This window comes from Hyperoodon ampullatus, assembly GCF_949752795.1.
Source record: "Hyperoodon ampullatus genome assembly, chromosome: 11".
Taxonomy (NCBI): Eukaryota; Metazoa; Chordata; class Mammalia; order Artiodactyla; family Ziphiidae; genus Hyperoodon; species Hyperoodon ampullatus.
In genome coordinates, this window is record NC_136924.1 from 29,135,100 (window position 1) to 29,198,180 (window position 63,081).

The following is a 63,081-nucleotide window of genomic DNA, read 5'->3' on the forward strand; positions in this document are numbered from 1 at the left end:
TACAGTGCACATCCATCAGTGCTGGGTGAGATGGAACCACAGAGAAAGAGCTCTCAAGAAAATGTGCGTTTGCCTCTGAGCCTGGCAGGGAGCCCTGGCAGGACCAGGGTGGGCCCCAGGCCTGCTTGACATATGAGAGTTTTGAGAGCAAACGAAATTCCCTGGCATCCTTCGGGAGTTCATGCTCTGGGTCACCTGTTCTCTCAGACTGCATTCAACAGATCGGCAGAAAAAAGAGAAACTGTACCCATCTCCAGACTTCGTTCTGCCTGGTGATTCTGCCCACTGGCAAAGATGACCCAATGAGTGCCTGGGCATCTGGTTAATCACTTCCCTCCTCTTCCACCTCCTCTTGGAAAAGAGGCAAAAAAGAGGGCTGTAAGGAAAGAACCTGGAGATAGGAACCCCTTCTCCAAATGCCCTCAGAATTCTCTTGACAAGTAGGAACATTAAAACTAGTCATACCTTCTACAGCAGGGATTTCATTTCTAGAAATCATTTCTAAAGAAACAATACAAAAAAACAGAAAAGGTTTGTGCACAGACTTGTTTATTATTGAGTTATTTTGAATAGGGAAAAAAAACCTGAACCCACACAAATGTCTAACAATAGGAGAATGATTTAGTAAATCACAATACATCAATTCAATTTAATGTATCACAGTCATTAAAAATGTTTTGAAGAGATTATAATAAGATGGAAAAAATTCTTATGTTAACTAAATAAAAATTAGGGTTTAAATTTTATATTTGGAATGACTGGCAATATAAAAAGAAAAGAAAAAAGCTATCTAAACTATGTATTAATTGAAAACTGGAAAGGCATACTCCAAAATGTTAACTGTAGTTTTCTCCTTTGGGTGGTGGAACTATTGATGGTTTTCAGTTCTGCTTTCCTCTGTATTTTCCAAATTGCATTCAATAAACATACATAGGGCTTCCCTGGTGGCACAGTGGTTGAGAGTCCGCCTGCCAATGCAGGGGACACGGGTTCGTGCCCCGGTCTGGGAAGATCCCACATGCCACGGAGCGGCTGGGCCCGTGAGCCATGGCCGCTGAGCCTGCGCGTCCAGAGCCTGTGCTTCGCAACGGGAGAGGCCACAACAGTGAGAGGCCCGCGTACCGCACAAAAAATAAAATAAAATAAAATAAACGTACATAAAAATGGATACCATATATTGAGTATTACTGAGTATTTACCTTGTGCCAGGCCCTATGCTAAGTACTTTTCATAGATTATTTTATTTAAATCTCCCAGCAAGCCTATGAGGTGGGTACTTTTAGTGTCTCCAGTTTACAAACTGAGGCTCAGAGAGCTTAATTAACTTGTCCACAGTCACACAGCTGATAGCCAGGATTTAGAGCCTGGCCTATTTGATTTCAGAACCAAAGCTCACTATGCACCCCACCTGCCCCAGTAAGAGAAGAAAATAGATAAATACTTTGTATATAACCATATATATAAAGTAAGCTTCTTTTAAGCAGTAGATCCACCCTTCAAGGCTAGTCCAAGGCCTACCTCTTTTGTGAGAACTTCTGTTCCTGTCCCTAACTCTGGCACTGACGTTTGCTCCCTTCTTTGACTCTTACATTGCTGGCTATCTTTTCTTCTCACTCTTATTCTTTCCTTCTTTTCTTCCTCTCCTCCCTTTTGCATCCTAGATGTCGCCTGCAGTGTCTCTGCACCATAAGGTAAAATGAGTTAGATGCTCCCAAATTCATGTCCTAAGGGAAGTTTAAAAGCCTTACCCAAATATATGTGTTCTAAAAAAAAAAAAAAGTGGTTCTGACGAACCTAGGGGCAGGACAGAAATAAAGACACAGATGTAGAGAATGGACTTGAGGACATGGGGAGGGGGAAGTATAAGCTGGGATGAAGTGAGAGTGGCATGGACATATATACACTATCAAATGTAAAATAGATAGGTAGTGGGAAGCAGCCCCATAGCACAGGGAGATCAGCTTGGTGCTTTGTGACCACCTAGAGGGGTGGGATAGGGAGGGTGGGAGGGAGATGCCAGAGGGAGGGGATATGGGGATATATGTATACGTATAGCTGATTCACTTTGTTATAAAGCAGAAACTAACACAACAATGTAAAGCAATTATACTCCAATAAAGATGTTAGGGAAAAAAAAGAAAAAAAATCTTTACCCAAGATTTCAGCAAATTCCCCGGGAGCCTCCTTTCTTAAGATTATTTTCTTAAGACTGTTTCTGCCTCTAACTTCTGACTCCATTGAACTAGTTCATTCAGGAAATGGTCTCACCTTTCTGTCCCTGACCCAGATGGAAACTCAGCTCCTTCCTCGGTTTCTATAGAAAACCTACTCTACCAGGTGATCTGAACATGTAGACTTTATCAAAGGCATTGGAGGGCGAGGAGAGGTTTACACAGCTGAAACTCAAACAACTTCAATGGGAATACTTTTCCTGTGAAAACAAAACAAAACAAAACACAACCCTCTGGCTCCCAGGCCCTGGAGAGAATGTATTATTTATTGGCTGCTTTGCTCTCTGACTATCTTATTGGCTCATCCCTCCCTGCCTCCCTCCCTCCCTCCCTCCCATTGCCCTCCTGTCCCGCCCACACCTCACAGCCAACCCTAACTCTCTCTCCAGAATGCACAGAACACGCAAGCCCCAACCCCCAGACTCAGCTCCTGACCCTTCCAGGTGCCCAACTGAACGAAAGGACCTTTCATCGAAGCCGAATCCACTCCTTACAAGGCAGTTGTAGTGGTGACTTCTTCTGTTACTCTTAAATATGTAAATATAATTGAGAACGTGCTTTGTGCCAGATGTTGGAGATATACAAAACTGGAAAAATACACAAGCAACAGTTCTAAGAATTTAATCATTAAGTTCCTTAGAACTCACAGCTTATGGAACAAGTAATCCCCATACCAGGTCATTGGTGCTATAACAAAGATGGGGGCAAAGTGCCGTGGGGCTTGAGGGGATGGAGCAGCCTGTAGATTGGGGCCCCTTAGAGATTCAAGGCTGAGACCCACAGGAGTCTTGACTTCTGAGTTCCTTTCTCAAGCCATGGGTTCAGCTGGTGTTCCTCATGTTTCTCTTCTAAAAGCTTCTCTTTGACTGTCACTGCCAAGGTTCTTTCCATTGCATTACACAATATGCAGCATTTATGACTGACAATCACCCCAATTTGAAACGCGCAGAACATTAGCTCTGCACTAGCGCTGTACCACCCTACAGGGTACCGTGAACGTCTGCAAGTCTATTTGGTGGGTTGAGCAACAGAGGATATTGAGGGTTCTCCAAGGAAGTCAACGTGTGCTAAGATACTCAATAAAGTCCATTTTCAACCTAAGTTTCCTGTTCCCCCCCCCCCCCCCCCGCTTTCAAAACCAAGCGCAAACCAGAGCTCTTTTGTCAGGTTCTTTCCAAATACGTGGGGGCGAGGGAGGGCTGGTGAACTCTGTTATCACAAAGGATGTTGCCTGTCTTGACACTGGTTTCAACAGTTCCTTTACAAAACACTGTGACTGTGCTTTATTTAGTTTTAGCTTGAATTTTGAGCATGGAACCATTGGTTGTCAAGACACTCAAGCTGCTTGTCTTAGAAGTTCTAATATTTGTGAAACACGTTACATGCTAGTTATTGTGCTAAATATAATATCAAATGTAATCCTTAAAATGAGCCTATGGGGTGAAGGATATGTCAGATTTAAAAAAATTAAAATAAAAAAGAAAGAAAACCGAAGCTCTGAGAATTTGCCCCAAATCACACAGCTGATAAGTAGAAGAGCTGGAGTTTGAAGCCAGGTTCATTTGAGTCTAAACTCAGGATATCTCTCAAATGCAATAATCTAGTGAAATAAAAATATTGGTTTTGAGGTCATTTCCTAGTAATTTGAGATTGGAAACCAAATATTTTACCTTTTAAGGATATAATCAGGATTTGCCTTCAGTATCATCATATACTACTATTAAGTTTGAAGTTCAGATTGTAATTATTATTGTACTCTGGATTGAGATGTTTTAAATTCATTTTATTATAAAAGAGATATACGGTTGCTGTAAAATTTTTAAACGTTATGAAATATAAAGCGAAATAGAAATGTCAATAGCCCACAAAAATTTGAATAGACACTTCACCAAAGAAGAGCTACAGATGGCAAATAAGTATAGAAAAACACACATCATTAATCATTAAAGAAATGAAATTTTAAACCACCCATTAGAAGAGCTAAAAGTCTTAAAGGTCTGGTCCTGCCAAATGCTGGCAAAGATATAGAGAAACTAGAACACTCATACAGGGCTGTTGGGATGTAAAATGGTACAACCACTTTGAAAAACCAAATTTGCAGTTTCTTAAAAAGTTAAACATACACCTAACATATGATCTAGCTATTCCATTCCTAGGTATTTACAAAAGAGAAATGAAAGCACATGCAAGTACAAAGAGTGGTCCATGAATGCTCATAGGAGCTTTATTTGTAATATCCCCAAACTATTTTTTTTAACAAATAATTTTTTTAAATTAATTTATTTTTATTTTTGGCTGCCTTGGGTCTTTGTTGCTGCACGCGGGCTTTTCTCTAGTTGTGGCGAGCGGGAGCCACTCTTCTTTGCGGTTCACAGGCTTCTCATTGGGTGGCTTCTCTTGTTGCACAGCACGGGCTCTAGGCACACGGGCTTCAGTAGTTGTGGCACTCGGGCTCAGTAGTTGTGGCGCACAGGCTTAGTTGCTCCTTGGCATGTGGGATCTTCCTGGACCAGGGCTCGAACCTGTGTCCCCTGAACTGGCAGGAGGATTCTTAACCACTGCGCCACCAGGGAAGTCTCTCCCCAAACTATTAACACTCCAAATGTCAATCAGATGAATGGATAAACAAATTGTGGTACAACCATACAAGGTAATGCTATTTAGCAATTAAAAGGAATTAATTACTGATACACTTAACAATATGGATGAATCTTAAATTAATTTCATTAAATGAAAGAAGCAAGACCAAAAAATAAGACATATTGTCTGATTCCATTTATGTAAAATTCTAGAAAATTGAAACCTTTAGTGACAGAAAGCAGGATTAGTGGTTGCCTGGAGATGGGGTCGGGGCAGGGTGGGATGGTAGAGAGGGAATACCAACAGGTGTGAGGAAACTTTTGAGGGTGATGGATATGTTCACTATTGTGATTGTGGTAACAGTTTCATAGGGGTTCATATAGGTCAAATTTTATCAAATTGTACACTTTAAATACATGCAGCTTATTGTATGCCAGTTACACCTCAATAAAACTGTTAGACACACACTGTGAGTAAGCCCAAAACCCTCTCTTGGGGCTTCCCTGGTGGCGCAGTTGTTGAGAGTCCCCCTGCTGATGCAGGGGACGCGGGTTCGTGCCCCGGTCCGGGAGGATCCCGCATGCCGCGGAGCGGCTGGGCCCGTGGGCCATGGCCGCTGGGCCTGCGCGTCCAGAGCCTGTGCTCCGCAACGGGAGAGGCCACAACAGTGAGAGGCCCGCGTACCGCAAAAAAAAAAACAGAAAAAAAAACCTCTCTTGAATTTACCACTGATACCAATTTTATGATCATCTTTCTGGACATTTGCACAACAGGGATCATATTATACACTATGCTAACAACTTGCTTTTTTCACTTGTATATTTTTTATGTGGTACACACAAATCCACCTCATTCCTCTAAATGGCTTACTGGTAATCCAGTGTGTGAATGTTTTGTGATACTTAACATATCCTCCATTTGAGGACATTTAAGTGACTTCCAGTCTTTTCTGGAGAATTTTTTTAATCAGTACCGTTCTTTTCTGAGTTATGGGCACCTGACTTAGAAGCTTCCTGCCGGCGAAAACAACCCCTTGCTGGTGCTTTCTCCTCTTCTTTGCCAGCAACCAAGCTGTTCTGGCTTACTTACTCCACCTGGTGGGCAGTGTGGGAAACCGCCAAAGATTTGTTATTTTTTCTGTGTGAGTGGGTCTTCTTGACACCAATTTGCCCTTGTCAAATCCATCTTGTCCCTGGATACCAGAGTGATGTTTCTAAACATAAATCTGATCCTCTCACTCTCCTGATGAAAACTCATCACCTAAAATAAACACAGAGCCCCTTACCAGAACATATAAAGTATTAATACTCTGGCCCTTGCCCGGCTCTCCAGCCTCAATTTTGGTAACTCCCTTCCCGGCACTTTGTACTCCAGAAATACATAACCAGTTATAATTCTCTAAACACACAGTGCTGCTTCATACAGCCACATCTTTGTATCTGCTATTTGCCCTCCCTGGAGTGTCACTCTGCCCTCTCCTATTCCATGTTTTCCTAGTAAACTCCTATTCAGCCTTCACAACCCTACTGAAGAGTACCCTCCTCTCTGCAATGGGGTTTGGTTTTCAGTTTACAGTCTTGTCCACTTGGAGGCTACAAGGAAACTATCCTAGCAAATGGAGAGTTTCCTGACTTTTTCCCTATTTCCTCAGGAGAGAAATTGTGGAGTCATCATGACTCTCCTTTTGCCTCATTTGGGATCCAAAGGAAGATATTTCACCCTTTTACTCATTCACTCAGCAAATATTTATTTGTTTCACTGTTTCAGGCACCAATATAGGCAGGTAGGATACATAAGTGAACGAAACAATGAACCCTGCAGTAATGGAGGTTAATTCTACTGGAGAAAGAAAAACAACACTAATAAACATAAACAAGCACATTTTTTAGTATGCTAGAAGATGTTAGGGAAAAAAGAAAAAGTCAAGCAGATCAGAGGGTTCTGTCTATAAAGATATGCATATCAAAATGTACACGCAAACAGAATATTGCTGCTATGGGAGATGATTTCCCCTCTGTTTAAGCCAGTTTGAATTGGATTTCTGTTCCTCAAAGCCAAAAGCATCTGAACTAAACCAAGGCACCCGCCTTGGCATGCCTTCCTTAAGAGCAATGGTTGCCATCCACTAGTTCCATCTGTTCCTTTGACAAGGAAAAATTAATTACAAGGAGATGCCATAGTCTCAGATTCCATTTGGGGATTTTCCTGAGGGCCTTTGATGGCACTATGTTCTTACTCATGTACCATTCCATTATTTCCATCCCAGGTAATCTCCTTCTCACTGTCAGACATGGAATTAAGACAGCTTCACCTCAAAGGGAACTCCCAGGTCAGGATTCCAAAGGAGCACAGCCAACTGCTATTCATAGGCATGATCTGTGCAAGGGACAAGGCCACCAGCACAACCCCAGGACAACCAGCATCATCTCCAGCCTGAATCGCAACCGCAGCCTCCCAACAGTTCTCCCTGCTTCCTTCTTGCTCTGCTAGGCTGTTACCTTCACTCAGTCAGGGTGACTCTTTTAAAACATCTATCACATCCTGTCCCTTCTCTCCAACCGCCTTTCATCACTTACAGGCCTTGTGTGATCTGGCCCTGGGTTACTTCCAACCTCCCACCCCCAACCTCTTCCCCACCACATTCCAGCCACCCTTGCTTCCTAGCTGTTTTTTTAAGTATGCCAATGTGCTCCCACCCCCTTTGCACTTTTTCCCTAGCATCTCTTTTTTCTCCATTTTCCATAGGATTAAAAAAAAAAGTAGATTGGTGAGTCTAACAAAGAGAAAACAACCAAATAATGTGGGATGTAGCCATTTGCCCTTGCTTTTAAAGTCTGCACACATTCCTCTTTCTCACCTCTGTGCCTTTGGTCATGCTGTCTTCTTATTCAGAACACTGACTCCCTTTCTTCTTCCAGCTAACGCACTAACTCACCCATCAAGACAGCCTTAGGGCAGCTCGTTCATTCACTCACATTCACAAAATATTTATGAGGAAACAAACAATGCACCAGATACTACACCAGGCACTGGAGAGACAACCATGAAGAATGATGCAGCCCTTACCTGCATGGGGTCCAAATGGAAGGAGGAGATTTAATAGGATATTTAATGAGACAGCGATGGTATCTGTTTCATCTGCAGCCACAAGAAAGTGGCCGACAACTACTCCCCTGTCTCTAAGAGAGATGTCAGACTACTCAGATAGGACTTACAAATGAGGCGGTCAAAAACAAGTTTTGTGACCGGTGGCTCCTCATCCACACAAAGGTAGGGAGGGCTAGACTTAGAGAGTCCAGGAGAGACACAGCACATACATAGGGAAGTCATGGAAGGGGACGAGGGTACCTGTGGAAGAGATGTGGGCAGGTCGAGAGCAAGAGGGACAAGTCATCTAAAGGGCCCATCAGGGGAAGAAGAACCTCCAAAGACTGGGAAGGAATAGACAAGAGAGGTGGGAGAGTCTGATGCACAGAAACAAAGCAAAGAATGTGCTTGAAGATGGGGAGAGTGTTTAAACTGCGACATTTACTATACAGAGGTCAAGTAGCTTGAGGACTGAGAATTCACCATTGGACTTGGCACATGGAGGTTTTCCAGGAACCTCCCTCACAATTCTCAGACTAGCCTAAATGCACTTCTTCTGTGCTCCCTTGGCATCCCGGGTGCTTTTTAAAAACCATACTCCCGGGCTTCCCTGGTGGCGCAGTGGTTGAGAGTCCGCCTGCCGATGCAGGGGACACGGGTTCGTGCCCCGGTCTGGGAAGATCCCACATGCCGCGGAGCGGCTGGGCCCGTGAGCCATGGCCACTGAGCCCGCACATCCGGAGCCTGTGCGCCTCAACGGGAGAGGCCACAGCAGTGAGAGGCCCGCATACCGCAAAAAAAAAAAACGTACTCCCTTGAAATTATCTGTGTTATTCTCTCCCATCAGACTATAACTATTTAAATTTAAATTAGTCAAAAGGAAATAAAATTCAACATTGTGTTCCTCAGTTGCACTAGCCACATTTTAAGTTCTCGATAGCCACCCGTGGCTTGAGCACACTGAGATTATAGAATAGTTCCATCATTGCTGAAAGTTCTATTGGACAGTGTTGCTCCAATCTCGGTCACTGACCACAACAGTAGCATTTCCGAAGTATCACATCAAGTGACATTCTTAGGTCACTACTTCCCATCTTCCTTCTTCCTCCAGTGTCCCCATCCTAAGGGATATTCATTCCCACAGAACCTCAAGCCCCTTGACTTTATCCGCAGAGCTGAGCCTCAGACCTCAGCTGGGGCACCCATGGAGGGGCTTAACATATCCCTTCCAGCCTCATTGTCTCCCTCTAGCACACAACCCCACCCCAATTTTCATAGCCTTAACAGGGAGCCCCTAGCAAAGGAGAAATGTAACCTGTAGGGTCTCGGCCTCAGCCTTTCCATGCATTACAAATCAGAGCACAGAAGGTGGGTTAAGGGTGAGAGTCAATCATTTAATAAGTGGCTGACACCCTAACAAACCTTCCCTGACCCATTCTCCCATCCATCTCCCCCATCATGTTCAGTCCCCTTTCTGGGCATTATTTTTTCCATAGATTATTGATACCTAAAGTCATGGTACATATTTGTGATTTGTTATCCACCTTCCTTCCTAAATTGTAAGCACTTGGAGGCCTGGGCCCTTCCTTGACTATCTTGTATCTCGAATGCCTAGGATAGAGCTTGACATATGGTAATTGCTCTATAAAAGCATGCTCTATATTTATCATATGTTATGTAAATGCTATATGTGATGTATGTTACCATTAAAAATTATATTTAATAAAGGTATATAATACAGCTATATTTTTATATAGTTTATATACATTTATTACATGTTATATAATAAATGAAATGTTATACATTTATTTTATATATTGTATATATAATAAATGAAGGTATATATAATTATAATATATTATTATATATGTATATTATGCATTGATTATATTAATATACTTTTAAATTTTATATATATATATATGTATATACTAAATGAAGTTAAAGCCAACTGTTCCAAATCTAAATAACAGCTTACTTCTCACTCTCATAAAGTCCAAATGGAATTTCCCGACTGGCAGGCATCCAGAGACCCAGGTTCCTTCCATCCTATGACTTCTATCTTCTAGGGGAGAGTGGTATCTAAGGGCCATCCTGGAAAGGGGCACCCATCCCTCTCCTCCCCTTCCATTGGCCAGAACTCGGTCACATGTTAACATCTAACCTCTGGGAGGCAGGCACCAGAAGGAAAAGGAAACACAGGTATGAGTGGCTAGCCAATCTCGGCACATATTCACATATACATACATTTCATTTTATTTTCATGGGATTTCCAAGTAGTTGGGCATTATTCTTCTCATTTTATAGATAAGATTGTTCAGACTCTGTAAGGTTAAAGTGCTTGCCTAAAATTATATAGCTAATAGGTGGTAAGGCTGGAATTCAAAACTAGATTCATTTTAATAAACCCACCTTCTTTTATGCTAATTTAATTTTTGCTAATTTCTCCCACTCCAGCTACTATCCCCCAAAGAAAAGGCTTACATTGTTATGTGTCTTCATAAATAGCTTTAGAATGGTTTGAAACACTGGTTGATCAAACACCAATTTTCACAAAGTTCTGGGTAGTCCTAAGTGATCTTTAATCTTTCTTGGCTTGCCTGGGGCTTATTTCAGCTTATCCTAGGTCCAGAAAATCTACATAGATTTTCCTCAAGAACCTCTCTGGTCAGCTCCCATGTAGTTCTGATCTTATTTAGAGAGATAGCAAGATATGTTTCCAATGTAAACAGAGATAGGGGAACGTATTTCCTTCCTAATTTCACAGCTAGCTCCCTAATCCCTCTGACTACCTTGTATATTTCCTGGTTTTCAATCAAAGCAAAAAGGAAAAGGGGAAAAAAAGTTATATTTAAAGTTGTCGGAGTTATTTCTCTTCCCTTCTCCGCTCTGCTCTGGGTTCTTGGGGACTACATTTCCCAGCCTCCTTTGCCAACTGGCTTCAGGGTTTGGCACTGGAGGGAGACAGGAGGGTAGGAAGAGGGGAGACACACCCACTCCTGGCCCTCCTCCTCCCCTCTTCCACCCTCCACCTTTAGAAAGCCTCTCCAGCAAGGCTTATCTCCTCTATGGTTTCACCTCCTACTCCTCATTCCCTCCTTCTCTGGCCTCACTTCCCCCTGGACAGTCCTGACACCCAGGCTCTGCTTTTGTCCTTTTATTCCTTTAGCACTAGGGATGGAAGTAGCTTTCCACTGATTCTATTATCTGGATTGTTTCACCAGCCCGTAACAGGACTTTTAGCTCTTCCTTCCTGTCTATAACTTCTTCTCCCTATTGAATTCCCTCTATTTAACTATATGGAACAGACTCTTGTTTTCCTGAATGGATCCTGAGTTATTGACCTAATGGGTAGAGAATAGTAATATTCACATTGATATGTCAGTATTGGCTACTCTGTCAGGCTCATTCATTAGCTAAGTAAATGGCTCCTGTACCACCAACTTGATGGATTCAAATTTGTTCCTTGGCAGAATTTTAAATTATCACATGTCACAGATCTTTAAGTCACTTAGGAAACTGTTGCCCAGTTGAAACTATAAACATTAAATCAGTATATAACAAGACTATAATAATAGTAGCTATAGTTTATTGATCCATACAATGTACGTGGCAATCTGCTCAACTTCTTACATACATTATTTCTGAGTTCTCTGACGAACTATGGGGTATTTGTTCTAGTCAACATTCTTAGTGGCGAATTATAGACACCTACTTTGAATAGATATACTAGAATGCTCTTGGGTAGTTCATGGAATTAACAGGAAGGCTGGAGATCCAGGCTTGGGAAAGAACAAAAGGAAGTCAGGCATAGCTATCTTGTCACAGGGGTGATCTGCTTAGGACTCCATGCATTGGGACACCACCACTGCAGGCTCTGTGAATCATCCCTACCTGCCCGTGGTGGGCAGCATCTAATAGGTATGCTTAGGTTCCATGCCCGTGGCCCAGTGAGGGTCTGGGAAGAATGTCTTCTCTCCTTTCAGCCTCGGTAGTAAAGTATTAATGGGATTACCATATTACCCCCTTTTTGGCTTCTATAGTAAATAGTAATAATGGGAATACCATTTGGGAAGCTGGACCACCAAAATGACAAATGGCCCCCACAATATCACTATCCATATTTTATACCTATGAAGATAAAGCATATGTATCGATATAATGAGTGATACATATGAGCCCTCCGGTATGTGTGAATCCAAAACATTCCCTCTTTCCACCAGAATACATTTGTTCTTTATATACAGGTAGTTGGTACCTGAATTGATTTTCTCTTTGAAAATTTTGATCTACATATATTTGTAAAATTTTAAAAATCATTTTTAATTTACAAGTGTAATCACAATAGCCTTCTATTAAATAAAGAAATCAGCTTGAGCATTAAAATTCATTTGACCACAATTATGTTGTACCCAGATTTTCAGGATTTGCTGATTATGTAGTTAGAGGTATACTCTTAACATGAACAATCCCTATCAGGGAATCGGCCAGAAACACCTTGCTGTTTACTTGCTTCTTTACTCGAGATTTTCTTAGCAGGATTTACTTTTTTTTCTTTTTCTGACTGCTTCATATATACATATGAGAGATGCATGGACAGCTTCATATTTTAAGAGGGTTGGCACCGTTTCATTCTCTTCGCCACCTGGAAGGCACAGCCACCCCAGTACCTGGTCCAAGCACCCTTCTAGAGTAATGTAATGTGATTATAAATACTTTGGGCACTTAGTTGATATAGTGCTGGTATGCTTGTTGGCATGTTGTTATGGAAATTAAATAATAATGCCAATAGGTAATACTTCGCATGTGACTGTGTGTGTGTGTGTGTGTGTGTGTGTGTGTGTGTAGAAAAGCCACGAAATGAGCTTTGTTTTCTATTCTTTTTTTTTTTACATCTTTATTGGAGTATAATTTCTTAACAATGGTGTGTTAGTTTCTGCTTTATAACAAATTTAATCAGTTATACATATACATATGTTCCCATATCCCCTCCCTCTTGCGTCTCCCTCCCACCCTCCCTATCCCACCCCTCCAGGCGGTCACAAAGCACCGAGCTGATCTCCCTGTGCTATGCGGCTGCTTCCCACTAGCTATCTACCTTACGTTTGGTAGTGTATATATGTCCATGCCTCTCTTTCGCTTTGTCACAGCTTACCCTTCCCCCTCCCCATATCCTCAAGTCCATTCTCTAGTAGGTCTGTGTCTTTTTTTTTTTTTAGTTTCTGCTTTATAACAAAGTGAATCAGTCATACATATACATCTGTTCCCACATCCCTTCCCTCCTGCGTCTCCCTCCCTCCCACCCCTCCAGGCGGTCACAAAGCATGAGCCTATCTCCCTGTGCTATGCGGCTGCTTCCCACTATCTATCTACCTTATGTTTGGTACTGTATATATGTCCATGCCTCTCTTTCGCTTTGTCACAGCTTACCCTTCCCCCTCCCCATGTCCTCAAGTCCATTCTCAAGTAGGTCTGTGTCTTTATTCCTGTTTTACCCCTAGGTTCTTCATGACTTTTTTTTTCTTAAATTCCATATATATGTGTTAGCATACGGTATTTGTCTTTCTCTTTCTGACTTACTTCACTCTGTATGACAGACTCTAGGTCTATCCACCTCATTACAAATAGCTCAGTTTCGTTTCTTTTTATGGCTGAGTAATATTCCATTGTATATATGTGCCACATCTTCTTTATCCATTCATCCGATGATGGACACTTAGGTTGTTTCCATCTCTGGGCTATTGTAAATAGGGCTGCAATGAACATTTTGGTACATGACTCTTTTTGAATTATGGTTTTCTCAGGGTATATGCCCAGTAGTGGGATTGCTGGGTAGTTCTATTTGTAGTTTTTTAAGGAACCTCCATACTGTTCCATACTTGACCAGCCAATTCAGTGAGTCACTCAATATCCCTTTGCTCAGTCATAAACCCTGTAATACCTTCTAATAGAAGCCCCTGGAACTTAAGTAAAAACGATTGTACAGACACCTGAATGTTCGGGGCTCTCAACTTTTTATCCTCAAAAAGTAATATAATTACTTAAGCCCCATACCACTTTGGTTTATCATCAAAGGAAAGAAATCCTTAGAGGTTGAAGGTGGGGCAAAACATGTTTTTAAAATGAAAGGTAACTCCATGCACCTTGACTGTCTAAGAATTGGGCTTGAAGGGAACAACTTAAAAAGTAAAGATGAGTATTCCACCACCCCAGCATAAATAATTTTGACATACCCTAGTGAAGGGCCTTTTGCAAATCTATTCCTTTCCAGAGTTTACATAAAAAGCTCCTTTCCTTATCATGACTTTAAAAAAATATGAATACAAAGGAGATGGGAAAACTATTGTATAGTGTTCATAGCCCTCCATCACTAAGACATATGAGGAGGACATTCAATGATAAGAGTAGTATCATTGTGAGGTCATGTGAAATTACATTAATAATGTATGAATGAATACATCCTCACTGTAAAAATAACAAGCCATTTGTATGTATATAGAATAAAGGAGGAACATCTCCCAACTTGCCTCCTTTACAGTTGGGAGGCTAACTTTTTAGTCCATTTCTATGCATGGCATGTATACAAAATACATACATGTGCTCTCTAGTGCCAGCTCTCTCTCAAGCATAAATGGTATCACTGCACAGTGACTGCTCTATAATTCATGTTTTTATGTTGAACGTTTTATGTTTTTATGTATCTGAAGAGTCACATTTCTTAATCTTTTCCTTTATGTCTTCTGGGTTTTGCCTTTAATTGTAGAAGCTCTTCCCCCACCCCACTGGGTGTTCCAATTGATTTTTAAATTGAGGGCCCAAATCTTCATCCATGGTTGAATGAAGGACTATGAAGACATTTAGAAAACAACTGCCTGCTGGCCCAGAGGTGGGGTAGAGAGCATGGCTGTCTTGGCTGAGCTCTGAGCCATCATCTCTTTGGCCTCTCGTAGGTGTTCCTTTGAGCCTCATCTCTCCTTGGCCCTTCCTGCTTCCTGCCCAGAGCTGTCCTCATTGCTAGCCCTCGCTCTCTTTTCTGGCTTTCCAAGGGACAACAGTGGTTCCCAGGTAAGTGGAGGGGGCCCATGGAGGGTGAAGGGGGGTACTAATTAAGAATGGTTTTGTTTTTAGTATGGTAGGTGTGAGGCAATTGGAATGAGAACTAATCTCCAAGTGTACACCAATTCAGTTGGGTAGAGTCAGGGGAAAAACTGGTTTTGGTGAGTTGGAAACTTGATCAAGAATCAACATTTTGATTCTCTCTCAGAACTAGTAAATGATCTAAATCTGCGTTATATTCAAGACCAAAAGAAAAAAAAAAAAAGACAAATCTGCCAAGAAGGTGTGGATAAATTTTGAACATTTAGTGACGGATCATCTTGTTCATATATTAGCCAAATTATTTTTCTTCCTTCTACTTTCTATTGCCCTTTTCCCCCCCTTTATTGCTTTTTAGTCCTTCCTAGCACGTTAAGATGGACAGGGGAGAGAAAAAGAGATGGGATTCCATTTAATCAATTTTTCTACTTACAGTGGAGTCATATATTATGTGAGGGGTTAGGTTCTAAAGAGAGATCATAAGGTCAAAATCATGTGCAATCAAAGTTATACTTGAAAATTCCTTAAGTGGACCATAAGACCTTGGAAACACCTTTTTTCTTTTCTTTTCTTTTCTTTTCTCGGCTGTTCAGCTCTCAGGATCTTAGTTTCCCTACCAGGGATTGAACCCCGGCCCTGGCAGTGAAAGCGCCGAGTCCTAACCACTGGACCATCAGGGGATTCCTGGAAACATGTATGTTTCTTCACCTGAGCACTAGATAAAGTAATTGACTTGTATTCGAGGACAGATAAAGGGAAAATAAGCACCTTAAACACTAGACTCATATTCTGTGTGGTGAGATCAGAACCAGCGACATGATTTTTGAGGTCTTATGCAAAATGAAAATGCAGAGCTTCTTGTTTAAAAAATATTGAGAATTTCAAGTTGGAAGCATCAGAGCATTAAACCTAGTATGGGGCTCTTCCAAGGTCAAGGTCTTGAGCCACTGCATGCTCACGAAACCAGCCTTGGATAAGAAGTTTGGAACATAAATGAGAAGCTTGGAAACTGAGATCAACTCAGGAAAGCGAAGCCTCACAACTCCCACAGAGAGAAGAAGGGGTTAAAATCATTGGCAGAGTTCCAGTTATGCTGCTGTGCGCCACACTCCCCATCCCATCTCTGTCTAGTTGAATTTGCATTACGCTAGATCATACGGATCACCAGCTAAGGTTGTTCAGAGTGGTTTGCCAAATAGTTTCAACAACACTGATTGAGTGCTTACTGTGTACAGCTCTAAGCACTGCTTTATCTCATTTCATCCTCACAAAAACCCAATGAGACAGTTATCATGTTTCCCCATTGACCAAGATCTCATAGTAGTATGAGCCCATGTTGTGACGCTGAATGATTCCATCTAGGTTAACTGGCTTTCTGCCCTCCTTTAAAATGTTGCTTGTCTGGTTCTTTTTCTAGAACCAATTTTGCCTTCACAATCCAGACATGATTTCAGCACTAAATGGAAGTACTTGAGCCTATACAAAAGTTACTTACATTCTTGCATGAAACTGTCTCTCAAATAACACCAATGTACACCTGACAGAAGATACAGTGGCTTTCGTGTGTGCGGTTGGGGTAAGGGTGTTTCTGTACACTCTGAAGCACACCCACAGCAGAGCCGAACAGTAGGCCTGACCGCACCGAGCTCCCTGGGACTGCTTATTTACATTAACCACTGTCGAAACACTTCTCCGGGAGATCGATGCTGAAGAACCCTAGGGGAAGTAAGATGCTTTATCTTTTGCGTGCACACGAAGTTTACGTCTTCAGAGAGCCTGGGTGGGTGTGACTCCCAGGAGCTAATCGTCCTGTCCAGCCATATGCAAATCTGGACTCCTGCTTCTGTGGAGGTGCAGACACAAACATAGGTTGCTGACGTGCGTGGGAATGCACTTGCCCGTTTGTGGGTTGGGTTGTCTCAGTTTAGACCGTGTGATAGTGGGCACTTAACTTGGATCGCCCAGTCTAGATGAGGGGTGTTCGGGCTGTAAAAGTTCCACGCGCGGCCGGGGACCTAGCAGCATTGCTTACGGTGGTGCGCCCCGGGAGTCCGGGGTCGGTGGGGTCAATCCAGCGCTCCACAAGCACCTCCGCCGGTGGCTCCGCCCTGTCCCCAGAATCCCCGTTCCGCCCCCAGAATCCCCGCTCCGCCCCGTCCCCAGCGTCCCGACAGGCCCCGCCTCCAACACCGAGAGCTGGGGATGGCACCGCTGCCCTAGTTCCGTAAACACTTCTCTCCCCGCCCCTAGCAGCCCCCGGACCGCACCACTCTCAGCCCACGGGGGGGAAACCGTTCCCTCTCGCACCCAGAACACACCCAATCCGAGCTCTCCTTGGACTCTTTCATCCGAAGATGAGGGAAATGTCCTGTATTAGGTCAGATATGTCAGAGCTCGGACATCGAAGCTGAAGTGCCCTAGATTTCCCCTTCTCCCCGATGCCGTCTTCCCCCCTCTCTCCGGTTACGTGATGGCCACGCCGTGGCTGCCTCTCTAGAGTCCCTCCCGGCCCTTTAAATGCCGCGTGGGGGTGGAGGGGGGGGCCGGGGAGTCTGAGGGTTGCTGGACTCGTGCGCTTCTGAGGAGTTTGTGCCGTGCTGGGCGAGTGGACACCCAGAGACGCCTGAACAGGGCTCACTCAGTCGCCTTTCTTCTCCGCCTGTCGCCGCGCCGGAGCCGGTGCGTACCATCCCGGGGGAGGGGGTCGTGGGCTCTGAGGCGATGGGCCCGGGCCGGCGGAGAGGGACACGTCGCCCCCGGGCAGCCCGAGGGTCTCCCCCACCCCACCTCGGAGCGCCGTCCTGGGACCCGGGGGCAGGGGCGGTAAAGGCCCGCTCCTTGCTCCCCCAACCCGCCACATCACCTTGTTTGACCTCGAACCGCCGTTCCCGCGTGGGAGCGGGCCACGGTGGGTGTTGGAGCGGCCGCGGGCTTCGGGCCCTGGAGGCGCCAGGGTCGGGGCCGCATGGCCTCTGCTTACATCCCCCTGGGTCCGTGCCAGCGACCGCGCCGCGAGCGGCTTCCCACCATCGGGGCTCCAGGAGGGGGCATCCTGTCGCCTGCAACCCCTGGCCCGGGTGGGCGAACTGAGTCGCTGTTGGGGCCGGGCGGGGCCCCAAGTGTGTGTTTGGGGGTTGTTGTCCGGGTTTCCTCGGTGCTCGGCTCGGCCTCCGCCGTCCCCTCCCCCAAGGGTTTGTTTTGACAGGAAACGTGCTGCTGGAGGGGAGGGGCGCCCAGGGGACGTGGGCGAGGGGTGTGCAGATGCGTCCCCACGACGGTACCCTCAGTTGCGGGGAAGAGGCGGGACATGCCCACCAGGCCCGGGCTCGAACCCCTGGGGCGGTCAGGGATGGCTTGTGCTTCCCAAGGCTGCTACTCTGTGTGGCGCCACTTCGGGTCACAGCGATGATTTGAGGTGGCACGTGGACGAACGTGGTTAAGTGTTTTCGTTAGTATTAAGAAAAACTGTTCCCTTAAGCCGAGCGACTTCACAATGATATAAAGTTTCCTTACAAACTAAGTGTATCTAAACGCAAAAATCTAGTTCAGATAAAGAGAAGTGTTTGATAGAGCACAGGTGAGGATGGAAATGTGGAAACAGGCGTGAAGAGTGGCCCTCAAGTGACTAAAGTTTATGCTGTCTTCGATGGTTATCCTGTTACTTTCACCTTGAAGAAACTAGACAAGCTGTCCTTGTCCCCAGTCGGCCCCTCGGCCCCCAAGGTCCCCTTGGTCCCGTGGGTCTCCAGCCCAGTCAGACACCTTGCTCTGTCCCACCTGCCAAACTTCATGAGGTTATGACAGTGGTTCCCACTGCAGGAAGCGCTCTGCCTGCCTTTTCCTCTTGCCTCCAGGGATTTCATCTATCACCCTGGCAGCCCGTGGAGTTTGCCTGACTTGAAGTGGCCCAGAGCTGAAGATACCCAGTCGTGTGTGGAAGCAGCTTCAATGCCATTTTGTGGAGGGTTGAGGGCCCAGAGGGGGAAACAGGTACTAAAACAGGCCAACCAGGGGTGGGAGAAGAAGTGTTTTCAAGTGTGAAAAGTGCCTAGAAATCCTTCTCCCTGACGTTGTAATGTTATGTGTGGCGTGAACATCTGCTTTTTTAGACAATGACTGGCTTTGTTGGCTTTTATCTAGTTCTTTGTTGGCTCTAATTTGATGAAGACCAGTATTCTCTAGCTGAATGGAGCAGGCACCTACCTCTCTGCCCTGTGGTTTTTGCTTTGCTGCGTGTGAATAACTTTTTAAGCGCTGCTGCTGTCTAGGACTGGTTCTAAAGCAGCACTTTGCAGAAGATGAAGATTTTTCCGTATCATCTGCAGTGTTTTTTTCAGAGCCCAGTCCTACTCCTCTGACTCCCTGCCTTTTACTACAAATATATAAATGCTTGTCCTTGCAGCTGACCTTGATCTGGTCTTGAAGAATGATACCCGCTAGATATTTCTTGAAATTTTCTCTTTTCATGACTTAACCTTAATTGAATGGGTTCCATTCCTCAGGGCCCTGCTGGATAATCTGAATAATTCACTTCAAAATGCTTTTGACTCGTGCTAGCTATAAGCAATTAACCCTTTTGATAATACTTGGGTTTTAAGGAGGGATTTTGCAGTGCATAAAGAATGGCTCCCTGATAGAGGATTTTCAGTCACTCTAGTGGGGTGGTTGAGAGTAATTTTGGTCAATGGACTCTTTCAGTGATGCCCTTCACGGTATAGCACTTAAGCAGACACCCCGGGGGTAAGGTCAGCTTGTTACCACATGTGCAAGTGTCCACATGGTAGTGCGTAGATCAATGGCAGAGTGGGAGAGGAAAGAATGAGCAGTTCACCAAATTTTCTGCAGCCATCCTAGAGCGGTAAAGAGCACAGGCTTTAAGGATCCACTGCCTGGATTAGAGTTGTGCCTCTGCCGCTGCTGTGAACCCTCGAGCACATAACTTAACCTCTCTGAGCCTCAGGTTCTTATCTATAAAACAGGGATAATGATGATACCTTAGCTAACAAGGTTATGATGAAGATTCAAGAAGATAAAACATTTTAAGCACTTATGGGGGCCGAGTCATAGTAAGTATTCAATAACTGTTAACTCCAATTGTTATTATTTGCTATCAGTTAGCATTAGGAGGTTGGGAAGGTACAATGTAAAAGTTTCTCTAAGCTCTGGGACTGTGAGTCTTTGCTAATTTGCACTGGGAATTGGAGAAGGGAGATGTAGCTTCTCCCCACAAGGAGCTTAAAATTTAGTGGCGAGGCAGATTTGCAGAAAACAACTATCGTACTTCAGATGACTGCATAATGGGCATATGAGCAGTGTGAGTGAGGCAGAGGAGAAGGGCGGCCCAAGTTGTCTTTTGAATAGAACGTGGCTTAATTTGTTCATCAGTGATGCTCACTGAGCTCCTTCTCTATCCCATGCGGTGTTCTAAGCTCTAAGATGACGAATTTAAATGGAATTAGTGGAGATATTAAGGAAGGTCACTTTGAAGTTGTAACATTTGCTTTCAAATCTGAATGACAACAAGGCTCCGACCACACAGAGATCAGGGAGAAGAACATCCCATTGGAAGAGAAAAGCAGGTACAAGTGCTCCAAAGGAGGAAGTTTGGCATGTCTGAGGAGCCCAAAGAAGGCCATTGTGTCCAGAACATGAAGGATTAGGGAGAGAGTGGTAACAGAATGAAGTGGGCAGAGGCCAGATCACAGAGGGGTTATAAACCACTGCCAAGAGACTTCTTAAGAAAAGGAAACCCACCTGGAGAAGAACGCTTAAAAAGGATGATTCCTTTTGCCTTTTCAGAAGGGCTCTGGACGATTTCCTGTTTTATTCACTAGGCACTGTTTAAGAAGGACATTGGGACGGGGTTGACTGTCTAGAAGAGCTTCTGTAATAGAGTAGATCTAAGCTACTGTAGTGGTGGGAACAATCAAGATCTAAAAACTACAGGAGACTGGGCTGTTCTGAATTAGACTCGAACTTTTGGTTCAGTACTTCTTCTCTCTTAACCTTTTGCTTGGAAATAATTTCAAACTTACAGAAAAAGTTGCAAGAACAGTACAAAGAACTCCCTGTTGTCTACCTTTTACTCATATTCACCTATTAACCTTTTGCTCCATAGGCTTTATTGTTTTGTCTTTTTCTCTCTAGTTGCAGAGAAAGTTGCATATATCCCCGGCCTTTTTTCCTACACTACTGTGGCCTCTCCCATTGTGGAGCACAGGCTCCGGACGCGCAGGCTCAGCGGCCATGGCTCACGGGCCCAGCTGCTCTGCGGAATGTGGGATATTCCCGGACCGGGGCACGAACCTGTGTCCCCTGCATCGGCAGGCGGACTTTCAACCACTGCGCCACCAGGGAAGCCCTAATAGTGTTCTTTATAGCATTATTTTCTTTGGTACAGGATGCAATCTAGGATCATTTATTGCATTCGGTTGTCAAGTCCTCTTTCATCTGGAACATATCCTCAACCTTTCTTTGTTTTTTATGACATTGACATTTTTTTAAATTCATGACTTCCTCTAATAAGAATAAAATAATAATTGATATCTGTCGAGCACTTAGTAGGAGTTTAAGTACTTGACATAGACTATTTCAATTAATCTTCACAACAATTCCACAAGGTAGATAATAGTATTGTCCCCAGTTCATAACTGGTAAGTTCCCTGTCTCCAGTCAGTAAATATCACGAGTCGAGATCAAGGAACCAGTCCATCTGGCTCCAGAGCCAGTGTTCTTACTGCTTCGGTGACATGTGCATTGTCACTGGTGGATCTGTGCAATCCTGAACCAGTGCAGGATCATTTGCAGATAGAGTTTGCTGCAGAAAGGAAATAAGGAAGTGGAGTCGGTAATCTGGGTGCAGCCTGGGGATCACTGGCAAATTAAAAACTGATCTCTGCTCCATATGTGCTGGAACACAGGACTAGCCCCTTCAGGTCTCTGTACCTGTTCCCTCCTCTCTAAAATGTCAGTGGTCATACTGCCATTCATTCAACAATAAGTATTCAAGTGCCTGCTGCCTCCCAGTCATTGACCTTGGAAGGAATGACATAATATTGCCTTTCTTATTATAAAATGTGGAACAGTACAATGAAAAATGTGATTATTCTCTTTGAATAGTGACTCACTGGAGTGTTGGAGGCTTTGTTTTGGCGTTATCTTCTCTCTTCACATTGACTTCACATTTGGCCAGTGAGTAAATCTTCCCAGTTAGGATGAGAAGTGGTGTTCCTGGAAAGTTGTTTGGTTTGTTTGTGAGTTGCAATGGTGAAGGTTAAGTAAATCTAGGTTTGTCAGTATGAGAAACATTACCTTTCTTAAAGAAACAACCTGTTTTCATTATCACTATTCTGAGAGAGAATCCAAAATAGCTTTAAAAACAGTCTAATTACCGTCAGTGTCTTTGAGTCAAGTAGCTTTGTCCCCAGATGACCTGTATGGAAACCTGAGACCAAGAAAGGTAAGAGCAAGTGTGAAGGAACTTGCAGAAAACTGTTTGCACCATGATGGGCCATTTGCTTTTGATTTTTGTATTTCAAACAAATGCAAGAATTCTGTCCTAGGTTAAATGCCAGTCTTTGTTATCTATAGGGTAACATGCTTTTATCATCATGGAATAGAACTGTTCTTCCCTCTAGAGTTTTTAATGACTGAAATGATGATAATAACAACTACTAAAGCAAATAATAGTAACAATAGCAAACATCTGTATCCTGTTTACTCTGTGTCAGACACTGTTCCAAGCACTCTACATAGATTGACTGAATGAAATCTCACACCAACCCTGTGAGTTAGGTATTATTAATATGAGGACGCAGGCGATTTCTTGATAGAGTAATAGTGTGCATTTTGGCCTCAAAGAAAAGTTTCTGCTTGGATCCACTAAAACCCAGATGTAATGTGGAGGCTTAACTAAACAAGAGTTTCTAAACATTTTGATGCTTTTACTTTTCTGTTACATCCCCTATGCCAGAAACTCTACCTCCAGTGAATTGTTGGAAGAAAGCGTAGTTGCATGTTATTAAGTATGTCTGCATGAGCACATTTAATTTCTCAGAGCTTCTAGTAATGCCTCATGGAACTCTGGGTTTATAGCATGTTAGCAATTCCTCACTAAAAGGCACCTGGTAGCTGGCCCAGCCCCCTCAGAAAAATGAGGTGAAGAGAGCAGACTCGATGTGGATAAAGTCATGCAGCAAATCAACAACAGACCCAGGCCTTACACCCAGGACTTCTACCTCCTAACCTAGAGCTTCTTATTTTTTTTAATCTTTGTACTTAGCTGCCTTGTTAAACACAGTTAAGAAACCTATGAAGTGTGCTGTTCAGCTGGAGTAGAAAAATGAAATGGATAGTTATAGCTATTAACCCAGTTCATAAATTCCAATGGATGGAAGCTCTTATTCACTCTTACTTGGCAAAATAGCCAAAGCGAAGAGAAATTGAGGGCAGAGCATCACAGCACAGTTGTTACAGTTGAATGAATGAAAGAAATAATAAAATGGAAACAGAGTTTAAGATATTCTAGTAAGAGTGTGACAGGACCAGGGACTATTGAGTCTTAAGCCTCATAAAGCAGGCTGAGGTGGTAGGTATTCTGCTCCAGGCCTTGAACTTTGACAGCAGCAGGCCTGTAAATGTGAAGTGATAATCAGTTTGCAAATGTTCTGGCTGCAGCTGTACCAGATGGGATTCAGTGATTCCCATTCAGCTAACACCAAATGAATATTTGTCACATACTCGACGCTGATGATGGTGGACGAGACACAGTTCCTGCCTATTAAGGAGAGTCGGAAGTAGCCACAGGAGGAAAATAGCTACAAGTGCCATTGTGCAGATACAAGAAATGTGCTGCAGGTGTACAAAGAAGAGTGCCCTTAGCTCTGGCCATGGCGTAGAGGGAAGGCTTCCTGGAGAAGCTAGCATTTTCGAGAAATGCCATCAGTGAGAAGTAAAATGTTGGCGAAGAGAGAAGGCTAGAGGGAAGGGTAAGCGCACCAGTTGGGATCTGGGGTTCGGTGGAATTGAAAGGGTTGGAGCAGACCCCTTTCTTCTGTCCTCTATCCTCACCCCCACCTGTTCCCCTTCCAGCAGACGGGAGTTAACGCTCAAGGAGAATCTCGTTTGCCTGGGGTAAAGGAGGTGAGTTCACTGCCGAGGATGCCAGGGGTCGGCCCTCAGTCTGTGTCCGAGATGGTTGGCTTCTGGGCTTTAGGAGAAGGCGAGTGTGTCTACTGGGGAGCTTCCTGGCAGCTCGTCCCCACTCCCTGCCCTTCGGTTTGCAGAGGCAGCCTCCAAGTTGGTGGTTTTCTGTTTGCAAAAGTGGTAGGCTGAGCACGGGTGCATTTCTACAAGTGGCAGGACTGGAGAGGTTGTTTAGGTGAGGCCAGGGGCAAGTGCCCTTGGCTTTTGACCTTTAGTAAGTCCCTCTCAGGCCCATCCATTTCTGTGTCATCACCCGAAGGATAAAGAATAGCACTGTTTCTCTCAGCAAAGGCTCCATCCCCCTGCCTCTCCTTTCTCGTGCTTCCTCAGCAGTGCCTTGGTTTCCCTTTCCTTGTCCTCTAGCATCTGGCACACACAATTTTAGGTAACTGGACTTGAGAGCCATGAGAGGATGGCCCTGTGTATTTTGTTCACTGTTACTTTTCCCAGTGCCTGGTGCATAGTAGGCACTTAATACACGTGAAAGGAATCATTGAAGAAACTGCAGGCATTTCCAGGCATTCCATGGGTAGTTGTGGTTTCCCATTCTGATAGCTTTAAAAGCTCTGAGTATCTCATTGCTGGCTCAGGTTTAAAGAAACTCAGTGAACCCTTACTATCGTTACCATCCGTTCAGGATTTGAGGTGCCTTTCTCCTCGGGCCCACGTTTCCCCTCAGTGTCAGCTATCACCGCACTCATATCAGGGCCAGCTTCCTCACAGGCCTGGCTGAGGATCCTGGGATCAGGCCTGAGCGTCCTGGGAACCCAGGATCTCCCTTCCAGGGGCTGACTGGGCCCAACTGCCCTGCCATTCCCTGGGAAGCAATCTGATGTCCCAGAAACAGCCGTGGATATAGAGTCCAGGGACTGGTTTTATGGCACAGTAGGTCTCCTAGTGTCTGTTTTCCCCCCAACCTGTGAATCAGGATCTTTTGTGCCTGTTTGTTCCTTGGATGGCAGTGGGTACTGTCTAAAGCACAAACCAAATATCAGGCCTTACTCTTCATAGCGTGACAGTTCATGGGAAAATGGAGGAGAAAAGCCTATATACTTGCCAGCCAGAAATTTTAATTAGTCTTCCTCTTTCCCTAGGAGGCTCACAGACAACTAAAAAGGCTGATTTCAAAAATATTTTATTTAAAACAAAGACAGAGGAACAATAATGATAGCAAACATTTGAATGCTGTGCTCAGCACTTTAGTAAGGTTAATCCTATTTCATCTTCAAGCAACCCTATGAGGTTAGTCTTTCAGCCCAGCTTGACTCATGAGGTAGGGAGTTAAGCGACTTCTCCAAGGTCACATGTCAAAAGACAGAACAAGCTTCAAACCCAGAGCCCCACACTCTCACTCTTACCCTCCCACGCTTTAGCAACCCCAGGAGGAGAGAGTGTGTGCTCTGCGCATTGTTTTTTGAGGATGCTTTATTGCTGAGGGCTGCTCCACGTTCACACCAAGTAGGTCCTGTGTGAGCTCACACCTTGGCTGTGGAATCCCTTTCTGGAAGGCAGTCTTGCAGGCCTAGTGATAGCCTGGCCCGGGTGCCATGGGAGGAAGGAGGTCATCTTCTGGGGGCCTTTCCAGTGCTGTGACACGTGCGACACGGCTGTCTACATTGAATGAAGCACCGGCACCACTGGGGGGAGTACCGCAGAACGTTGACACAGGGTCTGTTTGTCTGTGCAGGTGCTGTCTCTTTACCCACACTCCAGAGACACAAAATGCCCTTCAATGGTGAGAAGCAGTGTGTGGGTGAGGACCAGCCGAGCGATTCAGACTCTTCCCGGTTTTCCGAAAGCATGGCTTCACTCAGTGACTATGAGTGCTCCAGGCAGAGCTTTACAAGCGACTCTTCTAGCAAATCCAGCTCTCCTGCTTGTAAGCCAATGGGGAGTGGAGGTGGTTCTAGACACGCATGTTGGATTTTAAAACTTGGAAATGAATGAGAGCAAAGTACTAACTTTTCCCTTCTAGATGTACTGTAATGGCACTGCCAGGGCCCTGCAGCTGTCTTGTACACACTCTCAGCAATAAATTGCCACTGACGTTTACAATCTGCCCATTTTTATTTTCATCACTGTCTTTGATCTGCTTTGGTTTGGCTATAAATCAGGTCTCCCAACCCCACCTGTCTTCTCTCTCAATTAGCAGAAAGCTACTCCTTCTTGAGATCATTTTTTGAGCCACATTCAAGGGTAAATTCAAATCAGTCCTTTCTTGTTTACATGGAACGAAACTTGCCCCAACTCAAGGGTCAGGCAGGAAGTGAAATAATCTAAAGGGTTTCCTACTGATTTCAAAAACTGTTGTGCAAATCACCCCAGAAAAGTGCCCACGAGGAGAATTACTGCACTAAGAGTACGAGAAGGAATGAAAAGAGTGCCATGGTGAAGGGAGATGTCTTTTTCCCTTTTTGTGTGTGGAAGCTAGAAATGTGTGAAGCCATGTGTTTGTCTTTTTTTTTTTTTAGCTTTTTAATTGACATTTTGTATGGGAAATATAACTCCTTAAGCTGCCCAAGCAAATGCAGAGAGAAGCAACTAGCATTTAATATGATCAAATACCCACTTCAGAAAAAGTTTGTTCATTTGTATTTATGTATTTATTTTTTAACATCCTTATTGGAATATAATTGCAGTACAATGGTGTGTTAGTTTCTGCTTTATAACAAAGGGAATCAGTTATGCATATAAATATATCCCCATATCTCTTCCGTCTTGCATCTCCCTCCGTCCCACCCTCCCTATCCCACCCCTCTAGGTGGTCACAAAGCACCAAGCTGATCTCCCTGAGCTATGCGGCTGCTTCCCGCTAGCTATCTATTTTACGTTTGGTAGTGTATATATGTCCATGCCACTCTCTCACTTTGTCCCAGCTTACCCTTTCCCCTCCCAGTGTCCTCAAGTCCATTCTCTAGTAGGTCTGCATCTTTATAACTGTCTTGCCCCTAGGTTCTTCATGACCACTTTTTTTTTTTAGATTCCATATATATGTGTTAGCATACGGTATTTGTTTTTCTCTTTCTGACTTACTTCACGCTGTATGACAGACTCTAGGTCCATCCACCTCACTACAAATAACTCAATTTTGTTTCTTTTTATGGCTGAGTAATATTCCATTGTATATATGTGCCATATCTTCTTTATCCATTCATCTGTCGTGTATTTATTCTAAATTAGTACATTCTCATTTAAAAAAATGGAAAGGTAGATAAGTAGAAAGAAAAGAAATTGTCGCCTATAATGTCACCCAAAGATGACAGGTGATAGTGCTTTGTCATATCTTCATACTGCACATAGACATACATATGTATATGTATGTGGACTTTTTTCACTTACTATTATAACTAAAACATTTACTCATTATAATGTTTTTTTAAACATTTTTATGACTGCTTACTACTTTACCAAGTGAAAGTACCATCAATTTATTTAACCTCTGATTTATCATTGGGCATTTAGTTCATTTCCTTTTTTTTTTTTTTTGCTATTACAAATAGTGCTTTATGAACATCGTGGTGCATAAAGCCTTTCTAGGAATTCCTTTGGATATAATTGGATTGCTGGACCAAAGGATACAGACATTTTTAAGGAGAATCTTAATGGTAAAGAGAATTGGCAAAAGAATTTATTAGCAGCCCCCCAGCTTTCAGTGCTTTTTCTCACTCTTTATTACTATACATGGAGTTGATGTCTCCAGCAGGGTACCTAGGTGTCCTGAAGAAGGGTTTTACTAATTGTATATCAGCATTCCTTCCTCCTCCTCTTCTTCCTCTTCCATCTCCACCTTCTCCACTACCTCCTCCTCTTCTTATTTCTAAAATTATTTTGAGGACTTCCCTGGCAGTCCAGCGGTTAAGGCTCCGTGCTTCCAATGCAGGGGGTGCAGGTTCGATCCCTGGTCTGGGAATTAAGATCTTATATGTCGTGTGGCGCAGCCAAAAAATTTTTTTTAAATAAATTATTTTAGGTAGCAAAGTATTGCCAGTCAGGATTGTTGTTTGAGCTAATGATGTTTAATTAACAGAAGCCGAGAGTTCCAACAATGATTTCAAAAAGACATGACTTGTTAGAATAATTTTTTGAATAATCTTTACAGATAACTAAAATAATTCTTTACCCACTATTTCCTACTGAGAAGTAGATTATCAGCTTATCAGATTTATTTTATTTTAATTACCTACATTTATTGAGTTCTTACCATGTTCTTTACTTAAATTATCTTGTTTAGTCACCTCAGGACAGTCCTACGAGGAGGTAAGTTATGCTTCAGCGAAGTCAAATGATAACTACCAATTAGCAAAACTTAGAATTGTGCTATACGGCATATACTTTTCAAAATTATAGTTTTAAAAAATCAGTTCATTTTGAGTCTGCTTAAATTAATGGGAGTTATGAATTACAGAATAAAAAGTAGTCATCAATTTCCTATAGAGTACATGTAATAAATGCAGATATCAATATTCGCTAAAAAATGAGGTGATTTAATTTTTAAAAAGAACTTATAATAGCCTATATTAATAAAATTTTCTCAGAAACATTTGACAATTTATTTTCTTTCTTTTTTTTTCTTTTTTTTTTGAAGTTGTAAAGAATAGTTTTATTGCTTTGCCATGCAAAGGAGCCACAGAGGGCTAATGCTCTCAAAACTGAGTGTCCTGACCTGGAGGGGGTAGTGAGGAGTTTTATAGTAATGGTTCAAAGAGGAGGGCATGATCAGCTCATGGGCTTTCTTCTGATTGGCTGGTGGTGAGGTACGTGGGAGTCATCATCAACCTTCTGGTTCCAACTGGTCCTGGGTCTGAGTGTTGTGGCAGCCTATAGTTAACTTCTCCCACCTGGCGGGGGTTTCAGTATCTGGTTTCAGGACTTAATGAAGCTCAGGTTCTTGATGTCTCATGGCAGAAAGAATTCAGTGAGAGACAAAGTGATAGGTAAGAAGTGGATTTATTTAGAGAGAAACACACTCCACAGACAGAGCGTGGGCCATCTCAGAAGGCGAGAGCTGCCGACAACTTATTTTCAATACAGTAACTGAAGCTATCAAAGGAGTTCTTAAATTTTTGGAGCCTTAAGTATTAAGCAGGGGAACTGATCTATTTTGGTATATATTCTCCTTACTGAAAATATATGTTGGAGTAACTTAAACCCTGTGTGCATCAGGAGGCTTCATTGGAGGACAGTTCCTCTGCCAGAGCATTAACTGGTTTTTGTCTTCCTTTCAGCAACAAGCCCTCCCAGGGTTGTAACATTTGATGAAGTGATGGCTGCAGCAAGGAACTTATCAAACATGACTCTTGCTCACGAGATTGCTGTAAATGAGAACTTTCAATTGAAACAAGATGCCCTCCCTGAGAACAGGTAACCTGGAGGCATGTGTTGTGCATAACCTGTGCTGCAGACTGTGTGTGTGTGTGTGTGTGTGTGTACTGCAAACACAGATTTTCACACTGATTCCTGGACAGTCTTGTATAATATCCACTGGGAGTTAACAGTATTTAGTTCTCTAACAAGGTCTTATAGTTGTTTTTAAAACCACTCCTCTAGGGTATATGTCACCCATAATCTTTAGAATTCAGCTTATATGTCTCTTCCTGAAGGAAGCTTTTCCTGACATTCCTGAGCTCACTAGACTACATTAAATCCCCTTCTAAAGACTCCTATAGCCCCCTCTACCTCCCTCTTGCTAAGATGTTTTATAATTTGAGGTTCAAAGTCTGTCTTTCCCCCCTGACCAAAAGCCCTGTTAACGGAGAAACTATGTCTATATTTTTTGCTCTGTCCTTATTGCCTAGCAGAGTGCCTGACATGTAGCACCTGCTCAAGAAATATTTGCAGCCTGACTTATTAAAAGCTAATATTCAGGTTGTGAAAGATAAATAAAGGCAGCTGAGCTGCCAAAGCGGTAAGAGGTGATCCAGAAGCCTCTGGAGGGAGGAATCACAGCTGCACAGGCACCCCTGGTTAACCTCATGCCCAAGGAATCTCTAGTTAGAGCCATGCCCTTATATCCTACCTCAGTCTTTCTGGTTTTAGTGGCTCACAGGTCCCCTGGGACAAAGAGGAGAAAAGTCTTGCAGCCATTACTGCAGGTAAATCACCTTTAGAGGCAAAACTGGCTCCTGGATAACGGCACTGAATCTTAAAACTCCCAGTGCCATTCATAAATTGGGAGGCATTCTCTCTGTCAATTAAGACAACATATAATATTTAATTCCATTCAGAACATTTTTTGTTTTAAAGCAGGAAAATAGTAAACACAATAATTTTCCTTCTTTAATATATGGATCATAGTCCTCCTCCTGGGGATGTTGTTTATAATAATCACTAATACTTTTTAGGATTACTGGCCAAAGTAGGTTTATCTGTTTGGCTTTCTATGGTGACTGCATTTCACCATGATCCTTTATATCAGCTGTGCTGCTTACACCCCCAGGCCAGGCCACCATCATCTCTGACCTGGACTCTTTGTGTCCTAACTAGTTGCCCAGTCTCCATCCTTAGCTCCCGCATCATCCATCCTCCACATCCACAGATAGCCACAGTGATCTTTCTAATGGATAAATCAGATTAGATCATGTCTTTGCTTAAAACCCTTCAATGGTTCTATTACACTTAGAATAAAAATTCAAACGCTTTAGTATGACGAGTAAGGCCCCCCTTCACTGACCATGTCTCTTCCTCCTTTTCCTCCTGCTTGCTGTGCTTCAGCCACACTGAAGCTTCCTTGCTGATCCTGGAGTACACCAGCTTGATCCTGTCCCAGGGACTTGGACCTTCCTCCTTCTTTTTTAATGTTTTTCCCATAGATCTTCACCAGCTGCTTTCTCTTCCCCATTTGGGTTTCAGCTCTAAGGTCACTTACTGTCTTAGAGAAGCTTTCTTCAGCCACCCCGCCAAATCGGCACCTCTTCATCACTGTGGACCACATTGTCTTCCTCTTCCTTCCTTGTGGCTCTGAAATTGTCTTACTCCCTTTCAGTGTGTTTTTTGTCTTTCTGTCTCTGCTAACATGTAAGCTTTTTGAGAGCAGAGGCTTTCTTTTCACTACACCCAAGCACGTGAAACAGGGCCTACCACATATTGAATTTTGAATAAACATTTATTGACTAATAAAAATGAATATTTGAAGTTAAAATAAGTATGTTTTACGAAGTACAGAAAAGACAAATTGGGAGTGTTTGTGCTTTAAATTCAAAAGTTGCAAATACAGGCTGAATGAAGGCCCTTTAGGATCAGACAGACCCCGGGGTTTGAATCCTGGCTCTGCTGTGACCATATCTGAGCCTCGCATTCTCCACAACACTCACTCTAAATGCATGCTCCTGGGCATATAAGTGCCTTGCATGTAAGTACTTTGATACTATGGAAGATACGAATTCCCCTTCTCTTCATTTTCTGCCATGGCTAGAAAATGCGAGCAAGGGAAACAACACGTAGAGTTGGGACACATTACCTTTGTTTAAAAGTGAAATAGCGTATCATTAGCTGCTGATTTTTCAGATGACCCTCCACAATGACCAAGTCGTTACATTTTTTCTTTTTTTAATCAAAGCATAAGCGTTTATTATTTGTGACAAATAAGGAGACAGGGTGATAGCTCTCAAAGCACTGTCTCTTGTTACTCTTTAAAATATGGCTGACTCTCATATTTTACCAAGTGGGGGGAAACACTTGGTAAAATAAGTCAGATTTCTGATACCAGGTAGGAATGCTTATAAATGATTTGACTGATTTCATCTCCACCCCTTCCTCCCTACCTCTTCCACTCCCCAAAATTAAAAAGTTTGTAGCCTTTGGGAAAACTTAAACTCCGACATCCCTCAAGGAGCTATAAAGTTGTTTTAGCTCACTCCTGGTTGGTGCATTCAAGCCAAGTACATGAGGCTTGTAAAGTTCAGAGCAAAAGTCTGTCCCAGCAATGTTTGTCTTTCTAATTATTCTGTAATTGCTCAAGAGAGTCTCAAACGTTGGAAATGGCATTTATGTTGAATAAATCTATTCAGGCAACTAGAATAAGTTTTCACACTTAAAGTGGCTGAGTAGAATATAGTATTTGCAGTTACAGAAACAGTTTTAACTCATACTCCTCAGAAAGCTAATTTTCACTTCTCATAGCATTATTGTATATTTAGCTATTTGTACTTTAAAAGAAAAATTAGGAGATATGCTTAACTATCAAATTATTAATTCATTCACCATGCATTCAGTGAACCCTCAGTAAATGACAAGTCCTATGCTAGGTACAGTGGCAGGTACCTAGAAGAAGTGGCCTCTACCTGAGAGAGGTGTATAGCCCCGTGTGGGATAGAGACTTGCAGGCAATTACAGTTCAGGGAAATCTGCGCTTTTCTAAAAGCTGTTGCAAAATGGTGTAGGAGTTCATAGGGATGTGTGTTTTATTTATTTAAAAATTTATTTATTTATTTTTTTGGCTGCGTCAGGTCTTAGTTGTGGCACGCAGGATCTTCGTTGAGGCATGCAGGATCTTTTGTTGCGGTGCACAGGCTTCTCTTTAGTTGTGGCGGGTGGGCTCTGTAGTTTGTGGCTCATGGGCTCTAGTTGAGGCGCGCAAGCTCAGTAGCTGTGGCGTGTGGGCTGAGCTGCCCCGCGGCCTGTGGCATCTTAGTTCCCAGACCAGGGATTGAACCTGCATCCCCTGCACTGGAAGGTGGATTCTTTACCATTGGATCACCAGAGAAGTCCCTGTGTGTTTTTAACATACACCTATTTTAGGGCATTGACATACAGGGTAAAGCAAGGTGGCCACCTACTCTATTGTTAGCTTTTCCTAGGAAGGCTCCTATTTCAGCAGTTTTGGTCTGGCCAACTTTAAATGGGACATCTAAGCTGAAGCTGGCAGGCAATCAAATGCATGTCTCCATGGGCCAATCTGTTCTGTTCCATGCCATGAAACTTCAGCTGTTAAGGAAAGAGCAATTTTGCCATCTCATCCCCAAAATCTAGACCAAGTCTAAAAGTCTGTGTAGAAGAGTAGCTAGGTAAATTATGGTATCTCCTTAGGACAAAATTTTATGAGCATATCAAAAACTATCAGGAGGAAGCATTTAAAAAATCTAGGGGAGACACTTAAGACAGAATATTAAATGAAATAATATTGTACAGACTCTGTATTAAAACAATTATAGTAAAACAATGCATTCATTAAACATACGTCAAAAGATTAATAATAGGATTATGAGCAATTTTTATTCTCTGTTTTTCTACATTTTCTAAGATTTCTACAATGAGCATCTTTCTTTTATAATCAGGAAAAATAGTGCTTATTTTAAAAAACGATCCATTTCATTCCTGTAGCTTGGCTGGTAGAGTGAGGCACATTGTCCACCAGGCCTTCTGGGACGTCTTGGAATCAGAACTGAATGCTGAGCCCCCTGAGTATGAACACGCCATCAAACTGTTTGAAGAAATCAGAGAGGCAAGTTGATGTTGTCTGTATTAATTAGGAATTTTCCCCCCAAAGGCTGTTTTCATGTCCTGCAGAGAGTATTGGAGACTCTTTTGAAACACTGAGCCAGTTCAGTCACCAGAGGGTTTTTTCCTGCACCTCCTGGAATGGGGTGCAGGCTGGGAAAACAGGGCAGCGGCAGGAACTCAAGCCAATGCTTAGCATGTAGGGCAGTGGCTTTGGTGCTTCAGAGCACAGAGCCTGAGTTAGATGGACCTGCTTTAGTGACAGGCTCTCTCTTCTTAAGTCTGTCTCCGGTGTAGTTGTGAGAGTTAAATCAGATGACAGTCATAGCTAACTTTTACAAGACACTTGCTCTGGGCCAAGCACTAGATTATTCATCTATCCTTACCCTAATGCTGTGAGGCAGTTATGCCTGTTATTATATAAAGAAACCAAGTTCCCTGACTCATCCAAGGTCATGCAGCTTTGAGGAGTGGAAGGGATTTGAACTGAGGCACTCCGGCTCAGAGCGTGTTCTCCTAACTGCATGCTGTGTCTATAAGTACGGTGTCTGCTGTGTAGTGAATACACAATATAGGTTGCTCATATAATATGTAATATTTCACATGTAAATATATTATACTAATAGAGCCCATGGGGATGTTTCTATTTGCCCTTCTTTAAAGGGTTCTTTTGGAGCCATGATCTACAACTTGTCTTTGCATGGTTTCTCTGTAAACTTTTTGAAGTTCTTTCAATAGTATTGCTTCCTTGCCAGTTGTTTTCATTCCGATAGTGTTAGTAACTTCCCATGGGAGGGGAGGGGAGGCTTTCATTCAGAAGACAGAGCTTTCTTTTTAGAGGCAGGACCCTGGAGTGCTCCTCTGATCCACCACTCGATGCAAACTTCTGTGGCATCCAGGGCATTAAAATATGGACAGAGAGCTTGGTCATCTAGACATTGAAATTAGAAATGACAACCTTTATTCATGTAAGGATGCTGTTAATTTTTCTTTCCTTTCCCTGTATAGGTTCTCCTCTCTTTTCTGACTCCTGGTGGCAACCGGCTTCGCAACCAGATCTGTGAAGTTTTGGACACAGACCTCATTAGGCAGCAGGCTGAGCACAGTGCTGTCGACATCCAAGGCCTGGCCAACTACGTCATCAGTACGATGGGAAAGCTGTGCGCTCCTGTGCGAGATGATGATATCAGAGAGTTAAAGGCTACCTGCAACATCGTGGACGTGCTGAGGTTAGCGGTTCTGCTGCTTGCATTTTCTTAGAGTACCTTTGAGTTCATTCAGAAGGGAAGTGTGGGAATTGAGGAACACAGAATAAGGGTTCCTCCTCTCCCAAAGGAACCCTTGACCCTAGGAAGAAACCACCTAAGCAAGGGACAAGTCAATCATTTTTTGTGTGCATGGAGTTTTCACACTGAGTGACCCAACAAGGTTGTTAGTTGGCATTGCTGGGCCCTAGAGGTGCAGTGATGAAAAAGGCAGATGCAATCTCTGATGTAATCTCTGATTACAGTCTAATGGGGAGACAGCTCTTGAACAAGGAATTAAAGTTGTGATAAGTGCTATGAAAAGGGAAGTAGAGGGGATTAATGGAGCCTCCAGCAGGGGAACCTAACCTAGTTAAGGATCCAGGAAGGCTTCTTCATTAGTTAGGGTATTGCTAGCTGCTGTGACATGTAAACCCTGAGTTCTCAGTGATTTAACCAATAAACGTTTGTTTCTCACTCATGTCAGAGTCCGAGTCAGGGATTCTTGGTCAGGCAGCCTTCCATGTATCATTCAGGGACCCAGGCTCCTTCTCTCCTTGGCTCCACCCTCACCCAGCTCCTTGGAGTCCTTTACATTCAGCTGGTGAATGGGAAAGAGATCATGAGGAAGGCATATCCAGTGTTTAACCACCTAGGCCCAGAAGCAATGCATTACATTGGCTATACCTAGTCCCATGGTACCACCTACATTGAAGGTGGCCTGGGAAATGTGGCTGCTGTCTGGGAACACATTTCCCAGCCACAAAGCCACACTGCAGGAAGGCAATGTGGACCTTTGGTGGTCGTCTAGCTATCTCTGCCACAGCTTCCCTCAGGAAGTGATGTGTACAGTAAGATCGTAAGACTCTAATCTGGCTGTGTAGACAGCAATTTCTTTGTGATTCCAGAGGAGAGAGGAGTCTGCAGTACTTTTTGCCATTGAGGGGAATTCTTCTCCTTTTTTTGTGAATACAGCCACACTGAGAATTAAGTTTCACGTGATAGTATAGGAAAGGGAAGGGGAAAGGAAGCTGGTTTGCATATAATGGGTTACTTACTTTATGACTCTGGGAAAGTTGACAACCTCTCAAAGTCACACTTTCCCCATCTGTAAAATAGGCTGTAAGTATCCTTAGAGTTGCACTCAGCTCTGGCAGATTGAGATTCTCCAGTTGTAGAATCCTTGCTTTGAAGGATTGTCTGTGGTGTTCATCTTCCTCATGTATTGAGCACCTACTGGTTGTCACTCTCCCCTGCATTTTGCATTCATTATCTCATTGACTCTCACAACATCCCTCCAAGGTTGATCTTGTCCCTTTCTTTCACAGATGAAGAAACTAAGGCTCAGAGAGATTGAGTAACTTGTTCCTGGCCACAGAGCTGGTCAGTTGTAAAGCTGCAATTGAATACAGGGCTGCCTAACTCTAAAATGCAGTGTTTTTCCCCCTGTGCTTTACTGCCCTGTCCTTTCTTTCCTTTTCTTTTTCTTCTTTCCTTAGGAACAGAAACAATGTACACTATGTTCAGACTTCATAAAATTTCAAATGAAAATTCCTTCTTGAATCTTTTTTGTCTCATTGTTAAGACTCATTGTTTATGCTTGTTAGTGTCTATCAGTTTATGGCTGAATGTAATGGATCAGCTGGAGATATATTTGCTGAAGCAAATACTCTTGAGATCTCTGGAAGAATACATTTGGAATGCATGTATAATGCCTTTTGTGAAAAGTGACCATGTCAAAGTGATTGGAATTTTAAAACCTTTTGTGGATGTTTATATTTTCCAGCCTATAAAATTAGTAATAGTTAATGAATTTCAGATTGATTTCTTAATCACCTCTCTAACTATTTTAACTCTAAAATTTTTAGACAAATATTTCATGTCCTGGACCTCATGAAAATGGACATGGTCAATTTTACAATTAGGAGTCTGAGACCACATCTTCAACGCCAGTTGGTAGATTATGAGAGAACCAAGTTCCAAGAAATTTTAGAAGAAACTCCGAGTAAGTACAATATAAGTGTGTATATATATTGAAATTGGGTGAAAATATGCTATTTTTATTTTTGACATCTTAAATAGTATCACTAAAGACTTTTGGCATTTCTGTTCAACATTTTTTTAACTTCTAAAGTTGACCTCATAAACTTATAGCTGTTGACTCTGACCCAGGAACTGTGCTAAGCACTATTCACTTTTTTTGTTTTTTTTTTTGTTTTTTTTTGGCTGCATTGGGTCTTCGTTGTGGTGCGCGGGCTTCTCACTGCGGTGGCTTCTCTTGTTGCGGAGCATGAGCTCTAGGTGCGTGGGCTTCAGTAGTTGTGGCATGCAGGCTCAGTAGTTGTGGTGCACGGGCTTAGTTGCTCTGCGGCATGTGGGATCTTCCCGGACCAGGACTCGAACCCATGTCCCCTGCACTGGCAGGCAGATTCTTAACCACTGCTCCACCAGGGAAGCCCTTCATACATTTAAAAAAAACAAACAAACATTTATTAAGCACCTCCTGTGTCCCAGACACACCTTGGGTGCTATGGATAGAACAAAACAGAATAAAGCTGCTGCCCCCAAGGAGCTGACCTTCTAGTAGGCATGACAAACAAAAAACATGTATTGTCGGATGTATTATTAAGTGCTACGAAGAAAAATAGGATAAAGGGACAGGTAGTAACGGGACAGGAGTGAGGGTAGGGGGTGTTTTTTTAGATGTGGTGGACTGGGAAGGCCTCTCTAAGAAGTAACTATTTGAGCGGAGTTTACAAAGGAATGAGGAAGGGTCATAGGAAGATGTGAGAGAAGAACATTCCAGCTAGAGAGAACTGCACATACAAAGGCCCTGCAGCAGGAACTTGCTTGTGAAATTGGACAAACAAGGCAGACTGTGTGGCTGGAGTGGAGTAGGCAGGAGAGAGTGGTAGCAGATGAGGCCAAGAGGTAGGCAAAGGCAGGTCACAAAGAGCCTTGTTAGGAAGTGAGAGTAATTCAGATTTCATTCCAAGTGTGATGGGAAGTCACTGGAGCGTTTGAGCAGGGGAGCAACATCTGATTTTGACTTTTTAGGTGTACGCTGGCTCCTGGGTAGAGAACAGATTGTACAGGAGCAAGAAGGGAAACAGGGGTACCAATGAGGTGGTATCACAGATGGTGGACTGGTCCAGGTTGTAGTGGTGGAAGTAGTGAGAAGAGGTCAGGTTCTGGTTGTATTTTGAAAATGGAGTAACAAGTTTTGCTGAAAGTTGGATGAGAGAAAAAAGAGGGTTGAGGGTGACTCTAAGCAACTGGGTGAAGAGTGATGCCTGTTAGAGAGATGGGAGAGACCAGGGAAAGAAGGGTGGGAGATGGTATGGAGTCAGCATTCAGCTTTAGATGTGTGAACCTTGAGATCTCGTTTGACATCAACATGAAGATGCCAGGAGGCATTTAGATATGAGACTAGAGTTCAGAGGAATGGTGGGCACTGGGGATATACATCTGGGAATCATCAATATCTTTATGGTGGATAAAGCCATGGAACTGGATAGTAGCTAACATGTATAGAATGCTTACCACATTCTAAACACTTTACCTGTTTTAACTGATTTAATCTTTACCAAAACTTGAGGAAATTACTCCCCATTTTATGGATGTGGAAACTGAGGCATAGAGAGGTTAAATCACTTCCCTCCACAACACAACCTGTGAATTACAGAGCTGGGACTCACCCCAAGCAGTTTGACTCCACACTCTTATCCACTCCATGCTCTTATCCACAGTATTACACTGGATGAGGTTACCTAGGGAGTGGGTGTAGATACTGAATGGGCCTGACCTGGGACCTCTAGAGCATCTAGAGCTTGAGAAGAGGAAAAGGATCCAGCAACAGAGACTGTGAAAGGGTAGTCAGAGAGGTGAAGACAGCCAGGAGAGGGTGGTGTCCTGTAAGACAAGCGAAGAAAGTGTTTGAAGAAGGAAAACATGATCAGCTGTGACAAGTGCTGCTAAATGGTCAAGAAAGATGAAGGCCAAGGCTTGACCATTGGATATGACCGTGTGAGGATCCTTGGTAACCGTGATGGGAGCAGTTTCAGTGGACTAGTGGGCATTAAAACTGGACTGGAAGAGACGTCAAGAAAGAATGGGAGTAGAGGAAGTGTTACCTCATTGAATCCTCACAATTACTCAGTGAGAGAGGTACTGTTATTCCCTTTGTTTCACAGATGAGGAAGCTGAGATGCCAGATGTTCGACAGCTGGCAGGAGGCTGGTTAACTGGTTCCCTCATTGGCAAACCCTTGACAGCAGCCTCTGGGCTTCGGTTAACCACAGTCTAAGGCTGGGTTAGGTGATGCACCCACCCCACCCTACCCCTCGTGGACTGAGCTTTTCTGTCAAGATAGTCAATGTGATAGCCTCATGTAAACAAAGCCAAACAGATGCCACTTTAAAAGGGGCTCCAACAGGCTGGAGCCTGTCCAGGGAGGAGGGCATGGGCCATGGAGGGTGACAGGAGGAACAATCAGTGAAGCTGGGCCCATTCTTCTTGATAACAGGGAGACTCAGGTGGGCCATGAGCACTGCCTTCCCTGTCGATAGTGATTCAGGGCTTTGGTTAAGCTCTGTAGGGCAGACTAGGACCCATGGGAGGGAAGCAGCAGACAGCCAATTTTGGCCTTCCTAGCAGCTGGAGCTGCTGTTTTAACTTTGGAGTGGGCCTGTCTATTACTGATAGTAGCCCATGCTAGCTAACATTTTGTTTGAGCACTTATTGTGTGCCAAGTCCTTACTGTGTGCCAAACACCATACGTTTATTAGCTCATTCAAGCTTCACAAGTCACCCTATGAGGCTGGTACTGTTATCACCTACTGTTTATAAAAGAAGAAACTGAGGTTAAGGTATTTACCCTAGGTGACTGCTGGTAAGTGGTAAAGCCTGGATAACCCAGCTATGTCTCTGCCCCAAAGCGTGTGCATTCAACCACTATGCAAAACTGACTCTCTCCAGATAATATATTGGCTATCTTGGGGGGATTTGCAGAGGGAGCTCTAGCATCAAGTGACAGATATGACTAGATGACTTCTAAGGATACTTCTACAACAAAAATTCTATGACTTCAGAGCTATATTGTTTTGGCTTCAAAGGCAGAGAGGGATTATGGGACATAGAACCCTACATAGAACCTGGATCTGAAACCTGAACTATGATAACCACATTCTTAGCAGCATTTTCCTGGGATTCATTGGTTGGTTTCATTTGTGTCCCTGTGTATGTGTATATACACATGTGTGCAAATGTCTCCATGTCTTGAGTCAAGATAGCCTGTAATCTTGAACAAATTCCTTACTGTAGGGTTGAACTACAGTTTCATTCATCTCAAATGATTTGTTTCTCTCCTTAAAACCCAGGCTTAGTGACTTATATTTCATTTGCACCTTTCACATTGACTTGGATATTTCCAGAGACTTAAGAATAGAATAAATCCAGCTGTGCAAGTAGGTCATTGTTGCCCAGATCTAAATATGTTCCCAGAGAAATCAAGAGTCCAGGAAGTATAGTGTATGTCAACTATTAATTATATCCTCAAGTCACTCTGCCAAAAGTCGGCCACTGTGCCCTAGTATCAAAATAAGAGTCTTACAGTATTGCACAGAAGGACAAAAGTGTTGGATTTTTGTGTGTACATGATTTTTATAAAATAATTATTCAGAAAACTAATACAGAGAAGTACTCTGGGTTTCTTAATTGACTCCCCCCAAAATTGTATTTTGCCGACAGAGAGATTTTATATAATTGCCCTATTAAAATATACCCAAGAAAGCCTTAGGCAGTGATTGGGTGAATGTATTACATGTCAACAAAGTAACCACATTAGATCCAACAACTAAATTATCTGTAGAAAGAATGGCACATTACCCCTGGGGGGCCAGGCCACAAGTAATTTTTCAGATACTCAGAAAGAAAAGGTTGTATTTATTTAGATAATCTCTTATATCTGATAAAATGTTCTCAGGAACTTCATTTCATGTGATTCAGAAATCCTTATGGGACATAAATGTTTTTCAGAAATATATAAAACTGCATTATGATTGTCTTTGCCTGGCACCCAAGGCATTCAGGAAATATTTATGAAACATTTTAGAGATGAGCAAGCTGATGCTCAGCAACGATCTGCCCAAAGACAGAGCCGCACAGCTGAGAAGTAGTGGAGCTGGGACTGGAAGCCAGGTCTCTCATGGCCAAGTCAGGAGTAAACCAAGCTGCTGCTTTGGCTCCTTTCTTTGGATTTTTCAATTTTGTGTTATATCAGCTGGGGTATATCGCAGGCAACAGAAACTAACTGGCTGATTTAGCAGAAAAGGAAGTGAATGGAGGGAGTGGGGCAGTTTACAGAAAAGTGAAAATACCTGAGTCTGCGCAAGGCCAGAAACCGGGAGGGCATCAGGAATCTGGGGAGGAAGACACAAGGGAAAGTTCCGAGCTCCATCCTCAGGTGGTTAATGTGCACTTCAACATGGGCCATCCTTGAACGCTGTGGTCATCATTCAGAGTCCTAGGAAGGAGTCTGATGGGCATATGATTCAGTGAGGCCAACCCCTGGTCAGGGAGGTTGCCTGGTCATGGGACCTCTAATTGATGCTCACAAAAAGAAAGCATGGAGTGAGGGAAAATGATTTGTCAAAATCAGTACCAAAAAAAAGGGAAGGTGAGGTGTTGCTAGGCATAAACGAGTGGATGTCATGGATAAGAGAACTACATTCTTCTAACTGAAAATTGGGGTATTTGCTCTGAGTATTTTCCAGAATATTGAAAATAGAGGCCATCTAAAGCTTTGGGCAACATCAGGGACTCCCATCCATGTCTTCTGCACCATTCTCCTAGTTTATTGAATGGTTCCTGTTCAGAATTGTACAGACCAAGAGCTAGCCTGGCCATCCCCCAAGTCCAGGATGTAGAGTCATTGTCTTTTTAAGGGTCACTCAGATTTCATGCTTAGGTACCATATTAGAAGTCGGTAGAGATGGGAATTGTATTCCTTGATGAATCCATACAGGGATACCCTTGATGCATTCATCTCAGAAAGCTCAAATACTAAACTCATTCATACCAAACTGGCAGAGTTCACAGAGCATTCCCTGGACTGAATTCTCTGAAGCACTAAATAGCACAATCAATGGCTTTTATGTAATGTAAATATTTACATGTGTGTTTTGTGTTGATAAAGCTATATGTGACTTTATCACATAGATTGATTGCTAGGTTTTTGCCTTAGACTCAGTGACTTAGTTGGCCAACCCATAACCCATATCTTTTTTAAAAAACTTTATTGAAGCATTCAATACATACAGTAAAAACACGCCAACTCTAAGTGTATAGTTCTGTGAGTTTTGACTGAAGAATATGCCCATGTAACCACCACTAGAAACAAGAAATAAAGCATTTCTGTCACTCCAAAAAGAATCCTCAGGCCCCTTGCAACCAACCTCCCCGCATCGAGGTAAAACTGATATAATTTTTATCAATGTAGATTAGTTTTGCTTCTTTTAGAGCATCATATTAAATGGAATCATACTGTGTGTTCACTTTTCTGTCTAGCTTCTTTCACTCAACATAAGGTTTTTGCTATTCATCCATGTTGTTGTGAGTATCCATAGTTTATATTATTGAAAGTTATCCTATTATATTGTAATCCTATATGATTACATACTTCATTTATCCATTTACCTGTTGATGGACATCTGTGTTGTTTCTGGTTTTAGGCTACTATGAATAAAGCTTCTGTGAACATTTGTGTACCAGTCTTTGTGTGGGCATGTGTTTTCATTTTCTTGGATAAACACCTAGGAGTGGAATGGCTGAGTCATATGGTAAATATATGGTTAATTTTAGAAAAAGTGGCCAATTATTTTCCAATGTAGTTGTGCCATTTTATCCTCACCATCAGTGTATGAGAGTTCCAACTGCTTTACATTTTCACCAACACTAGGTATTATCAGTCTTTTAAATTTTACCCTATATATATTTATACAGAATGTGAAAGTATCTCATGTGGTTTTAATATACGTTTCCCTGATGACTAATGATGTTTAGCATCTTTTTATATGCTAAATGGACATTTATTTATCTTCTTACGTGAAGTGTCTGTTCAAATCTTTTGCCCATTTTTAAATTGGGTTGTCTTATTATTGATTTGAAGAGCTCTTTATATATTGTGGAAGCAAGTCCCTTGTCAGATTTTTGTGTTGTGAAACTTTCTTCCCATCTGTGGCTTGCATTTTTCATTCTCTTAGCCCTATCCTTTGAAAAGAATAAGTTTTTTATTTTGATGAAGTGCAAATAATAAAATTTTCTTCTGTGGTTTGTGCATTTAGTGAATTGTTTACAAAATCTCTGTATATGTTAAGGTCGTGAAGATTTTTTTTGTATGTTCTAGAAGTTTTAGACTTTTAGGCTTATGAATCATTTCAAGGCAATATATTTCAAGGTTCAAAATTTTCCATTCATATATCCAGTTCTAGAACTGTTTGTTGAAAAAGACTATCTTTTCTCCTTTGAATTGCTTTGGCATTTTTGTTGAAAATCAATTGGCCATACATTTGTGATTCTATTTCTGAACTCTTTATTCTTTTTTTAAATTGAGACATAATTTACATACCATAAAATTAAATTTTTTTTGTTTTGTTTTGTTTTTTTTTTTTTTTGCGGTACGCGGGCCTCTCACTGTTGTGGTCTCTCCCGTTGCGGAGCACAGGCTCCGGATGCGCAGGCTCAGCGGCCATGGCTCACGGGCCCAGCCGCTCCGTGGCATATGGGATCCTCCCAGACCGGGGCACGAACCCGTATCCCCTGCATCGGCAGGCGGACTCTCAACCACTGCGCCACCAGGGAGGCCCATAAAATTAAATTTTAAAAGTGTATAATTCAGTGTTTTTTAGTATTTTCACAACGTTATGCAACCATCACCAGTATTTAATTCCATAAGATTTTCATGCTTCCAGAATAAACCCCAAACTCATTAGCAGTATCTCCTCATTCCTCCCTTCCCTTAGCCCTTGACAACCACAGTTCTACTTTCTGTCTCTATGGATTTCACGGTTCAGGACATTTCATATAAATGGAATCATATAATACGTAGCTTTTCATATCTGGTTTCTTCCACTTAGTATTGTGTTTTAAAGATTTACCCATGTTGTAGCACATATCAATACTTCATTCCTTTTTATTAGACTCTCTAGTCTTTTCCATTGATCTATATTTCTACTCTTAGCTGATACCACACTATCCTGGTTACTGAGGCTAAGTCTTGAAGTCAGATAGTGTTAGTCTTCCAACTTCATTCTCTTTCAAAATGTTTTGCCTATTTTAGGTCCTAAAAATGCATATGGAATTTATGCAATCCCATATGCATTTTTTAATTAGTTTATCTCTTCCTGCAAAAAAGCCAGCTGGGATAGTGATTGGAATTATGTTGAATTGACATCTTAATAATGTTGAGTCTACTGATCTGTGAACTCAATATCTCTACTTAAATCTTTAATTTATTTCAGCAATGTTGTTTTAGTTTTGGTGTACTGGTCTTGTAATTTTTTAAAATTTATTTAATTAATTTATTTTTGGCTGCATTGGATCTTCGTTGCTGCATGCGGGGTTTCTCTAGTTGCAGTGAGTGGGGGCTACTCTTCGTTGTGGTGCGCAGGGTTCTCATTGCAGTGGCTTCTTGTTGCGTGCAGAGCATGGGCTCTAGGTGCACGGACTTCAGTAGTTGTGGCATGTGGGCTCAGTAGTTGTGGCTCACGGGCTCTAGAGCACAGGCTTAGTAGTTGTGGCACACGGGCTTAGTTGCTCCACGGCATGTGGGATCTTCCCAGACCGGGGATCGAACCTGTGTCCCCTGCATTGGCAGGCAGATTCTTAACCACTGCGCCACCAGGGAAGCTACTATTTTGTTAAATTTAATCTCATTTTATGTTCTTCTGGTGTTATAAATGCTATTTTATAAAACTTTTTGTTTTCTAGCATATAGAAATATAATTGATTTTTGAGGATCGACTTTGCATCCTGAGACCTTGCTAAATTAACTTATTAATTCTAATAGCTTTTTGGAGTATTCCTTAGGTTTTTCTATAGTATATACAATCATGTTGCCTTTTATTTCTTTGGATTATCTTATTGCACTGACTGGGACCTCCAATCAAATGTTGAATAGAAGTCATGAGAAAGGGCATCCTTGCTTTTCTAGCAGAAGAATGTTTATTGTTTGACCATTAAGTATGATGTTAGCCGCAGCTTCTCATAGATGTCATTTTTGGGGGTTAAGGAAGTTTTCTTCTATTTCTAGTTTGTTGAGAATTTTTTTGTTTGTTTGTTTTTGTTTTTTTGCGGTACCCAGGCCTCTCACTGTTGTGGCCTCTTCCGTTGTGGAGCACAGGCTCCGGACGCGCAGGCTCAGCAGCTATGGCTCACGGGCCTAGCCGCTCCGCGGCATGTGGGATCTTCCCGGACCAGGGCACAAACCCGTGTCCCCTGCATCGGCAGGCGGACTCTCAACCACTGTGCCACCAGGGAAGCCCTGTTGAGAATTTTTATCTAAATAGGTCACATATTAAATTTGTTCACATGCTTTTTCTACATTTACTCAATTGGTCATATTTTTCTTCTCCTTGATTGTGTTAATGTGGCAAATTACAGTGACTGATTTTTTTTCTAGTGTTAAACCAAGCTTGCAATCCTAAGATGTTTATCCAATCACTTGGCCCTGGTATATTATCTTTATCTTATTGCCTTTCTAATGCTTCCTTAAGGATTTTTACATCTGTATTTATGAATGATGTCCCCCTGTAATTTTCTTTTCTTATAATGCCATTGCTTGGTTTTGGTGTCAGAGCAAAGCTGCCCTCATAAGATAAATTAGGAAGTGTTCCCTCCTCTGCTTTCTGAAAGAGTTAAAACACCCTGTGTCTTCTAGTTTGATCTGCATGCACAGTGTATATTAGTAAACATTTTACTGCATGACAGTTGAAGGGAAAGATATCTTCAGGCATATAGGACCAAATCAATTTGTCAGTCTAAAGGAGACTTTTTTTTTTTTTTTTTTTTTTTTGCGGTACGCGGGGCTCTCACTGTTGTGGCCTCTCCCGCTGCGGAGCACAGGCTCCGGACGCGCAGGCTCAGCGGCCATGGCTCACAGGCCCAGCTGCTCCTCCGCATATGGGATCCTCCCGGACCAGGGCATGAACCCACGTCCCCTGCATCGGCAGGTGGACTCTCAACCACTGCGCCACCAGGGAAGCCCAGGAGACTATTTGAGTCAGTACTTAAGCCCATGGTTACCTCCAGAGATGGTGAATTAAATAGCAAACCTACTGGGTCACTCATGCCAGGTATAGAGAGCAGAGGCTTTTTGAGAACCTACTAAGTGACAAGTACCACTGGAAAAACGTTTGACTAGTTTCCACCGCAAAGGGGTCTGCCAAGACAAGGCCAGATATCTCACACACCTATCAGGTTGTGGTATGAGCTAAGTCAAGGGAAAGCTATATAAAAAATAAACGTCATAGGCTTGGACTCTCAAGGAGTCTCATTTTCACATCACTAGTAATATTAAAGGCACATGAACTATTTAATAACTTTTTTTAATAATAGAGAAGCTGTTTTTCAGGTCAGCTATTTAAGAGAAATGACAGCCAGATCAAAAATTCAAAGGCAGATGTGCCTCAAGAAGGCAGTGATAGGGCTTCCCTGGTGGCACAGTGGTTAAGAATCTGCCTGCCAGTGCAGGGGACATGGGTTCAAGCCCTGGTCCAGGAAGATCCCACATGCTGCTGAGCATCTAAGCCCGTGCACCTGGAGCCCTTGCTCCGCAACAAGAGAAGCCACTGCAATGAGAAGCCCGTGCACTGCAACGAAGAGTAGCCCCCGCTCACCCCAACTAGAGAAAGCCCGCACGCAGCAATGAAGACCCAATGCAGCCAAAAATAATAAATAAATTAAATAAATAAATTTATATAAAAAACAAAAAGAAGGCAGTGATAAGGATGGGTCCATACAATCAAGAAAGGCTTCCCACAGGAAGAGGCTGGACCACTAAGGACTGGCAGGATATGGACTGAGAGAACCAGAGATAGTTTCAGCGGGGTTAGGCCAAGCCTTCCTGGCAGGAAACAGGAACATGTATTGGTGGGGAAGTGCTCTTGGGCCTCCACTGCCCCTGAGAAATTCTTAGGTAAATGCACCTGTAAAACCATTGCCTATTGTTCTGTTTCTCTCTCCTGGTAGATAAGGAGGTTTTTGAGTATAGGGACTGTGTTTACTCATCTTTGAATTCTCTGTACTTGGTATAGTATATGGTGTATAGTAGGTGCTCAGTTGTCATTGAAGAAATGAATGGAGAGGCTCTTTTCCATATGAAAAACCGAGGGTACCAATGCCTCATAGGGTTGACCTCGATTTTGGAGCCACATAGAACAGTCAGTGTACTAGGTTGTGGGAGTGAAATCTCAGTGGATCCCTTAGAGAAAAGCCCATGTTTTCCCCTAAACTCATGCTCTTTCTGCTTTACCAGTTGTACTCAATTCTGGCTACATATTAGGATCACCTAGGGTGTTTAAACACAGATGCCTGAGCCCCATCTCAGACTGATTAAATCAAAATCTCCAAGAGCCAGTGCCCAAGATCACATTTCTTTCTTTTTAAAGTTCCCCAGGTGATTCTACAATCAGCCAGGATTGAGAACCTCTGTGCTACACTGTTGCTTTTGTTTGAGATAAAGAAATGGGCTTTTAAATCTGTCAGCTGTAAATGATTAAGCTTGCAGCATAAATGCTTATTACCGCCATATTATAATTATATCCATGATGGTTTCCACCGTTTCTGTTGGGTACCTTTTAAATAAAAGACTGCAAGTCTTTTATATCTTTATAAACAGAACTGGGAAAACCAAGAACAACATTTGCCAACTGAGGAGAAACAAAGTTGTGAAATTCTGGGGGTGGTGTTGCTTAAGTGTGGCAAATGGAGCTGCTCATAAATTACCCCTGTTTTCAGGGTGACTATTTATTTTGTTCTCTGGGTCTTTTTAAAAAATCTGCACCTGTGTTCAGTCTGCATTTTTAAGCAATCGCCACCTTATAAATTCTACCAAATACATAATTTTATAAGAAATGTGGTATAAAAAGCAATTTATTTCTAGGGGGAAACCTTAGAACTGGGTCTGAAGTAAAATAAAGTGTGCACACCAGCATGCTGGGAAAGGCATAGCTCTATTCAGACACTCCGAGGAGGGGTCTGGAACCCAAAAATGTTTAATTAATCATCAATGCCTTTAATCTAAATACCTTCTCTGCACAAGATTCAAGGTCATATGTGAGCTGGCCTGTCTATCCATCTGATGCCATCTGCTGCCACTCTCTCTCCCGCCTAGTTCTTTATAGACCAGCAGTACAGATTTGCTTGTAGCATCCAAATTACCATATTTTCTCACTATTCCGGGTCTTTGTGTGGGCTATTCTTCTAGCCTGGAGTGACAGCTCTTTCCTCTGTTTGCCTTGTATCCTGAAGTGTCACTTATGGAGTTCTTCCTCTTACAGTCTGTCCTGGACAGCCTCTCCTCCCTCCACTCCTGCTGTGTCTTCTAGTATTCAATGTATTCTGCTGTAATTGTGAGCTTACAGGTCTGTCTGCCCATCTGGACTCTAAGCTCAGCTCCTTGAGGGCCATGGCTGTCTTGTCATTCATGCCCAGCACCTAACCTGACATCTGTCATGTAGAATGCACAAATGAAGGAATCCATCAGCTGTAGGACAAATATGTGGCCTTTGCACTTGCAGGTGCTCTTGATCAAACTACAGAATGGATAAAAGAATCTGTACATGAAGAATTACTTTCTCTTTCTGAGACTGCTTTAACTCCTGGGGCCAAAAACAGCTCCAAGCCAAGCCTGAGTCCTACATTGGTGCTAAATAATAGTTATTTGAAATTGTTACAGTGGGATTATCAGAAAAAAGAATTACCAGAGGTGAGTGATTTTTTTTTTCCTTCACTCAAGTTTTCCAGTATTCTAATTCTTAAGTTCAAACTGTGAATCAGCTGGTCTGTCTGTGTTGCATGTGACTTAATAACTTTACTGAAATCAGATAAAAATGGGAGTTTGGATGTAACATTGCTTATTTTACAAGTTCATGGTATTGAGCTTCCCTTACTATTTTTACATTTTAAATAAACCTGCTAGACACTCATGACAGATGGAGCACGTCTTCAGGAACTGACAGAAAAGCTGAATCAACTGAAAATGATTGCCTGCCTGTCCCTAATCACCAACAATATGGTGGGTGCTATGACAGAAGGCCTACCTGAGCTTGCAATCAGGCTAAAAAAGATTTCAGCTGTTCTACTTGAAGGCATGAACAAAGAGTAAGTTCCAAGCATTTTTATCTGCTCTGCCTTGTATTCAGGGTCTGCATGTGTTTCAGAGAATGTGAATAACCTTGACATCTGGATGTGATATTCAGGACTGTGCTTTAAGAGAAGCTTAGCTCACACCTTCTTCTTTTAGAATTTCTTTTAATATCACTGAAGGCTTAGATGTCCCATCATAGGAAAGGAGAGGTCTTTTCCATAGCAAGTGCCAGGGTGAGTATAGTGTTTCCACTTAGGATGGGTGTGTGCAAAAGGTCTTCTTTGACAGTGTTGTGGAAAAAAACAACAAAACGCAGAAATCCACCATGCTCAGTGTTTAGAACGCCCTATCAAAGAGGCTTTCCGATTCAATTGTTCCAACTCCATATTTTCTGCCATGAAATGTTTACCAGCTTCACTGACTCAGCCTCTGTGAAATCTTCAGAGTGGTGACATCTCTGTCCTTCAGAGATGCTCTGCAAGTCCAGTGAAAGTTTTGTTTTTGCCAAATTCATTTCCCAGCATCAAACCTTCATTGAATACTAGAATACCATTTCAATTTTGCATTTAGATCATCCTATTGGGAATCCTGTCCAAGTTAGAAAATTCCTAGTCTTAGCCAATGGCCAGATGTTTCCATGGGTCTCATATGGGTCAGCTCCTCTTGCTGGTTCCCCTTTCAGGTGTTTTCAGGGACTTTATTCGTCTCTTTGAAGGGAGATACACCCAACCTCCCATCCTCCTGCCCATTACTTAGAGAGCACATAAATGACTTGATAAAATCCTAGAATATTAAAAGCCAAAAGAAGCCCAAGTGGTTATAGCATCCAAAGTTCTCATTTTGACCTGAAGCTCAGAGAGAGAATACGATTTGTCTTGGGGTGCACACCAAGAAAAGGACAAGCCAAGGCCTGAACCCTGGCCTATGTCAAGGCCCTGCCCTTTCTACTGATCTGGTGCTAACTTGCCAGGCTCTTTTATTTCACATCCCAGGACCCAAGACCTATAATAAAAAGAAACCTGCTCTGGCTCTGGTTTTGCAATAGATCTTATCTTAGCATTTTCCCACACTGGGTAACCATTATTTTCCAGTAATTCTAATTTATTAAGCCTTTAGTGAACCCCCAGTACTGCTTAAGTATTAATATAAAGCACATAGCAAAATGGTTACTAAGAGGACAGGCTTTGGGGTCAGACAAACCAGGGTTTAAATCCTAGCTATGCTACTAACTTGTTATGTACCATTGAATAAGATCCTGAATCACTCTGAGTCTCACCTCCTCATTTGTAAGAAGGGAATAATTGTACCTACCTTAGAGTTAATGGAAGCTTAAGATGACTCATGTGAAGCACTTAGGGCAGGTGTCTGGCACATGGTAAGTGCTTGATAAACGTTAGCTTTTAATAACTACTTAGTTGTTAAGTCATCATCTTTATAGCTGTTCTGCCTATCTGATTATATTTTTGTTTTGTCTAATTCCCCCCACCCCATACCCCCATCTCTTATCCTTTAATTCCCATTTTGCACAAAGTTGTCTTAAAGACCCTTTCTGACTAGTGAGCGGCAATTTTCCATCATCATCCCCCAATAGTGCGGATCCAACAAACGCTGTTTCTAATTACACCTTTTTCCTTACCTGTTAAATAACCCACCACTTTTTACAATTTACTTTTTACAATTTTCTGGACTGTATATATTTGGGATTACTGATCAGTTACTTGAAAGTAACAATGTGAAGGAGTTTCTTAAATTTCATCATGGTAGGTCAAGAGTTTTAGGTAACTTGTCTTTATGGTATTGGCTTCTGAATATCTTCATTTCTTGTTTTTTTTTTATTTTTTTTAATTTTTAATAGTGTTTATTTTTACTTGTTGACAGTTTGCTTTATTTATTTATTTATTTTTGGCTGTGTTGGGTCTTCGTTTCTGTGCGAGGGCTTTCTCTAGTTGTGGAGAGCGGGGGCCGCTCTTCATCGCGGTGCGTGGGGCTCTCACTATCGCGGCCTCTCTTGTTGCGGAGCACAGGCTCCAGACGCGCAGGCTCAGTAATTTTGGCTCACGGGCCCAGTTGCTCCGCGGCATGTGGGATCTTCCCAGACCGGGGCACGAACCCGTGTCCCCTGCATCGGCAGGCAGACTCTCAACCACTGCGCCACCAGGGAAGCCCCATTTCTTGTTTTTGATTGGTGTTAGAGATTTACTGCTCAGGCATGGATAAAGGAATTGATCGTACCTCATTTTCCAAGCACATTAAAAAAAAAAATCTATGAATGAATCCACTCAGACCAGAGGGTTTATTTTAAGAAGTAAATAGGTTACTTTTTTTTTTTTTTTTTTTTTTTTTTTGTGGTACGCGGGCCTCTCACTGCTGTGGCCTCTCCCGTTGCAGAGCACAGGCTCCGGATGCACAGGCCCAGCAGCCATGGCTCACGGGCCCAGCCGCTCCGCGGCATATGGGATCCTCCCAGACCGGGGCACGAACCCGCATCCCCTGCATCGGCAGGCGGACTCTCAACCACTGCGCCACCAGGGAGGCCCGTAAATAGGTTACTTTTTAAAGAACCTACTCTTTCCCTTTCTGATAGCCCTGCCTGAAGATGGGGTTGCAGACTTATCTTCTGGGACCACATTTTTCTGTCTGTGCTTTCCTATTTAAACATTACCCACAGAATTGAGTGGTTTTAAGCATTTACAAATCTGCTACATATAAAGGATGGTTGGGAGGAGTTACTATTTTCTAAGCTCATTCTAATAGAGGTAATTATTGTCTGTATAGGGGAAAATTGGTAGACATTTGAAATAAGTTGGTATATATTTAAAACAACAACAACAACAAAAACCTTGCTAAATAAAAACTATCCCTGATGGGATTTTTGTTTCATGTTTTGTAGGACCTTTAACTTGAAGGAAGTCCTAAATTCTATCGGTGTTCAGACTTGTGTTGAGGTAAACAAGACCCTGATGGAGAGAGGTTTACCTGCTCTAAATGCTGAGGTTCAAGCTAATCTTGTAGGTCAATTCTCAAGCATCGAAGAGGAGGACAATCCTATCTGGTCCTTGATTGGTGAGTCTTCATGTTTTTATTGGCTTCTGCTTCAATTCCAATTTGCTTTACCATGCTGGTTTTGGCTAATTTTAAATGTCAGTCAAAGTTTAGTCTTAAACAGATTACCTGCTTCTTTTGGTGAGTGAATAAATATTGAAAATATGAAGAAAGCATTAATATCTTCAAAGGTTTGGGACTCATTGCTGCTTCTGTGTATATATGTAGCAGAGTGGGGGGATGTTTCAGAGCCTTCTACCTTACTACCCAGCGGATAGGTTTTTATGAAGAAAATAACATCATGCTGCCAGTAATGTTAAATTCCTAGATCAATAGAGCAATCCAGACCAGCTGGCAGTATGTTCACAGAAAGTAGACACGGGCTCTGCTGGGAGCTAACCTGTGTGAGCTGAGGCCCCTGTGTTGGTCAGGCTTAGAGAGACAAAGACTTAAAAAGACCCTGGAACTGAGAGGCATAGTGGGTAGACTTTTTTTGTACTTGATTGCTAAGAAAATGAATATCTTAAGGTCAAGTTGTATTGGTGAGTTGGGGAGAATGTATCAGTTAGGACTTTTTCTATTACTTGTGACAGAGAACCTAAGCTTCTAAAGTGGCTTAAGCAAAGGGAATGTATTTGCTCATATAACAGAAAAGAGCAGGGTGGGATTGGCTGCTGGTACAGCTTAATCAGAGCTTAAACTATGTCCTGGGCATTGGTTTCCCCACTTTGGTCCCTCAGCACTGCCTTCCTCTGGTCTGGCTGTCTCCGCGGATAGTCTCTTCCCAACATAGCAAGATGACTTCAGCTCCAGCCTACATCTTTCTGTGTTTAAGTCAAGCCAAAAAAAAAAAAAAAAAGGAGTCAGTTTCCCTCCCCTCTTAGCTCAGACAGTGACCCCAGAATTGAGTCTCATTGACTCCAGACGGTGGTCACGTCCCATTGTTGGCTCAGTCATGGTGGCCAGAGGGGAAGAAACTTAAACTTGAGATGTGTTCAATTCCTGGTGAGTCAGCTTTACCTGTAACACCTGGTCTGAAACTAGGGAAGAGATTGTTTTCCCCCAAACAAGATCAGGGTGCTGTGGCCTTAAGAAGGGAAGAGGGTGATGTGGGACACAAAGCAAGTGTCTACTGCAGAGGGTGAGGAATGGACCAGACAGAGGAAAGAGTGTGGCATTCGAATATACTAACATTCCAGGACTAATCTGCAAGCTTTCAGAGTACAGCACTGACTTCCCTAAGAATACAAGTACTTGTTATTATTTGGTTGAGGCTCTTAAATAGTTTCTCTCATTCTTATCCCTGGGGACACGGGATGCTGGAGATCTAGGCCACCCAGGCCACTTAATAGCTCTAGGCTTCAACCCCACCCCCAAGAAAAGAGTTGTCTGGTGTGCAGCATGTGGGCTGCTGAGGGGTGACGGGTGAAAACAGTAACACACACAGCATAACCGCAGCTGCCTGTGGCTGAGCCCTTCCCTGCGTAACCTTCACTGCTGACATGCATCTCATGGCCTGTAGTCTCCAGCTGAACGCTAACACCTGGAAGACGGTGTTCCCCGGAGAAAGAGGGGCAGGCCGTCTGCAGTCTCTGCCACGTACCAAGAGACCCCCCACTAGTGCACAGGCCTCACGAGGACGGGGCGCTTATTTGCTCACTGCTATTTCCCTATACCATGTTGGGCCCAGAGATGACCTTTAATAAATATCTGTGGAATGGGTGAATGCATGGAGACTTAGAGCAGTTAAGTAACTCTCACCTGAGGTCGCATAACTAGCAGGTTGCAGAGTATGGCTTCTTCCTGAGCCTCTCTGACTCATATTCTTAACTGCTTTCATGGGCACTACAGTCAAAGCTGGAGCCCTGCCGCTCATTGGCAGGGTGGCCAGAGCATTGGGTGTCCTCCATGCCCTTGCTTTAGATCAGGGAAGTACTTGCAGTGTCAAGGGAGAGGGAAGCTGGGGTCCAGGAGATGCCCCACCCCGAGGTGGCCTCTTAAAATCCAGTCAAGCAACTTTTTTCCACCCAGCTCTCCCCAGTCCAAGTTTCCTGTTCTTTTGCAAGCTGGAAGTATTTTGTAACCTCATTCAAAGTATTGTTGCCTAGCAACTTGAATGACTCACTTGAGCGTCCCTCCCTGGGCTCTGGAAGCCAAGGGCACGTCTTTGGCAGGGGCTCCGTTTGGCTGCTCCTAAATGGACAGACGCTTCTGTCACCTTAGTCTTGGCCTAAAAACTGACTCATCCACAGAGGAGATAGAACCACTTGTCAGCATAATAACAGTTTTGAAAAAGTTTCATTCTTTAAACAGCCTTGTGAAAAGTGTTTGGACCATATCTGTGATGAAAATAGACCCGGCTTCTGAGAGTCGAGCAGCCAGCCTAACGGGGAATTTAGTAGACAGTTTCCTCTTAATTCTCTGCCTGCAGAGGAGCTGGAATACATTAAGCACTTAGAGGGATCCCTGAGACAGAAGGGCTTCAATTTACCCCCGGCTTTCCTCCCCTGTAGTTCATGGTACCCACAGTCTGCCTTCTTTTGTTCTTAGTTGGTGTGCTGTTTCTTTACAATGGAATTACAACTCCCACTGTGCTCTTAGCCATTAAAAAAGGTAATTAGAGAGGGAGTTTTCCTTCAAACCATTTTTTTTCAAATATATACCAAAACCATGTCAAAATGATTTATGGATTACCTGCTGTGTAAATTATTTGCATGCTAATAGCCACCTACATTTTTAAAAAGTAAATTTCAATTATACAAGTGATACATCCATGAATAATTTCCTCTTGTCGACAAATTATGGATAAGGCCCAAGTCATCTTTGACTGCCTTCTCCAGCCCCCATTCCTCTCTGGCTCCCATTGCTTTCAGTTTGGGGTTTATCTTTATAGACCTTTTTCATTCCAATCTCACTTTAATTCAAGCAGCATTTATGACGTGCCTGCCACATGCCAGACCAGGGATATCATAAGACAAAAAAATAGCCCTAACCCTTAGAAAGCCCACTGTCTAAGAAGGGAGAGATAAATTCTCAAGTAACAGTAATATAGGGTGATAGTGTAACAGTTGTGGAAAAGCCACAGAAAGGAGGTGACTTTAGCATCAGCATTGAAGTATGCTCTCGACTTGGGCAGAGATGAGGTAAGGTGGAAAGGCATTCTAGTAAGAGGAAACAATTTGGGCTAAGATATGGACATGGGACACTGGGGACTTTGAGTTCTAGGTCAGGTCTGGCTGAAACGTGTGATTTTTGGGAGAAGTGTTTAGAGATAAGTTTCAGCAATATAGTTATCTGTATTCGATGGAGTGTATTTTCCTTAGTAAACTTCCTTATTTGTGAGATTTCTGTTTCCAAAGCCAGAGAACATCCTTGGAGCAGCATGGGCTGGGGCATGTCAGGCTTGTCCAGTACCATTTGTCCCATACTACTGCAGCTTCACTTATTTATGCATTTGCGTGCTTTTGTGAAGTCGTCTCAAATGCAGATACATTGAGGCACTGAAGCAGGAAGAATGGAGAAGGTGGCAGTGCCAGTTGAGGTGGCCCTTCCTTAGTGACTCCAGATTGTTGCCCACATGGGGGGTGATCATATAATTTATTTTCCACCCCAGGACACTTTTGAGAGTGCTCTTTTTAATTATGCCAGGACAGCAGGTGTCAACTTTAACTGTCCTGTGAAAACTCGGATGTGTGTTCACCCTTGCCTTGGAGCGGTTTGGGCCCCCAAGTTTGCCAGATCTGTAGATTTTTCAAGAAGAACCAAAAATTTGATTTTCTATGTGAAATCCCCTCATTTTAAATGACTTCTACTTTTAAAAAACACTACTTGGACCAAACTGGCAGTGCCAGTTTACAAACTCAGCTTTAAGATACATAACTAAAATTATGGATGTTGAGTTTTTGTAAAAGATTCCCCACCCCACCCTGAAAATGCTATGCATGTTTTGTTAGCTAGCTATTACTGCATAACAAATCACCCCAAAACTCCATCTGTCACTGCTTACAAGTCTGTGGGGCAACTGGGTAGTTCTTTTGGTCTTGCTGGATGCACACGTGCATTTGTGGTCAGCTGTGGCTTGGGTGAGTAGCTCTGCTGATCTTTCCTGGGCTCTCTCAGGTGCTTGGGAGTTGGTTGGCTACAGGTTGGTCTAGGATGGCCTAAGATGGAATAACTAGGCTTCCCTCAACATGGTCCCTCATCAAGCCCAGGCTTGTTTACATGGTGGTGGTAGGCAGAGAGAGTGGGTTCAAACCATGCCTCTTGAGCACAGAACTCACATACCAGCACTTCTGCCACATTCTGCATTGGCCAAAGCAAGTCGTAAGGCCATCCCTGCTCCAAGGCATGGGGAAACAGACTCCAGTCTTTGATGGGAAGAGCTGCAAGGCTGCTTTGGAAAGGGCATGAATATAGGGAGAGGTCAAGAGCTGAGAATGTTGCCGCACTCCACCTACCACAATTACTATTCTCATTTTTCAAAATCACGTGCTTTAATAATGGGACAGATAAAGATGCCTTCTTTTTCCTCAGATAAACGAATCCAGCTATACATGAAAAGCCTACTTTGTCTGCCAAACCCTCAAAAATGCATGCCTGCCGTGCCAGGAGGCCTCACTGTCGTTCAGCAGGAGCTAGAGGTGCTAGGCACGCAATATGCAAACATTGTGAATCTCAACAAACAAGTGTATGGACCATTTTATGCAAATATACTTCGAAAGCTGCTCTTCAGTGAGGAAGCCACGGGGAAGGCGGAAGCTTCATCATCTACTAACTAAAGAGGAACTGACATTGGATAAGAGATTGGAAGCCCAGCACTTAGGTACCCAGTCTGTTTCCATCAATGGCATTTCAGATGCGGCACGTTCTCAGTCCTGTCTGTGGCACAGCGTTAGCCCGAATCTGTATAATCCAGTAATATTAGCATTGCAAAGACATGCACGTCGTAATGACCCTGTTTGTGCATCATCTACAAGTCCAAAAGAGATGTTTTTAATGAACAGAAAGCAATTTGTAATTAATTATATTACCTATATAATACTTGTAAATGTTTTCTTAAGCATATATATCTGGCTTATTCATTCAACCCATAAGGAGTTGTATTTCACATCAAATCTAATGATTTTTTTAACTTTGGTACAGCTTCTTAAAAGGTTGAAAGTTGTGAACATAACCAAGGGGATTGATGTTCTGAATAAATGATGTGAAGTAAGGAATAATCGTATTTTAAATGTACAATTAAATTTTATTAATGTGTAATAGAAGCTTACGTAGTAAGTCCTCAAATTCTACAAATATACCAAATCACATTTTGTGATACCAATTGTCAGTATTTGTTTAGAATTTCAATGTATTAAATACATTTTAAAGCTACATACAAATTTTAGATAAAACCTCCCTTGTTCATTTAGTGAAAATAGAGACAAACACCTTCTAAAATTTTATTCTAGAGGGTGGATTCTTCTCACTTATCCTGCTCTCTGAGGGAAACAGTTTTTGCACACATCTCTTCGTGAATGTCCCTGCATTTCTCAGGCCACTGATAAGGTTTATATAAGATTTTAATATTTTTACATAAGGCAGGAGTGGTTTGAATTGTTTTACTTGTAAGAAGAAGAAAAATTGATAAAACGAGATCCCCATTCTCAGTGAAATTCATGTCTGAAAAAGAAATAGTTGAACTTTGGAATTTTTAACCATATAATGTGCTAGCAAATGCCTTCTGCACTGATTAAATTCTTACCTGCTGTGACCAAGATGCTCTTCTAAGTATCATCATCATTTGCCATTCTTATGCATTAAATTAAACTTTGCCAAGCTGGCACTGGTTGTCAGGATTCTAGAGAAACCTGCATACTGTCCTGGAATTACATACTTCTTCCGAAGTGTTAAGTGAAGCACTACCTTTTGGACGGACTCAGCCTGGAAAGTGCTTTATTTGCATGAAATGCATTTTGATTGTTTGGTTTTCTGAGGACTCATTGAACCTTAGTAATTTGATGGGGAAGAGTAGGTAGGAAGTAAAAAATAATGCTCCTTTCTTCCTCACCTCCTCTTCCTCACCACGACCTTCACCATTATGATGCTACCTAATTATTTGATAAAGTTCTAGGAAATGATTGTGTGAGTAAATTATCTCCGGTCTTTACATTTTGGAGGGATCTGCCAGAATTCGAGGAAATTTTGAAAGTCAGTTGTTTTTTCTCACATGACCAGTACATAAATCAGCCATTCTGTCCATTTGAGCAGCTGTGTATAAATGGAATTTTACTGAAGAGCACATCATTGGTCTCACCCATTGTTTCCCTCTTCCTGTATTTCCATTCTGCCTGTTTCCTATGCTTAGAAACCATAAGGTGCTGTAGATTTTTGTTTTCATTTTCTCTTAAGTTGAAGTAGTTTTCAACTGTGTTCACTTTGGGACCTGGACAGCAGGGAGGGTGTGACATAGAAATGTAATGTGTAGCATAACTTTTTGTCGCTTTCTGAGGTGAACTGTATATTTAACCAGAAGACCAGGTGATACACTTTTTTATTATCAGATTGGAATCCGTCTGGTGTTCTTATATACTTGATTATACTGAGTTGCCAGCAGGAAAACAATGTGCAAACATTTTTTTTAAATGAAGGGCATTCTGCCTTTTTTTTTTTTTTTTTTAAGTGACAAAGTAAATCTCAATGTCTGAAGTCTGGATTTAGGCAACTACATTTACTAGGATTTTAAAATCCTGTCCCTTAGCATGTTGTTTACTTGGTTTTTACTGAAATGTTTACTTCTACTTTTGAGAATTTTCTTAACATGGTCTTGTTTTGTAATGTCAATTTTATTAAACACCATACACACACTTTCATTCTTCTTCTGCTAAAACATGTATTGTGTGCACTAGTTAAATTTTAAAACATTAAAAATTATTTCAAGATAGCTGGTGTCTCTTTGTTTTCTAAACCACCTTTGGGTAACTCAGGGCTGGAATACTGCACGGTCTTTATTGCAGTTGTTTTAGAAGGATTCTTCTGCTGATCATCAGAGCCTCACAGACATCAGGTCATGTTCATTCGTTCATTCAGTCAACAAATAGCTATTGAGCATCTATGATGTGCCAAGAAGTATCCTAGATCTTTGATACACAGATGACTAGACAGACACTATCCTGAAGAAGTTTGTAACCTAGTAAGAAGGACAAACTTGTGAACAATTGCAATAAAGTGTAATTCGGGCAATAAAACACATACACGTGGTGTTAGAGGAAATACTGCCAGACTGTGTTTCGTGGAGGTCACCCTTGAGCTAAAGCATGAAGGCTAGGCAGGAACTTGCCAAGAAAGGGAAAGGCACAAGAGGCCAAGTGCACAGTGGGTACGACGGTGTGGAGAAATGGTAAGCCAAGGGTCCAGCCTATAGAAGAGGGGAAGTGATGAGAGGGGAAACAAGCAAGGTAAAAGGCTTCTGGGATGTCATGCTCAGAAGGGAGGGTTTTGTCCTGAAAGAGATAACCATTGAATCTTTTGAAACAGGAGAAGGTTACAAGCAATTTATGTTTTGGAAGGATTGCCCTGGCAAAGAACACTTGCTGTTGGTGCTAGAATATTCTGTGTTGTGTGCATATGTGTATACACATTCACACATGAACACATGGCACAAGAGTCCATGTAGAAATGGACTCTAGCTAACAGAAGCAGAAAGAGAGTTTATTGGAGAGGTTTAAGTACCTCATGGAATCTGTTTTACTTGGGGAATTAGGCTTGGAAGATGGGAAGAACCAAGGCAGTGCAAGCGTAGGACCTCAGCCAAGCTGGATTCAGAGGCTGGTTTCTCAATTGTCCTTGCTGCTTTGCCTCATTTGCTCAAGATTTAAAGTCTCAGATATCAACATTCAGTTGGAAGAATCTCTGTCAAGGGCCCAGGCTCTAATTTGCAGGGGATGGAACAAGACAGTAGCTGACCCTTAGACTCCTGTGTTCCCACCAAGGTCACCCAACTAGGGATTTCTTCCAAATAGGAAGGAGCAGAAAGAGAAAAACAAATCCACTATCATGTGCACTCATGAGGTCTTTAAAACTTGAATGGGAGAAATGTGTGAAGAGGTCCCCCAATCCAGTATCGCCTCTAAGAATGACACGAAAAGATGATTCCAGGAAGGGCATAGTCACTGAAGGCAACCTTTATTGGTATGTGTAGATGAACTGCTGAGCAAAGCCTCAGCATAACCTTATTTCTCAAATTTTAGTTCAAAGTTTAGGGAAGGTTGGTGTGTGTGTCGAGGACCCTACTCCATTCAGCCACTTAGAGACTCAACTTCCATCCATCTTGTAACTCAGTAGTCCCCGAAACCTTCAGCATCTCCTTAATCACTCAGAAGATAAGGGAAAGAAAAGGATCACCCACTTCTACTCATGGTACATTGGCCAGAACTAACTAGATCGTTAGTTGATGACCAAATGGCTAGATGGTCATCTGGCCCCATCTAACTGCAAAGGAGTCAGGACGAGGTGCCCAGGAGAAAAGGCGGGCATGGGTGTTGGGTATTGGTAACCATTAGCAACAGTCTCCATCTCAGATCCCTCCAGTTTCCTTGAATAAGCCCTATGAATCATCTTTTTATGAAAATAAGTTTATTTTTTTAATGAACAACAGAACTTACTGGGTCCTTGCGTTAATGAAGTGCTGGGCATTGCCTAGTAGACCATGCAGGAATTACCTGATTACACCCCCCGCCCCTACTTTGGCCATGCCACACGGCATGCAGGATCTTAGTTCCCCAACCGGGGATCGAATCCGAGAACCCTGAATTGGAAGCGCAACGTCCTAACCACTGGACCACCAGGGAAATCCCATGAAAATAAGTTTAAGGTCATGTGTCTGCTCTGATCTTTTAGTATTAGCTCCCAGAGCACTGTGTTGAGAGGATTTTGAAGCTAAATCCAGGACAAGCAGTAAAGAATTCTGTGGCTGATTGGCTAAGTATGCCATGGGCGTGGGGAGTGCCATCTTTTGTGCAACATATTTTTTTCACTTGAATCCTTCTTAAAATTAAAATTCAGCCTGTTCTACCTCTGAGGATGTTAGGTTCCAACATTTTCCACTCAATATTCAGTAAAAGTAGCACGGGACTGAGAGTCACAGGACCTGAGTTTGAATTCACTTCTGCTTCATAGCTATATGACCTCAGGCCAATCTTTTAGTCTCCATGAATATCCATTTCCTAACCTACCTGACTGCCTTGCAGAACTATTGTGAGAATCAAATGAGATAATGTATTTGTAATTGTCTACAAACTCTAAAGCATAATGTGGACAGAATACATTACAATAGCTCATTTATTTGTCCTAAATCTCTTTCACACTTCAAGAGGTTTTAGTATTTTGAGAAGAGATGATTGAATACTGAAGTACATAAGACCAAAAATTGTCAAATCATATCACAACCGTGGTTCATTAAGCCCAATATTGTCATTGGCAGAGAAATTCAAGGGTACATAGAAGGCTGCAGTTATTGTCCTTGCTGTCAACTTCAAAGGATAGTGACACACCCAATATGTTCTAATTTCATTTAGTAAATCAGATATGACTTTATCCTCCATGATTTAATCTAACCTTTTAGAACATACATTTGTACTAGCAACTTGTACCCTCTTGTTCTCTGTTTTTCAAGTGAAGCTATATCTTTTCATGTCTAAGCTTGGTATGTTAGCCTTGTTCAGCTTTCAAGGGAAAGGGACCTAGGGATTTATCGCAAGGCTTTATGAAGAAGAAAGGAAACCTAGTAATCTATCCCAGCAGCTGCACTTGCCGGCATGGTAGAGAACCTGAATATAATTTTTTTTCTTTCAGAATGTAGTAAAATAATTACTTACCATATGGCCCTAAGCACTTTTTTTTTTTTTTTTTTTTGCGGTACGCGGGCCTCTCACTGCCGTGGCCTTTCCCGCTGCGGGACGCGTAGGCTCAGCGGCCATGGCTCACGGGCCCAGCCGCTCCGCGGCATGTGGGACCCTCCCGGACCGGGGCATGAACCCCCGTGCATTGGCAGGCGGACTCTCAACCACTGCGCCACCAGGGAAGCACTGGCCTGGACTAACCACTTTGATCTCATATAACTGCACAACCCGCTACAAGGCAGGCTCTAATTTTTTTTTTTTTTTAATTTTTTGGCTGCGTTGGGTCCTTATTGCTGCGCGTGAGCTGAGCTTTCTCTAGTTGCAGCGAGTGGGGACTACTCTTTGTTGCGGTGCACGGGCTTCTCATTGCAGTGGCTTCTCTTGCTGCGGAGCACAGGCTCTAGGCGCGTGGGTTTCAGTAGTTGTGGCTCACAGGCTCTGGAGCACAGACTCAGTAGTTGTGGTCCACGGGCTTAGTTGCTCCGTGGCACATGGGATCTTCCCAGACCAGGGATCGAACCCGTGTCCCCTTCACTGGCAGGCAGATTCTTAACCACTGCGCCACCAGGGAAGTCCCTGTAAGTTCACTTTAAATTAGGGATACCAATCTTTTCTCTTCTGCCAACTTGTATTTCTTGAAAACCATTCATGGTGATTTTTAACCATCTGTTCAGAAAATTTTAAATTTTCCATGGGATCATAAAACTATGGCTAGGGCTTCCCTGGTGGCGCAGTGGTTGAGAGTCCGCCTGCCGATGCAGGGGACGCGGGTTCGTGCTCCGGTCCGGGAAGATCCCTCATGCCGCGGAGCGGCTGGGCCCGTGAGCCATGGCCGCTGGGCCTGCGCGTCCGGAGCCTGTGCTCCGCAACGGGAGGGGCGCGACAGTGAGAGGCCCGCGTAAGGCCAAAAAAAAAAAAAA

At 42.7% G+C, this 63,081-nt stretch overlaps 1 protein-coding gene across 1 annotated transcript; it reads left to right on the forward strand.

Annotated features, from left to right (window-relative positions):
• Nucleotides 1-25,919: 25,919 nt before the first annotated feature.
• On the forward strand, nucleotides 25,920-57,061 carry TCP11L2 (t-complex 11 like 2; the record flags this gene model as incomplete). The annotated part of the gene is made up of 9 exons (XM_079714580.1): nucleotides 25,920-26,076; nucleotides 29,423-29,558; nucleotides 33,516-33,636; nucleotides 34,641-34,861; nucleotides 36,745-36,881; nucleotides 48,673-48,860; nucleotides 49,074-49,255; nucleotides 52,132-52,304; nucleotides 56,817-57,061. The coding sequence occupies 9 exons, from the start codon at nucleotides 25,920-25,922 to the stop codon at nucleotides 57,059-57,061; spliced, it is 1,560 nt and encodes a 519-aa protein (XP_079570706.1).
• Nucleotides 57,062-63,081: the final 6,020 nt, after the last annotated feature.